Here is a 71,065-nt window from a genome sequence, read left to right as displayed (position 1 = left end):
TAACGACACTTGTAAGAGAAAAAAAGAAAGAGAAAGAGAAAGAAAAAGAAAAAAAAACCAATAATAGTATAATACAATACAAAGGGAATCACACTTCTATTGATCATAGAGTTGCAAATTACTTTACATAATGACATGGGATTTTATCACCTTCCACCATTCTTAATTCAAGGAAGGCTCCAACCACCAGATAAGTACATATTAATTAATCAAGTTTCTATTCTAAGACAAACAAAAGCTAATAAAGACATTAAAATTAAAACTCCCTCCATTTCTCTTTTCATTTCATTTTCAGGTTAGTACTAAATTAAACTAATAATTATGGATTTCTTTCAATTAGAGTGATGATCATGTATCATCATCATGCAGTGATGGTACAACAAGTATTATTTTTCAATCCAAGAAGCTTCATCTTCTTCTCCTTAATAGCTGGATCCTCAAACAATAGAACTTTGTCCTTGTCTCTAACACCAACCATGTGTAGAAATTCATTGTCATCTCTTTCTTTTCCTCTGAAGAGAAGCCTCTGTTCTCTTGGCTCCAAACTTGTCATAAGTGAAAGAATCACTTTTAATTCCCCTGCAAGTTATTATTGCAATTTTGTCAAACAACCACTTGAGGAAGATCTCAGTTCTCAATTTTGATAGCTTTTATTTAAAAAAAAAAAAGTATTTTTAATTAATTTTTTATGTGAAAAATAAATTAAAACACAATGGACCAACAACCCTTAATTTATATTTTGAAAATTTAAAATGCATTTGGTTTTTATATTTATTTTTAATAGTTTCAACTTATATATTTTTAAGGAAAAAACTGTTAAAAAAACAGAAAATAAACAATAACAAGTACACAAATTTTAAGAATTTGAAGAAGACATTGAAAATAAAAAATGGCAAATCAAATATACTCTTAATTTTTCTTTTGTTCTGTACAATAAGAAGAGAAAAATGGATCCTCTCCAGTAAAAAAAACACTTGAGAGAATAAAGTGTGATCTTTTATCTTTAATTTTTTAAGTGGAACCAAAATTAAATAAGAGAGAGAAAGTAACGAAGGATTAGATTAAACACTTAACAGTATCCAATTTTTTTTTGTCACTGAACAGAAGGTCCACTCTCATAAGAAGAGTGCTTAAGAACTTCAAAGTACAAAAAACATTTCTACATTTCTTAACCCCCAAACTTGAAAAAAAAAAAATTTGATGATTTTGAGAGAACATAATACATACCAAAAGTTGAAGTGGCTTCAACAGAAATGTCATAGCATTGTGAGACAGTTGAAACTCTAATTGTGATTATGCCTTCTCCATCATCACTACTTTTGTTGTTAAACTCCCTTTTCTGAACAAGCATGCCACCAGGCCTAAGTTCCCATTTGATCTCACCAACATTATTATTGTTGGTTTTGCATTCTTGGGTAGTAGTGTTCTCTTTCCCAACCTTGGAGCTGCTTCTATAAAACCTCTTTGTCCTAAACTTGATCATCATATTCTTGTATGTGTCATACACTAAGTGAGGATCAAATAATTAAAGTGAAGAAGAAGAAGAAGGTGTGGGGAGTTTATATAATAGAAGAAAATGTGAGAATGGGTTAAGAACACATGGAAGATAATATGGGGGTTTGTCTTTTATGTTGATTTTGTGAGAAGTGAGGCACATGGGGGGAGTGGGTGGTGCTTTATATTAACAACAAGCTTCCATGATTAACGGGCCTAATCACTATTTGGAATCAAAATCAATTATATGTATATAGGTCGGTTGGTCTTCTAAATTGAAAACCAACTATCATTATTTTTAATTAATTTCAATAATAAGTCTCTAAATTGGTTCTCGTTTTGTCATTTTTAAAATATAATAATAAAATTTTTAATATTTTTAATGTATTTAATACGTTGAAAATATATAAAAAAAATTATTTTTTGAAATTACTTTTATAAAACAATTTCTTTTATGATATACTTAATATATGTTCTTATGACACAAGTTATCAAAATCTTTAAATTAATTATCTTTTTTAAGTTATATATAATTATTAAGACAATTATTTAATTTTATTAAACATTTATAATTTAAAAGAAAAGAAAAAAGGCTACACTACTAGCCTTTATTAATGACAACAATTTTTATTCCTATGATTATGATCTCTATTAATATTTTCTAATAAATATTTAAAATATATAATAGCTATAAATTAATTATTGTTAAATATGTTAATTTAATTTGAAACAAAAAATGACAGAAATTAGTTTGTGCTTACTCGAGTTAAACCTTAAAATGGTGTTTGAGATTGACATCGTGCATCAAAATCGTTTTTAGATTCTAATCGCATCAATTACATTATGAGATTGACAAAAAAGCACCACATTAGTCTTTGATCCATTTTTCGTTAATAACGTAATGACATGACTTGATGACGTAGACTATTAGTGACGTGTGTCACTCCATAGTTTGACCATGTGTAATAGTTTGATGATGTGTTGACCAGTGACACATGATATGCTGACATGGACAATTGTGGCACGTGTCATAATGCTATTTGGCCATGTGTCAGTTTGTGCCACGTATCACAACAGTATTCGTCCATATGTTATCCATTATGTCATCATCGTAGATGCACCAAATTAGTCGATCTCGGACTTTACATTAAGTTATTCATTTTAGATGTTGAAATTGAATGTCGTGCATCAAACTAGTCTCTTCACTAGTTTTTTCTTTTTTTTTTTATAAATTCAAAATTTTCAATATCTTTAAATGCATTAATTTTAATTTTAATTTTTTATATGTTTAAATACAAGTGTTTTTATAAAAGATTTTTTCTCTTATAGGTACCCCTAACCGTAATCTTGGAACTGACGCGAAGACATTTCAAGCATCCTCATTACCATCTTCGACCTCTTTCGTCTAGCCTAGACAAAAGAGATAGGAGATAGTAGCCCATTTACACACAATTGAAAACATGTATTTCATAAGAATTGAAAAAAAATGTGTATTTTGATTCTTGATTTCTTGTAAAAAAAAAACTTATTTTTGGATTAAAAAATGTATCTAATTAATCATATCATTTTTTTATAATAACATATTTATATTATAAAATTTATCAATGTTAAATTATTATCGAAAAAATTATATAATTAAAACTAAAATCTTAAAAAATTTTATAAAAGTACTTATATTTAAATAATATATAAAAAAATAGAATTAAATTAGTGCATCTAAAGATATTTAGAATTTTAAATTTAAAAAAATAAGAAAAAAATGGTGAATAGACTAGTTTGATGCACGACATTCAATTTTCGGGATTAAAATGAGTCATTTAATGCAAAGTGTGTGACTAATTTAGTGCATCTACAATAATGACAAAGCAGATGACATATAAACGAATACTGTTGCGACACGTGTCATTGGTCAACCCATCAGCATACTATTACACTTGGACAAACTATGAAATGATACGTGTCAGTGTGTCACTAACAGTTTACGTCATCAAGTCATGTCATCATGCTATTAATGAAGAATGGACTCAAAACTAACGTGGTATACTTTTGTTAATTTCAAAAACGTAATTTGGTACGATTAGAATCTCAAAGACAATTTTAGTGCACAATTTTAATTTCAAAGATTATTTTAGAGTTAACTCTTGTTTACTCTAATTTTAGTGTTTGACTATTATACTCTAATTGCGAATATAAAAAAAATTCAGATGGTAGTTTTAATAGAAATTCCTTACTTAATAAATTGTAAAGTAATTATTATAAGTTGATAAAATTTCTTAATATAGGGTAAATTAATTAGAAGAAAAAAAAGTAAAATTATGGAGATTAAGAAACCTTAACTATTAACCAACAAAAATATAGCAAATATTCAGGCAACAAATACGTTGGACTACATAATTATTAGAAGTTAACTTCTAAAAAAGGGCATAATTTAAAAAATTAAAAAACAAGAAAGATCATATTATCCTTTTTCTTTACTCTATTTTTTGGTATACAATTAAGTGTAAGATAATAAGCCAACAGTGACAATTGTAAACAATATATGGGCAGTTAGACACTAAATATCGTATCTTTATTTACTTGTCTTTTAAATTTGTGTCAAAGCTATGAAAACAAACTCTTATGTGGAGAGGTGTAAACTAATGATAAACATAATTGGTGGAAGTTAAGTTAACATTCAAATCTCCCACTCTATTTCACCCTTCAATAGTTTTTTTTTTATATTTATTTTTTGTCTCACCTATAAAATTAATAATAAAAGATCGTATTTTATTCTTTAAAATGAAATTCAAACTTTAAAAAATCTAAATCCAAAGAAACTTTATATTCTCTTCGTTCTTGTCTTTTCCTTTTATCTTAATTAATAACTACAAGATATTACATGATTACTAATAGTTTTATAATCACATATATAATCAATATATAGTTAATATGAAAAAGAATAAAAAACTTAATTAATCAAGTGTATATGTCCTCTTTGTTTTGTTAAAAAGAAAGAATAAAAATAAGATTATTAACTACATATAACTAAAAGATTGTTGGCCACCTCAATTATATATTAACGTTCTTCTTCTTCTCTTTGCTTAAAGCTAAAAATAATAGTTATTTTATCAAGAGAACATGGGAGCTAGTATTAATATAATTAAAGAATAAAGTGTGCAAAAGAAAAATACATCTCTTATCCGTATATATATATATATATATATATATATATACACACACAAAAGGACATGCTATAACATGTTCTTTTAACATCTCCAATACTTTGGCTAATGAGAAGTTGATGTTATATCGTTACAGTTCAAATAAAAATATTTTAAGACTATTTAAATAAGATAGTTTTATTCATACTTAATATATATCTGATAGTTGAATTAACATATAGATCAGCCGACTTGATATTAATAATGAATCGGTTGCAGGATTCGGATCAGGGGCCTTGGCTTTCACTCAACAAAACATTTTATATCATGATTAAAAGATTTTAGTATTAAAATTAAAAAATTTATGTGTTACAGTAAAATTTTGATTTTATTTTTTATTTTATATTTTTTTAAACAACTCATTTTTTTCACATTTTCATAATTTTTTATTTTATTTTCTAAAAAAAATAACAAAAAAATAAAATAAAATAATTATGTAACTTTTTTTAGTAATAAATACAAAAATTTTAAAAATATATATATATATAATTTTATAAATAAAAATACAAAAATTCTACATGAAATAAGAAGTAAAAAAAAAAAAAGAAAAACGGTAGCATCAAGTCCAGAACTTTAATATTTAACATTTTAGTGTTAGAATTAAAAAATTTGAGTGTAAAAATTAATAATTTTTTATGTCACCCCTAACAAATTTTAGTATTATTTTTTATGTAAAAAAGATTATCGAAGAGTAGTGTAATTTATGCATATGTGTATGGATAATTTTTATTAAATTTAAATCAATTTAATTAGACTCAATTACAAAAATAATTAGATTACAATAAGACTGATGTTTATAATTTAATTTAGCAAGTAAAAGAAATCCTTATCGACAATTATGCGTGTGAAGATTAAAAATAAAAAAGATTATTCTTTTAATTTATGTTGGCCATCTACTAAAAAAGCTATTTTGTATATTATGAACAATAAACTGCTGAAAAAAGTGAAAAATAATCTTTTGTTGTAATTATTGACAAGAAGTTTTTTATCATTACCTACAAATCTAGGCTGATTTTTCTGAAAATGAAAATGATTATAGTGTAATACATTAAAATGGATTTAATTTAAGTATTTACATTGTTATGGTTAACAGTCAAAACGTAGGCTACGTTATCTACGTTTTGTCTTTATAAATTTTTTATTTTTTTTTTGCAAGCAAAACATAGGCAACGTTTAGCAAGTTTTAAAATTCAAAATTTTTTGTTTTTTTAAATCCAAAATGTACGTTGTGTTTGGAAATCCCAAAACGTAGGTTGTGTTTTTTGTGGGTCAAAATTTTTTTTTTAAAAGCTGCAAAACACAACCTGCGATTTGTATAAAAAATAATATTTTAATCGAGAATCTTGCTTATAAATACGAATCGAGTCTCATACTAGTATCCTCACTTCACTTCTACTCCTATCACTCTTTCTTCCATATATGTCATACTTAGTGAGTTTTTTGGCATTTAATAGTGTCAAAAAAGTCATATTAGTTGAGGTTGAGATTATGGAAGATATTGCAAATATGCGAGTGTATTTTAACGGTGAGATTATACCAAACACACACGAAGGAGTGACTTTTGTATATAAATGTCCGTTTTCATTTACTATTTCATGTACTATGAGTTTTGTAGAGTTACAAAATATTTTTTGTGAGAATATACAAAGTCACATTTCGAAAAGGGTGAACATTATTTTGTACAGAAATCCTATACAAGTATTTGGTGGAATGATATAGTTTCAACTAATGTCCATCACTGACGACGCATGCATGCAGCGGATGTTCTATATTTATCAACAAATCTGATTTCACGTGCCGATGATAGAGCTCTGCGTTGAGTTTGAACAACATATGGGGATGGATGCGGTTGGCGACGATCTCAATGTTGATGAACTCAAGGATATAGATTGGGAAGAAGATAATGATAGTGAAGAGGAGTTTGAAGCCAACTATAAAGTCGATGATGAAAATGATGATGGAGACTTGGCAGGCAATCCAGCGGTACAAAATGATGCTGATGCGATTGTAAGCCGGCACCCCTTTGGCGTTCCGTGTTTTATGCGGACTCTGGATTTCGAAGCCATGCATGTCACGGAATTTTCTGAGTATGCGAATATCGGTATGTTATCTTATGGTTATTAATTAAAGTTACCACTACCATTAATTCTATTTGCCTTGTACTAACAGTGGTTCGTTCGTCATAGGTGGAGGCAATGTTGCGGCGAAAGATGGCGAGTTTAGTGTCGGAATGGAATTTGGTTCCAGGGAGTCGGTGATATCTACAATCAAAAGCTACACTATCTTTAAAGGAGTTGATTACACTGTATATGAGTCTGAGTCGCAGACATTCTATGCGAAATGCAAGAGTTATGGTGCAAGGTGTGATTGGCTTATCCGAGTTAGTTTGATTCGAAAGAAGGGTTATTGGGAGATCAGGAGATACAATGGCAAACAGACGTGCACCATGGGGACGATTTCACAAGATCATGCCAAGTTGGACTCAGACACTATTGCATATGCCATTAGGCCGTTGGTTGAAGCAGACTCGTCGATAAAAGTGAAGTATGTATCGTAGAAGTTCAGTCCAGGTTCAACTATACTATAAGTTACCGCATGGCTTGGTTGGCAAAGGAGAAAGTTGTGGCAAAGATTTTCGGTGATTGGGAAGTATCTTATCAGACTCTGTCAGTGTGGTTGAAAGTGATGACTGCGAAAATGCCAAGGTTTCGTGTTCAAATAAAAACGCTCCCATGCAGAGGCAGAAACTTTGAGTTCAATGAAGTGGTAGACTTATCCGGAAACACAACCGTTCCAAGAACGCAGAAAATGTGAGCTCGGACATACCGCTCAATGGACTCCTGCGTGTCACACGGTTCGGTGTCTCTGTACCCCCGAACCCATGCAAGATTCACCTTACTCAAGATGTGATCCTGCGGACCTGGTTTCTGACCAAAACAAGCAATACAGTTCTCCACCAGAAATTGGTGACTGCTATCTGTTCTACCCGTGACGGGATCCCCCATTAACCGGGAGGCCAAGTATATATGTAATGTCTTCCAGCGTCACCGTCACTTCCCTAACTGGAAGGTGGAACGTGTGAGTTTCCGGCCTCCACCGTTCCACCAATGCACTCAACAGTGCAGAATGACCTCTCATTTCGTCTATTCATGAAACGTGTTGAAACCCAATAAATACTAGTGACACTGCAGTTACCTCGTTAAAGGTATCTGACAGATCAAATTTTCTGGACAACAAATTTCTAATAGCCTGCAAAAAGAAAAATGATAATTATTTAAATTCTAAATAATATCAGTTAATAATTTAAACTGGGGGGAAGGGGAGACGGGGTCAGGGAGGGGGAGGGGGAGGGGGAGACGGGGTTGGGGTGGGGGAGGGGGAGGGGGAAGGGGAACGGGGTGGAGGTGGGGGTGAGGGGAAGGGACGGGACGGGAGCGGGAGCGGGAGGGGGAGGGGAAAAGGGGAAAGGAGAAGGGTATTTTTGTCAAAAAAAAGACGATTTTAATACGAAAAAAACGATAAAGACGATTTTAAATCCAAAAATACAAGAGGAACGATTTCGATTCTGGCACTAAATTTTAGGGATCAAAATTGTACTTATCCCTAATAATAACAGTTCATGATAAAAAAACTATTATTGATATGATAGACATTATTATAAACATGTAATAATAATAATAATAATAATAATAATAATAATAATAATAATAATAATAATAATAATAATAATAATAACGTCATTAATAATAATAATAATAATAATAATAATAATAATAATAATAATAATAATAATATAACAATAATAACAACCCTAACAGTAATAATAATAATAACAGTAATAATATTATTAATAATTACAAAAATAATAATAAATTACTTGCTAAAATATAAATAAATAAAATTCAAATAAATATATTTATCTATCATAAAATTTAAAAAAAAATTACTTACCCATTAAAAATGACCAAAGTATTTAATAATGTGTTCTTTAAGTCTAGTAAAATTACGAACCATTTTTTGTTAATGAACTAAATGACTCTAAGCCTTCTACTTTTCTTCTTCCTCCCGCAAACTTCCTCAAACCCTTGCAAATTCCTCTCTCCACAATCCTCACACAAGACTCTGCAATAACTATCAACTCTTTCTTTCCTCTAACTACCTGTGTTTTGCGTTTTAAAGACCCACTCAACACTCTCTTTTAACACGTGGTATTCATGCAACCGGAGAGACTGTCAAACGCAACCTGCGTTTTAGTTCGGGTAGCTGCCAAACGTAACTTCCGTTTTTAGAAATTTCAGACGGTCAATAAAGCAGGTCCTGTCGGCATGCAGGGGACAGGGACACGTTTCGTTCCTTCCTTCTCTTTTTCTGCCAATCGGAAGCTGCGTGTTGCAGCTTGATGCATGTTTTTTATTTTTGGTTCAGTCAAAACATAATCTGCGTTCTACAAGTTACTGACTTTAGCAGATTTATATTTGTGGAATACATGCCATACCTCAATATAATTGCACATCATCATTTTTACTTCCATTCATAAATTAATTTTTGACAAATCTACAATAATACCGTCGATAAAATTATGAGCAAGACTAGGGAACCAAAAGGGTATTAGGCAAAAATCAGCCAAATACTTTTGGGTGAATCCAAAATCTCTACGAGTTAATATATATAGATGTTTCTTATGTTAAGTATCAGAATGTTTCTTTTCATACTAAATGGATGTTCTTTTATATATTTTTCGAATTTTTTTGTATTGCAAATGTGAATGCCTCTATTTCTTTAAGAATTATATATATTTTTTAAATTTGATAGATATTTAATTATTTTTGCTAAAATATAGTTGGATGTTTCTTTTGTTAAGTATTATGATGTTTTTTTCATATTAAATGAATGTTTTTTATAATTATGTAATTATGTAGTTTGCAGTCTCTTTAATCATCAAAACGACACCTAATATTCCAAAATGTAGAGAGCAATATCTGCAACAAATTTCTAATTACAAACATGTGTGTTGAATACAAAAATAGGAACTCCATCATCCACCATCCTTCTCACTAACATCATAGCACCATCCACCTTTTTAACCTTACACGTGCCCAACACAAGCGCGTCAAACGTACGCGCATCCGCACCAACCATCTTCTTCAAAACTCCGACAGCAGCAACCACGTTTAATATCCTCCTTTTTGTTGTTTTCTTAATGGACTTTTCTTCCGGGGTTCACCTTATCATCCACATTATGATAGACCACAAACAAAAACTATGACAGCCGCCAAGAAAAGGAATGAAAGCGACGCCATCTGCGACGACCTAGAGCCCTTTTTTCAAACCATGGTGTGAGAAAACTGAAGTTATCCAAACAGTATAGATTGTTCCAGAAATCATGGAGGAAGAAACGGCTAAACGACCAAGCTCAAAGTTCAAGAGCTTCAGATCTGCGAGGTGGCTTGCTGTGGAGTGAAACGAACAGCTTGATAAGTAGAAAGAGACGTAGAAGATAGAAGTGTAGAGGTTTTCATGAGGGGGTAGGAATAGCGCGCGGAGTGTGATAGAAGAGGAAGCGGGTCTTGTCGACAGTGGCGAATCCGACGAGTCAGATGTTAGTGATAGAGTGGGTCGCGGTGAGGAGACGAAGAGGGCCTGACGGTGAGAGAGAGGGTCTGTATGTGTGATAATTAGAGGTGGGTAGGTTAATATGAAAGAGAAGAGAAAATTTTTTATAGGTTTTAATTATGTTTACTTAATCAATTTTAAATTTTTTAAAATTTAAAATTAATTAATTATTAATATAAATTAATATGATTTTGTTTAATTTTTTACTAGTAACTTTTGGTTCTATATACTTTTTCTAAAATTATATAATATTATAAACGGTGTCAGAGGTTGTTAGTAATAACTAATAACAATCATTATCCAATAGGATTTTTTTCGATAAGCTCTAACTGAAGACTCAGCTCTCTAAAATTAATTATGATACCTTAAGTCCTTAATTAAACAATTTATATTTGTAATTATACTTCATAAATAATATAATAAAATTACAAAAATATAGCAGTAAAATGCGTTTATTTTCCTTTTTATGGTAATTAAAAGAAAAAAAAGGAGCAAGAATCAACATCACATTAAATTCATTTGAAAATGAAAACTTTTAAAGTTTTTGTTAGTCCATAATATCATAACCGATATTCACGTGTTATGTTTATAAGGGGATGCACCTGCTACCTGCTTTGGATTCTAAAATAGGACAATACATACCGACATTTCAAGTTAATAATGAGCTCTAAATTTTAAATCCTAAGGCAATTTCTTTGTGTGTTATTTATCTGTTATAATTTAATAAGTTTTTAAAAAAATCTATGTCTACACTAAAATAAACTATTATAATTAGTCATTATGTATTTATTTATAAATATATATAATTTTATTTAATTTTAATATATATTTTATATTTTAATATATATTTTATATTAATAATTAATTTTATTATATACATAACATAGTAAAAGTATTTAACCTTCTATTTGAGAGGGGGCAGTTAGTTTTATTCTTGTTTGCCACCCAAGCTTTTGAGAAAAAAACTTAATAACAATTACATTGACTATATTCTCTTCATTCGTTACATATATAAACTAAGGAAAACTTGAACGTTATGTGATTAAACGCTACTAGCTTATTTTCATATAGGGCGATAAATTTCAATTAATACAATACTTATTATCTTTCTTCAAACTACATCATTGTTAGAGGTAATTGTTTTAAATTTGAAAATTAATTCTATCTAATAAACATTATAAATGTGACAAATATTTAAAATCTTAAAAAATACAAATATTTAGAATGAACACTCAAACCGATCTTTAAAAAATATTCATATAATGATATAATGATCTTTTTATATTTAATTATTTTACAATAAAATTTATTAATAATTTATTTATTTAATATATATATATATATATATATATATATATATATTTGACTGAAAACGAGGAGGAATTAATTTGTTTGGTAAAAATAATTTTAAAAAATTTTTAACAAATAAAAATTAGTTAGAAATTAAAATATTTGATTTAAAATTTGATATAGACTAAAAGACAATCAATCAGATTGAGAGTCTTTATTTGTCTTTAAATTAGTACAGTGATTTTATTACTACTCTTAAAACAATAACAATAATAATTCATAAGAGGGGGCTCCACTTCCACATGATAGGAACATGAGAAGACATAACACCAAAGGAACAATGAATCCATGCACCCCAATTGCCCATGTAATATAACTTTTTTTGTGATTTTTCAGGTTTTATGGTTAGATGCAATTTGCAAAGATATATATATGGATTGTAAATTAAAGACGATCCCTTCACGCACCCCACAAATATATGAGATTTCATTCTCATTCGCATATGCCCCTAACCAAATGCATAGATATACACATATACATATATATACTACAAGGATTTTATGCGCAACAATTATTTTGCTTCAGCAAGTGCCATGTTTCGTGAACATGTGGAATATTTAAGATTTTATTCTTATTCTTGTTCAATAATGATGTTCTCTTGCTAATTGTGATTATCATTTTGTAGTTCGGTCTTTAATAAAAGCATTCATGTATGTAATGGAAGTTTGGGAGAGTTTATTTTCAGATCAATTTCACTACATTATCAATAAGGATTTTATTAATTTTTGTCAATTTTTATTTATAATTGTATTTAATGAAAATACTTTTTAAGAATGATAATAGATTTCTATGGGAGCGGGAATATGCCCCCCGTCTTGTCACCCATAATTTATATCTGTTTCCGTCTCCGTCCCATTTTCGCGACAGATAACGGAAATCCCGTATCTACTGAAAATTGGGGTTTTCACAGATATTCGCGAACTTTTAAAAAATCGAAAAAAAAAATTGTAAACATAAACAATCCTCAATTAACATTACAATAATCTCCATCACCAATAACATTAACTAAAAAATTCACAATTCATACCTAACCAAATCAATCCAAACCATAAAACACCCAAACCATAAAAACTTTAAGATGCATTCATCCAATTTCAAATCTACTTCTGTCAAACACAACCACATACCAAATTAATCAACCAGATACATCAAATACGCGAGTTTACATTCATCCAGGCAGCCATCACTAGTCCAAGAAAATTAAACCAAACCTAAAATAGTAAAACTGTTTACCAAATACCACATTGTCTTGTACAGTTATACAAATTGCATCAACCATAAAAACTACGAAATCTTTCTACAAACCCACTTTAAACCTTCATAAAAAACAGAAGCAGGTTTAAAAAAAATTAAAACTGTATTTGTTGAGAAAATAAATTAATCTAAAAAGAAGAAAAATAAAATAAAATAAATTCTGTTTTGAGAAAAAAAAATAGAAATACCTTTACCAAAGACAGAGGCAGCGACGCGATGGAGATCGGACTGCCTTGCCAAAGACGAAGACGGCGACGACAAAGAACACTTCTTCCAAAGATGACGACGTGAGGCCGAAGACGAAGATGCTTCAAACTCCTCGCAACGCTGGCGACGACGGTTCTCCTCGGGGTGCGTCGGTGTCAGGCGCGCAATGTCAACTCTACCTTCTGAAGTGACGTTGAGAGTGAGAGGTAGAAGCCATGAGAAGAAACGAGGGTGGCGGTCTGGCATATGGTGGTGAGATTAGAGGAGGGTGGCGGAGAGAAGAAGAGTGAGAAGGAAAGTCAGAGAGTCTGAGAGGAGTGACGGCAAAGAAACTGAATAAGGGTTAGGAGAGTTACGGTTTGTTAACAACACATATATATATATTAAGGGTATTTTTGACATTTACATATGCGGGTATTATACAGATCTCTAAGGGGGGGCAGGGAGCTCCCGTTTATTTCGCGGGTCCCTGTCCCCACTCTCCGCAGGTTAAAAAAGCTCCCCAAATCTGTCCCCCGACGGTAAATCTCCGCGGATATCCGTCCCGCCGGAGGAAATTGCCATGCCTAGTGTATTTGTAAATGTGTCTAATAAAAATGTCTTTTTTATGGTTATATTTAATAGAAGTGTCTTTATAGATGTATCTTCTGGATGTGTCTCCCGTTTAAAATATAATAATTAATTATTATAAGCAATAAGTTGACAGATAATATATTGATACCCTAAACTTTTTTTTTTCCAATATTGACATTGGGATTGAAAATTTGAGATCTAATATTGTATTAAAATAAAACTAAAATTTTAGTCCTTTCAACATTTTTAAAAAATAACTAAAGATACAGAAAACTAAAATATTTAAAAACAAAAACAAACATTTTAATAAAATTTAATCACTTTTTGAAGATATTTCTGCTTAAATTTTCAAATAATCACATTCTATTCTTTTTACTATCTTCACCTCTAACATTCACTCACCTCATCTTGCACCTATTCCCTTCATCTTCTCTATTGTAAGTTTTGTAACCTTCTCCTTCTTCCAACGTCATTTTTTTCTGGCGAGCACAATGGCAACGGCGGCAAACACGCCACCTCTTCTCTCATTGACGATGTTGTCGTCTTCTTCTTCTCCTCCTTTCTCTAACCATGACGTCCTCTTTCTCTGTTCATGATGTCCTCTCTTTGTCACCACACGAACAGTACGCTCATTTTCTCTTTCTGATCCTGCAAGATCGAGCGATCTAATTCCTCCACACTACTATGTTTTCACATAATGTGTTTATTGGTCAAATAGTCCTTATAATATATGGACACTGATACAGATATGGGATACAATATATATAATACGAAATACGTGGATATATAAATTTAAAATTTTTATAAAATACAGGGATATGACTTATATATAAAATATAAAGTATTTTTTTAGATAAATTATAATGATATTTTAGTATTTTATTGATATTAAAATATAAATTAATATTTTAATTATTTTTAATAAATTTTTTAATTATATAAAGTATTTAAAATATTTTTTTAATAATTAATAATATATACTATTTCTAAACTCATTTAAAAAATATATACTAAGAATAAGGTTGGATATGTGATGGTATTTATGTGTGTCCAAATGCGTTTGGAAAAGAATTTTTTATTTTTTATTAAGATACGGTTAGACACAAAAGACACTATGTGTGTCGGACAAATATTGATGAATGTCGTATTTATAATATGTCCGACATATAAACACGATAAATTAAAAAAATATTCGTATTTCATAGTCTAACTAATATTGAAATTGATGATGATGAAAAAAAAAAGAACTAGGATTTATTTTGTTTTTATTTTTTAATCAGCAAAGATATTTAAGTATTTTTATTTATTTCAATTTTTACATTTATTTTAAACTGAGTGTAAAAAATTAAAACAAAATTTAATCCTATACCATCTGCACTAAATAGATACAGAAATTTAATTTAATTTTTATCTTCTAATCTCAATTTTCTTTTCAAATGTAACTTTATAAATAAACTAGATATATATTTTATAAGTAATATTCTTAGTATAATTTCATGAAGTTGTTTTAATAAAGGAGAAAATAATATTTTACCATTTATTTTTCTTTGTCATCATTGTCATGACGAAAGTTGTTTTAAAGGGTCAGCTGCATCAATTAGGATCATTTGTGAATAACTATCTTATCTATTCATTTAGTTAAAAAAACTATCTTATTATTTTGATAGAACTTCAAGTAAAAATCCAATTCGATTTTTGTTTATTTTTATAAAAGATAATCCTTTTTTTTTTCAAAAAGAAAATGGACATTTTAACCCTCATTCTTTTTATTTTAGAATAATATAACTATTATATTACACTACTAGAAAATTAGTTATTACAGACGGATATTTCCGACAGATTTTATCCCACTGAAATACAGACGGAATTTCAGAGGGATTTTTTTGTCGGAAAACAAAAAAAATAGATTAGCATAAATTACAGACGGAAAAGAAAATCCGTCTATAATTCTGTTGGAAAAATTAATTTTTTTTTTCGCGGAATAATTACAGACGAATTTTCCGTCTGTAATTAAGCAGACAAAATGCGCGTTTTATTAAATTATTACAGACGGAAAATCCGTCTGTAATTTAAATGAAATCCGTCAAAAATATTAAAAACCCTAGTTGAAGATTAACCCATTCACTCGCCATTCACGCCATTCACTCCATTCACTCGCCATTCACTCCGCCCTGCACCTCGCCGCCCACAGCCACCGCACTCTTTGCCGCCACTACAGCCACGCAGCTCCCGCATCAGCCCTCGCAGCTCCCCGCAACCCCCACAGCCTCGCAGCCCCTCAACGGCGCAGCCACCGCAGCCCCTACACAGACACAGCCTCCACCGCCACTGTAGAAGATCCGTCGCCGACGGATTCTGAGCTTCTTTTCGTTCCAGATCAGCGCTTTCTTTGTCAGATTCCCTTCGCGCAGCTGGTAGATCGCAAACCCTAACTTTTCTATTCGTTTGTATTTATTTATGTTATGTTATTTGTACCATTTGGTGTAGGATTCCAGCTGCACAGATTTCATTATCATCAATCTGAAAAACTGAAAAACTGTGGAGTGTGCTATGGAAGATATTAGAAAAGACCGAATCAATGGGGGTTGAGGTAAAAGGTCCCGACCCCAAACGCGGTTACTTCCATGGTTTGTGATCTAATTTCTCTTATTTTTTGTCAGATGATGATGTGATATTTCTCCATTTACTCAATTTTTTAATCTGAGTCAATTACTTCCATGGTTTGTGTTCTAATTCCTCTTATTTTTTAATCAGAGATGATGTGATTTTTCTTCGTTTACTCTATTTTTTAATCCAAGTCAAGCAAGATCATACCGGCAAACGTGTTTTCAACTTTTTCCTTCCATGAAATGAACGAATTCATCGTTTTGCTGAACGTGGACTCACATCCTTGTTGATCTGGAATTCCCTCTCTCAACTTCATCCCTAATCTCTTCCATGCTTGGTTCAATGGCCCAACAAATCCCCAATCCTACTGCTCAAGACCCCAATGATGTATTTTTCATAGAATGTGCTGATTCTTCTCTTTTGGATGCCTTTCCTACGGTGATGGTGAGCGAAAGTTTGTGTTTCTGTTTTCTTGGTCTTTTTTAGCTTTAGTTTAGTAACTTCTGTATGGTGATTAGATATCCTTTCTCACTAAAATTGCTTGCCACTATTCTAACCATCTTCATCTTGATGTGAATAACCTAATCATATATGTGTGCATATGATTTAAACAATCTTCATAGTAGAAAATCTATGAAAGAAATGAAAATAGAGTGTGAATCCTAGATTCTGTTCTTGTGAAAATAGACAATATTCTTGGTTTTTGGTTTCCAGATTCTGTTCTTGTGATAATAGAGTGTGAATTAGAACTTGTATGAGGAATAGGAGGTAAGCAAATCTCAATACACTAATACTCAAGTCTTGTTAAAGAATGAGAAGGTCAATCACTAGGAAGTTTTGTGATTGGTGTGAGTGTGACGAATTTATTTTAATTCTTTATATTTCATGATAGTAGAATTTTATTCAAGAATAAGAAATAATTTTATTCATAGAGATAACTTCATTATACCTTTGATTTCTGTGGCCTATAAATTATAGGTCATCTCCAAAAGAAAGACTTTGAATGTGTCATCTCCAAAAGAATAAGAAATGTTATACGGTGTGGATTCTTCATTCATTGTTGTTATGACTTATTTCCCTCTTTAGGATACCTACATTTTATTTTCCAGTTTCTTCATTCCAATTTTTAGTCCAGCAGGGACACACATGTATGTACACAAACAAAATCAAGTAGATACTATCTTTGTATAAATTTTAAGTTATTGACTTTGTGTCCTTCTCCAAAGTCTAATTTTTAAGTGTATGCTAGATTAGAACTTATTCTGTGATTTGGGGTCTCTATAGGTTGAGCTTGCTTTGGATTCAAAGAATGAGCCACGGCTTTGTGTCTCTCAACGCTGATGTGCCTATATATATATATTTTTGGCAGGGTTGACATAGTCACAAGTTGTTTCTGATGTTGTTGATCCATCTTTTGAGCCACTAATATTAGTAGAAGATTCCACTATATAGCTTGTAAGATCAACCATCCGGTTCTCGAGGTTGTCTTCTGCACTTGTTGAAGCTGTTAACTCTCCCTCACTTGGAAGGTTCCTCGGCTGTAAGTGTCCATTTTCTTCAATTGGATGAATCCTTTTTAAATAATTTGGTGATGTTGTGTCTTTGTCCCTCTGGTCCTTGCCACCACTGGAATAGAGAGAGTAGTTGATTGAAAATAAGTCATTAATTGAATGAAGTCATTAATTGAAATGAATTTGAAAATGATAAGAGAAACAAGTAGAAGTAGTTGATTGAAAAGACAACTAGAAGATTAATTTGTCTGAGAGAAGAGGACAGCGTGGTGTTGTAGGTGGCGGTCTCTCCTTTCATTTCTCAGTTGGGGAACTTTTGTTGTCGCTTATTCCTTTCTTGTACCTGTAACGTGGTGGTCCATTAGGAAATATACATGCCATTTTTATTTGAATTCAGAAAATTGTGTGTCGCATGAGGTGTTATTGTTGAGTCGTCAAATTATTATTTGATTGATTTAAGAATTATAAAAAAAATATTCCATTCTTGGCCGTTTCAATTGTTAGTCTAATAATATATTGAAGCATCTTGCCAACAATGAATGATAAAATATCATTATTCAATGTAATCATTCAATTATATTATTAAAAAGCATCTATTATCATGCAACGACATGCTGGATACAATATATAGAGGAAAACTTTATTGTTTTAGCTTTTTTTATTAAATTCTGTTTTTACAATATATTTGGAGTTTCATTTATTCAATGATCAATTTTTATATGGCTTGATTTCTTGTTTCAATTACATTAACGTAGAACTGAATAAAAGTTTCCAGGTATAGGCATGCTTTGAATATTCAATTCATTGGATCTAGAATTGCAGTTGTTTGGAAGCAATTATTAAATAACTGGACACTTGGATTACATTGTTTATTTTCGGAATTCCTTCTATAATTTATAAATGACGAGAATGGTATAATGCCAGTACACTTGATTGTTCTTTTTCACCATTGAAGTGTTTCTGCCAGTATCCAGGTATGGGTATGGGTATATGGTATTTTGATCTTAGCATATAACTGGTGCACTAGATTGTTACTTCATGGTTTGTTGTTCAGGTCCTTGGCAGGTGATGCTTAAGCAAGCAGATAGTTCTTACGCTTGCATAGCAGAAAGCGCAACCCGCTTCACCCTTGGTGAAGTAAATACATAATCTTTAACTCTTTTCACTTTTTAAACTGTAAAAACACTGGTATTAACTTTTAAACTGATGTAGGCCAAAGAAGAGTTGTTGAGAGTCTTGGGACTTCAAGAAGGGGAGGAAAGCTCTCTAGAATTTCTTCGAAGAGGCTACAAGGTGTTCTATTTTATTAGTTTATCAGTCTATGTTTTTGTTTATGCTTGTTGCTTGTTTGTTGGCATGTCTCTTATTCACAGATAAGGGTGCTTTTCTTCAGCTTATTTTGCCAAAATACTGTATAAGAAAGCCAATTTTTCTGCAAGAAACTATTTGAGAACTTGTGTTGGTGTTTCTTTGGGCGCTTTGAGTGTGTTTGCTAATATGTAGATATATATTTTGGTCATGGATTTTCGGTATTGTGCAGTTGGCTGTTCGCAAGTGCCCTGAATGTAGACAGCCACTACCCGAAAGCTATTCGCCTCCGGCAGATGAACCTTGGACGACTGGGATCTTTGGATGCACTGAAGATAGGGAAAGTTGTAAGTAATGCATTAATGGTCAATGTTAATAGTCTTTTTATATTTTTTTATGCTGTAATTGCCTTCAGTTTGATATAATCTAAACTAAGTCTATATAGGCTAGAGTGGATCCATGACCATGAATTCATTGAGTACTGACTAGTTGGCAGAAACTGAGTTGCAGAAATTGAGTTGCATAGATATTTGACAGCATCATTGTAACATAAAAATTAGTTAATTTTTGTTGGAAGCCCATGAATTAAAATATATAGAAGGCCATTTTTGTATTTTCAACTTTTGAATTGAGAACTATTTTACTAGTTTCATTTCATGGAAAATTAGTTAATTCATATTGTCCCTTTAAGCTGCTGGAAGCACCCCACAACTGGTGGCAAGAAGCATGAGCACCTGAAATTACTTCTGTGCAGATTGAATGGAGTGTCAGGGGTGGCTCCTTATGCATTTAATTGACATAATTTTCATTAGGATGTTGAGTAATGAGTTTTTTGTGCCATAACAAAGTGAATAACTTTCATTATTGACATTTTTTCATGTATTTTTCTCTGTTGTGTATTTTTACTGACATGCAGTATTTTGAAATATTTTCAGGCAAGAAGTGTAGCCCTTTTCTAATTGCATTAAGAGATATAAAACAACACGATATTACTCAAAGTATGCATGGGCTACTGGTTGATTGGTTTGTAGAGATTTGCATAATGTAATGTTTCTCATATAATACAATGTTATGAATTATAGCTGATAAATTTAGTACGGTTGAACAATACATTGAGGATTATAGTTGATGTATCAATACATTTTGTTTATATTTTGAATTATATTGACTTGTTTGTTTATAGTACTTTTTTTTTAGTTTGATAATACGATGAAATTGTTTATTTTTTGAAATATTATAAATATTCAAATACAAATTAGATAAAAAATTTGTATTAAATTTATATTTATTTTGTATGAAAACAAGTTTATTTTGTAATTAAAAAAATAAAAAAAATTCTATTTTACCTTACTGACGGATTTACAGACGGATTTTCTGTCTGTAATTAGAGAGTGAGATGATTTTCCAAAGTTCAAATTACAGACGAAAAATTTGTCGGAAAATCCGTCTGTAATTACAGACGAAAAATCCGTCTGTAATTACAGACGAAAAATCCGTCTGAAAATTCGTCTGTAGTTACAGACGGAAAATCTGCCTGAAAATTCGTCTGTAATTACAGAGAGAAAATTCGTCTAAAAATCTGTCTGTAATTACAGACGAAAAATCCGTCTAAAAATCCGTCTGTAATTACAGAGGGAAAATCTGTCGGTAATTGGTAAAAATCCGTCGGTAATTTTCCGACGGAAAAAAAATCCGTCGGTAAATAATTTCCGACGGGGCTTTTACAGAGGGACAAAATCTGTCGGTAATTTCGTCGGTAACCAAAAATCCGTCTGTAATAAAGACTAAATCTGTCTGTAAATCTGTCTGTATTAATCCATTTTCTAGTTGTGTTAAAAAATTTATTAAATAATAACGAAAATTAATTTTGTAAAAAATTTTATTTGTAATTCATAAAAATTTTAAATTCTCATAAATTATTAATAAGTTTATTTTTAAAAATTTTTTTTACCAGTGGTGGTTAAATAAAAAAAGATTATTGTTAAAAATGATATCGTAGAAAAAAATAATTGCAGTATAAAATCTTTTTTAAAAAAATAACATCGAACAATAAATTAAATTAAATAACATTAATATTGATGATATTTATATTGATAATGATAATAGTAGAGAAGATAACAATAATGATGATAAAGTATGATTACACAATATAAATAATAAAGGTAGAAGTAATAAAAATGAAAATGAAGAAAATAGCAATAATAGTAGTCATAGTTAGTTATATTGTTAAAAAAAATTTTAGTAAAATTTTAAATTCCTACAAATTATAAATAAAATTTTCATACAACTAATTTTTGTTACTATATAATAAATTTTTTAACAAAAATATTATATTATCCTAAAATAAAAAAAATAAAAACCAAAATATCTCTTCTTTTTGAAAAAAAAAATTTTATCCTTCATAAAAATAGACAAAAATCAAATTTAATCTTTATTCTAAAAATTCATGAATTTGGTGAGGCCTTATGTCTTGTCAAGGACAATATCATGCCACTAGTATCCCCTTAATGAGTATCTCCAATATTAAACTACTATTCAATTTTGTAAATTTATTACCAATAACATTACATAATAAGCAAATATTATAATTTTGATTAGTATTTAATTAGTAAGAATTTATATTTATATTTATAAAAATTTATAAAAAAATATAATTTATATTTATATTTATTAAAATTTATATATATAAATCAATATAATTTATATTCATATTTATTAGAATTTATATATATAAATTAATAAAAATTATTATTGAGTATAATTTAATATTTGTGCTTGTCAAATTTACTAACCTCCAAAATTTTGTGATTTATTAAAGCTATTTATAATTTTTTTTTTTTTAGATTTAAATTTGTAGTGCTCATTAGTGATAGTCTGATAGATTAACATATTCAACCGCTATGAACATCTCAAAATAGGAAATTCTAATTTCTGTGTTTTAGAAAAAATTTAAATAACTTATTTCACACGTAATCTCTTTCATAGTTTTACAAAATATTTTATGAATCTTATTTAATATATATCCTAAAAGTATATTTTAAAATATTATAAAAAATATTTGACTAAAAATTATTGAAAAAGAAAAGGTTTTTTACATTTTTAATATAGTAAATATATAAAAAAGTTATAAAAAATTTATTATTATACTCTTAATATATATCATTAAAAAAATTTTAATTAAATTCATATTTTTAAAGTACATACAACTAATATAATTATCTTTTCTTTTTTTTTTTTGAAGCAAAAAAAGCTCAACACAATAGAGTGGAACAACAAGTTAGGTATTACAGTAAAAGAAACAAAAGCATAAATCTCCTGTCATTTCCAGCATTGCCATCAACCACCACCAAAAGGATCACTGTCAATCCATTCTTTATAACTCAAAAGCATTCTCTGTTGGATGACCTCAACACCTGCTTCCTTATTATTGAAAATTCTAGTATTACGTTCCAACCAGATGTTTCAAATCACTGCAAAGAACCCAGCCAGCCACATTTTCTGCTCTTGTTTTCTCTTGTGCCAGCCATTTCAACTCTCAAACAGCCCTCTGATGATTCCCGAAATCGCCCAATCTCTACCAACAATCGCAACCACGTGCACCACACCTGCCATGTCATTTCGCACACAAGAAATAGATGTTGTACAGATTCTACCTCCTTCTTACAGAGTACACAAATAGTATCACTGTGAGTAAAAACGCCTAACCTACTCAACCTCTCTTTGATATTTACCCTACCAACAAGCACAAACCATCCAAAGACCCACAATCCCCTATCATAACACCTTGTTGATTTGAAACAGAGAAGAGTCTCAGAAAAGTCCCTTTCAGCGGCACACCTTGCAACCAGTTATCTTCCCAAAACTGGGTGCTCCTTCCATTCCCTACTTCCATCGCCAGGCCAGTAACCAATTTATCCCTGATCCGCTGCTCCTTTATGTTTAATTGGCATATATCCTTCCAAGGTCCTCCTTTAACCGGAAATTTCTGATTTACCAACATGACACTCGGGTTCAAATTGTTACAGGAGCAAATAATCTTCTTTCATAAGGGGCAATCCTCTTTTGAAAACCGCTACCACCACTTAAATAAGAGCGCTGTGTTTCGAAGTACTGCATCCCCAACCCCCAAACCGCCAGCCTTTTTTGGTGCCTGAACCAGCTCCCACTTAACTAGTGGGATACCATCATTACCATCTCCCTTACACCACATAAATCTCCTTTGCAAAGCAATCAGCTTGTCCGCAACCGCCTTTGGCATCTTGTACATACTTAAGTAATACACCGACAGGCTATTCAGCACCGATTTAATGAGGACAAGCTTGCCTGCTTTGTTTAAAACCTTCGCTTTTCATAGGCTGAGCTTCTCTTCCACCTTATCTATAATTGGTTTCCAAGTCTTCACCAGCCTCGGATTTGCGCCTAAAGAAATTCCAAGGTACCTAACTGGTAAGACAACTTGCTTGCACCCCAGTAGGCCACACGCCTGATCTACCCATTTCTACTCACAGTTCACGGATATCGGATTCGACTTATCAAAATTGATGCTCAACCCCGACATCAACTCAAAACACCGCAACAGTCTCTTATAATTATCTTTTCTAAATAAAATATTTTAAAATTTTCTTCTAAGTCAATTTTTTTTTAAATAAACGTATATTAAATTTCATACAATGGTATATTTTGAGTGAAAAATATTTTGTTTCGATTGCATATGATAATCTCTCTTTTTATACATATTGTTATAATTTTTTAGTAATGGATATTTATATGTAGTTATTTTCATATGAATGATGACTGGGAATTATTAAATAATTTAAAAGTTTTGATTAAATTATTATTTAATAATTTTAAATTATTAAACTCATATAAAATAATTATTATATCTGAGTTTTTATCATATATAATTTTTTTTTTCAAATTACGATTTATAACTGCAATTTTGGAAAGAAAATAGCACTCTGTAACTATAGTTTACAACAATAGTGGTTGTGGTTGAATAATAACTACAATTTCCTCAACTGCCAAACGAGTTGTCCAAGTCGAACAGAAAATCTATTGCGTCACTGAAACGCTGTCGTTTAACGAAGTTAACTTTTTCTGTAAAATTTTTTTCCCAAACCACAAAAAAAAACTCTCATTTCTTTTTTCACTATAAAAATAAATTGAAGCAGCAGTAGCTGACTTCCTCTCCTTCTCTTGTTGCCAGCTCCATTCACTTTCTTCTTTCAAAGGCTTCCTTCAATTTAAAGGTTTCTCTCTCCTTCTCTTCTTCTTTTTTATTTTTTATTTTTTATTTTTTGTTCTAGATCTGACCTAGCTTTCTAATATTGTTTGTTTATTAAAAAAAAAAAAAATTCTAACATGCTTCTTAAGATAGATCTGCTTAGATGTTACAACTGCTATGCCATGTCTAACAAGTTGTGTTTCTTAAGGCATTTCTTTCTTTCTTCTCCGTTGATTTGTTTATTTATTTTTTTAATTTTTGAATAATGATTTGCTTCTTTTGTTTTCGTTTTTTGTTTTGTTTTGTGTTTGTGTTTTTGTTTTCTTAAGTAAATATCTATTTTGAAAACCTTTTATTGGTGCTGTTTGGAGACTTTGATTTTCGGAGGGTTTCCTGGCACCAAATTTTTTTTTTAATTATTTTTATTTCATAATCCGGAAAAGAGTTTGAAGATTTATGAATATTTGAATTCAGATCTGCTATGATTTGATTTGTGGGAGAAGACTATATAGGGTTTGGAAATTTGGGGAAAATAGGAAATAGGTTGCTGAATTTCTTATAAAATAATATAGTTTCTTACTTTAGTCATTTGAATTGATGCAGCTAAGTGGATATGCTAGTAAATTCCGTTACAATTTTTTTTTGAATTATTTGAAACTTGAATCAGTAGTGTTAGCTTTTCGTTTATATGTTTATTTTTCTTCTGGCTATTATCTTCAATTTTTGTTATTTTTTCTGTGCTTTTAGGCGTTCTACTGTGGAATAACACCAATTTTGAAGATGAACTGTTATAGCCTTCAGCAGAACGCCTTTGCAGCATGTGAAGAGAGGAGAGGCTCTATTAACCTTGCTGATCAGAAGGAGCCTGTCGTTTGCCCCAAGCCTCGACGAGTTGGCGTTTTATGTAACATGCCTATGAGGCCCTTAAGATGGCATTTCAAGTAATTAACTCCATTGATTCTTATGCATTTTACTGAGTTTTGATGACAATGTTTGTGCCTTTAATTGTATTTATGTTTGTGGCTCACTTTTTTAGTAGTCAACAAGCCGAGGGGTCTGATTCGAAAGCGGGAGCAGAGCTACTAGACATTATATTCAAGAGGGTATGTTATATTATATATTCCTAAGCCTTCGTTACATGTTGTAGGGTTTGTCTTAGAATTATTTTACATCTTTGTAATGTGTTGAGCTTGTGGTTTTTGTAGATGGTTGTTTGTTCTTTAGGAAGAAAGTTCTCGGATATGTCAATGGTTTAGGGTTCAAAGAGATGAAATCTTGATGTAGTAGATTTTCTCTGACTTTGATCTTTGATTTATTTAATTGCTATAGGAGAATCATGGGGAGGAATTTTTTAATCAAGTAGCATCATCTCCTCCATATTTTTGTGGATCTCCCCCGGTTCGGGCGGCTAACCCCTTGATCCAGGATGCACGATTTGGAGACGAAAGGAACAACCCAATATCAGTAATCTCATCGCCGTCAGGCTTACCATCTCCATCTTCGGCATCTCGAAAAGGAGGATGTGTTAGGATGAGTTTTGGACTTAAACCAGCCGAGGTTAGAGTAGAAGGATTTGATTGCCTCAACAGGGATCGCCAGAATTCCAGGATACCTGCTTTTGCTTAAAAACTCCATTCAGGAAGTGTACATAGAAGGAGCCAAGTGTGACCTATCTTAAAAAGAAAATGACTTAATTAGAAAGAAAATATCTTTTGAGTAGTTTAAGGGAGAAATGCTGAGGAAGCCTAACCTTGTGTTCTTGAGAAGGTTTGAAGTGTAGAGCATGCTCTTTTTTGTCCCTTGTAATATAAGGCAGTTAGATCTGAGTGTCTTCTAATATTTTTAGGTGATCACCTCAAGAGTCTCATGTATATATAGGGTTGCTGATTTAATGATTTTGCATATGATCCTTGTAAATATATTTTTAGCTAATAACCATGCAATGTCTATCATATTTAATATTTTTTGAATTAAATTAAATTGCTATTACTATTTTGATTTTCCATTATCTTGTTCTCATTTCCAACTTATCTATTTTGCCTTGCAACTCATAACATAAATAACATCATATCTTTCTCTATATATGAAAACACATTTACCAAATTCTAATATATCACAAATTCACCATTCAAAAATCAGATAAGCTTCCTATCATAAACTCCTAAGGTTCATATTCTTTGGTGAGGATGAAGTTGTCCCCTTCAAGTCCAAATCAGTTTTACTCCCTTCTATTCTAGTATGGAGCTTAAAGTGAGAAGAGAAATGAAGAGGGTGGTGAATGGTGTTAGGTTGATGGGTGATGGAGAAAGAGAGAACGTGGGGAAGAGAGTGTTGAGAGAATATGTTTGTGTTGTGAATACATGAGAAGGGGAGAGAGTTTGAGAAGTTTGAGAGTGAGGGAGGGAGAGAGTTAATTATGGATTAAGGAAGTGATAAGTTATATGAAAGAAAAAGCCTAGGGAGCCAACTATAATACAAGTCAACTAAGCTAATTCCCTTTTATTTAGAGCCTACAATCTCATATACACACACTAATTACAAGTGATTCTAAAAGAGATTTGTTTCTATGAATTCTAACCTCTGTAGTTTTGCATATCCATGTTATTTCTAAATACTTATGGGACTGAAATGGATATGAAGAAGTTGAAAGACACATGCTTATATCACTATTCAATTGTAAAGACTTGTAGTTCTCTTCTCCTTATTGTTTAATTTGTATTTCTTCTGGGATTAGGAGTTAATTAAGATTAAACTAAACATAGCCTGAGTTCGAAGCTCTCACGGGAATCGAACAAATCTTCTTTCTTCCTATTGTGTATTTTGTAACCACCAATATCATATCTAAAAAATCAAGAGACTCAATATTTCTTAACAGTTGTGTCGAGTTAATTGAATCATTATATTTTAAAATGAAAACAAATTACTTGTCTATGATGGTAGATTGTCTTTTTTTTTGTCCTTAATTTGTTTTATTTTAATTAAGAAAATTCTATAAAATTCAAAATCCATACGAAAAATTGTTTACAGATTTTCATTTTTGGGCAGGATAATTGTTTGTAAATTGTGCGGTCCACTGTGTGTAAAACAAATTTATGTGAAGCCAAAACAATTCATTGCCATAACACAACCATGATATGTTTTGGTTGTTTGTATTCCATTTTGTGACTGCAAGCCAAGATAGAATAGATAACTATCAAATAATTCTGCACCAACCAATCACCTCAACTTTTTAGGCCATTGGATTACAAGCCCCAACACCATTATATAAACCAAGTTTGAGAAGAAGCTTGGCAGATCAAGCAAACAAGAAAGAAACACATATATATATTATATAACTCCTTAGCAGAAGAAGCTAGGGAGAAGAAAACATGGCTTCCTCCATGATCTCCGCCCCTGCTTTCACCACCGTTAACCGTGCCTCCCCAGCACAGGCGAACATGGTGGCTCCATTCAGTGGCCTGAAATCCTTGGGTGGCTTCCCAGTCACCAGAAAGACCAACGACATCACCTCTGTCGCTAACAACGGCGGAAGAGTCCAATGCATGCAGGTATGGCCACCACTTGGGAAGAAGAAGTTCGAGACTCTTTCATACTTGCCAGACCTGAACGAAGAGCAATTGAGAAAGGAAGTAGACTACCTTCTAAGGAAGGGATGGGTTCCGTGCTTGGAATTCGAAGTCGGGTACGGATTTCCATACCGTGAGAACCACAGGTCACCGGGATACTATGACGGAAGGTACTGGACAATGTGGAAGCTTCCCATGTTTGGATGCACCGACTCAGGTCAGGTCATCAAGGAACTTCAGGAGGCTAAGGCTGCATACCCCAAGGCATTCGTCCGTATCATCGGATTCGACAACGTTCGCCAAGTGCAGTGCATCAGCTTCATCGCTTACAAGCCAGAGGGCTACTAAATCTTATAAAACGAACGAATCATTCGTAGATCTCTCTTTTGTTGGTGGCTTTGTGCTTAACCGTTTGTAACAACCCTGCTTTTGCTTTCTTTTCTATTTTTTTCTCTTTTTGATATTTCATCCTCTGCACTTTGATTTCCGTTGTGGAATAATAAACTGTTTTTTTAAGATCCTTTGTCCTTGTTACATTTCTTTCAATTTATGGTTATATTACGGAATAAACATAAAATAAAGCATATGCTATACGTTGCAACGCCTTTTTGGTTTTATATTGTTGGCGTTAATGTTGTGAGTTGTGACTGGACCCTTTGGATAGCTACATTTGTGGACAATGCTAACTTGAGATAAAGAAATAGATAACAATCCTAAGATTCATAGTAGTGTGTCTTATGAAGAAAACATGTAATGTTTTGAAAATGGAAAATTATATAAAGGACACGCATTATGTATTTCGCATGCTTCCATGATTATATTGAGGATTCTGTTATGAAGGTGAGAAAGGTGAGGAACTCAGAGATGAGAGAGAACACGTTATATTTAAATGTTGTGGTACTTACTAGTAGTACCTGTAAAAACATTTGAGAGTATAGTGCAAGATGGAAATTTAGGTGCAGTCGACTTCACATGAACTTGATAGAAATTTAGTCAAATCAGTCAAATCATCTTACCGCTTTTAATTATCAACTTCACGTAAAGTTAACTGCACCTGAGTTTGCACTATAGTGCAAATGTGCAATAAAGAATTTGTAAAGGCTAAAGAGAAATGATTTGGTAATTAGGATAAGGGTGATAGTGATAAAATACATATTTTTATATTTATTTATTTTTTAATTTTAAGGTTGTATTAATATCAATTTTTTTCTATGTATCATGTAATTTACTTATTTTTTTTATTTAAATTGAGAAAAATGTGCATTAAAATTGAGTTAGCTTTTATATTATACGGAGCTAATACAGACTGCAAAATTTTAAATTTTATTATCCAAGCCTATAACTTAGGAATAAAAGAATTCGTGATACAATAATTATGATAGATGTAGATTAAAATCAATTATTAAAATTAATTAATAATATAAAATATAAAATATACATTAAAAATAATATAAAATATATGCAATATGATTTTAGTAACTAATTTTAGTAATATATATATATAAAATTTTTGGTGATACAATTAATACAATTAGAATTAGTTCTTTACTTCTTTTAGATTAATTAGCTTTAGTTTTGATAAGATTTTGCTTTTCCAATTTCTATTTTGTTTTTATAACTTTTGCACTATTATATTTTGATTTTGCTTGAAATGAATGTACTATTAATTTTCCTACGATCTTCACCACAAGAATGCTCGATCAATATAGCGATGAAAGCAAAGTGCATCATAATGTGAGTCCTTCGAAATTTCCCATTTTAATATCAAGATTACATGCTGTCTCATACGGCACTACTCCATCAATCGTATTATGTCAATGTTTCATAAACATATATGATGTGGTAGTATTGGTAAAGGAGGTGATGAAACTTATTGTTATCTGTTTCTTTATCTTAAGTTTGCGTTGTCCACAAGTGTAGCTATCTAAAGGTCCTGGTCCAATAAGGATATTAATGCAATATAAGTTATTTTTATTCACAACTTTTATTATTGTTTGTTTATTTATTTATTTTGATGTGAGATATTCAAAACATCGGACCCATGATTAATAATAATAGAATAAATTTTTATATCTAAGTCATAACTCTAACTAAGTTCAACTAAATATTTTAAATTTATGTGCATATTTATTATTGTCGCTTCTTTTTCTTCTCTTTCTCTTCTTCTTCCACCTCCTCCTCCTTTTTTGTTATCTTTCTCATTTGTTATCGTCATCACCAATAATACCAATATTTTGCTAACATCTTTATTGGTTTTGATTTTTTCTGGTGTCATTATTAAATAATTTTGGTTCATTTCTTAGTTTATTTGAGATTCATTTGGAACTAAAAATGAATTCAATGTGTTTTTGTTAATGATTGAATTTTTTTACTATTTGTTCAAATCTGAACTAATTTTAGTTCATTTGTGAATTAACTGAGGTTCACTTGATGCTGCTATTAAGTATTGACCACATTTTTTATTCCTTAAGAAATTTAGGTTAATTTCTTAGTTTAATTTAAGTTTATTTGGTTTCGTCTCACTTGAATTTGCTGGACTTGTTTATGTATGATTGTTTAGTTAGTTTTTGTTCAAATCTGAACTAATTTCGGTTCATCTGTGAATTAACTGAGGTTCACTTGATGTTATTGTTAAGTATTGACCAAATTTTTTATTTCTTAAGAAATTTCGTTTCATTTCTTAGTTTAATTTAGGTTCATTTAATTTCGTTTCGAATGAATTTACTGAATTTGTTCATGTGTGGTTGTTTACTTAGTTTTTGTTCAAATTTGAGCTAATTTCGGTTCATTTGTGAATTAATTAAAGTTTACTTGATGTTGTTGTTAAGTATTGACCAAATTTTTTATTCCTTAAAAAATTTTGGTTCATTTCTTAGTTTAATTTAAGTTCATTTAGTTTTGTTTCACTTGAATTTCTCCTCCTCATCTTTCACACTTTGTCTTCTTTTTTTCATCTTTTTTTTTCTTCATCTTCTCTTTCTTGTTTCATTTTCTGAAAATTCTTTTTAATTTACTCTCTTAAAAGGAATAAAACCAAAAAAAAGAACGTGAAAAAGAAGGAGGAGGAACACTAAAAAAAAAAGAGGAATGCAAAGAAGTAAGAGGAGAAATGCGAAGAAGTAGAAAAAGAAAGAGAAGGAGAAAAAAATATAAAATGTTAAATTTTGACCAACTTAATTAAATTTAATTGCCAAAAAAATTTAGATGTGTAGCCGCTGTCATAATAATACTAATAATTAGTTAGTACATTAGAAAAATTGTACTATCTATTATCTAATAATGCCATCTCATTGCTGTAGAATAATACCCTACTTTAATTTGTTAATGAAAAATAAAAATAAAATATTCTTCAAATAATCATACATAATGCTTTGATATTTTTGAATCTTTTAATGAAAAAACATTTCAAATTAAAATTTTTAGTGTAAACCTGTCAGAAATGTAAAATCATTATGTAAACTATATGTGGCCCGAAAAACTTATTGCATGCAACACTCATTTGTGTTTTAAGAATAATGTTTAATTTTTGCCCTAAAAGATTCTTGAGAAATTGTCCCATCAAGGATATGCAAATTGATGATTGTTAAAGCATTTATGGTTGCTCCAATAGATTATATACAGTATCTTGAGATTTAGATACCAAGAATTAAGCAACTCATATTAATTGTTTTATTTTTTTTGGAAGATCAGTGGCTTCCTGGCAACATTATATTGTTCCATTGCGATTCATATTTTGAAACAATTTGCTTTCAGAATCATCATTTTACTGGAGGGAGGGGACCAAAGAATATGAACTGTACTTATTATATACATCAATTTTTCCTTTGTGTGATCCATCACTTATCTAGCAATAACACTATCTGACTTCAATTCAGTGTAGATTTCATTTTCGACCCCGTATGGGGAAATCCAACAAAGGATCCTTGGTGTTAGAGAATATATAATTAGTACGTTTTTAATAAATTTAAATTGTTTTATTTAATTTGGTTAGATAATTAAATTTATATTTTATATTTTATTATTCAAGCAATTATAATTGTATTAACTTTATAGAGTTGTAACTAAATTATCTAAATATAATAATCACTTTTATTATTAAAAAAAAGTTTGAAATTTGAGGTACATTACTAAATTTTTCAAATCATTTGACAACAAAATTAAATCTGTTAAATTATTTGACAACCGCTAATTAATTATCAATTTCGCCTAAAGTTAATGAAAAAGTATAAGTAGATAAAAAGAATACTAAACAATGTAAATAATGGATATATCAGATGTAAAATTTAAGTATGCAGATGATTATGTTCATTATTTTTAATTAAATGGTTATTTCTTTTAATTTAATTTACTTATGCATAATTAATAATAGGTGAATATTCCATTCATTAGGTGTACGAATGATTAATAATTTAAAAGTGGAGTATTTTTTAATTTTATTAGGCCAATTCTAAAACCTATTATTCACGTTATTCACAAAAAATCTTTGTATATCTCATAAAATCTAAAGTTAATAGCAGCTGAATTTTCACAAAAGATAATAGTTTATTATTAAACAGTTCTCATCCTTTCATATGGTAATCCGAAAACAGAAACCAAAAATACATAGGATGAAATCGCACAAAAGCGAAAAATAAAGAACAAGTAAAAAAACAAAAGGCTGTTACAATGGTTGAGTACACACAAAAGAGAAGTCTACGAATGATTTGTTGGTTTTATAAGATTTAGTAGCCCTCTGGCTTGTAAGCGATGAAACTGATGCACTGCACTTGGCGAACGTTGTCGAATCCGATAATACGGACGAATGCCTTGGGGTATGCAGCCTTAGCCTCCTGAAGTTCCTTGATGACCTGACCTGAGTCGGTGCATCCAAACATGGGAAGCTTCCACATTGTCCAGTACCTTCCGTCGTAGTATCCCGGTGACCTGTGGTTCTCACGGTACGGGAATCCGTACCCGACTTCGAATTCCAAGCAAGGAACCCATCCCTTCCTTAGAAGGTAGTCTACTTCCTTTCTCAATTGCTCTTCGTTCAGGTCTGGCAAGTATGAAAGAGTCTCGAACTTCTTCTTCCCAAGTGGTGGCCATACCTGCATGCATTGGACTCTTCCACCGTTGTTAGCGACGGAGGTGATGTCGTTGGTCTTTCTGGTGACTGGGAAGCCACCCAAGGATTTCAGGCCACTGAATGGAGCCACCATGTTAGCCTGTGCCGGGGAGGCACGGTTAACGGCGGTGAAAGCAGGGGCGGAGATCATGGAGGAAGCCATGTTTTCCTCTTTTGTTTTTCTAACTTGCTTGAACTGCAAAGCTGCTTCTCTAACTCTGTTTATATAATGGTACAGTGGGATGGATTGAAATCCAATGGCCTCAAGTAGAAGGGATTGGTTGGTGGAGAATTTGAGCCATTGGATTGGGTGAGTGATAGCATTATGGGATATTAGCCACACGAGAGTGGAAAAAATTTGAATGCTAGCCTTATCGTTAGCAACCACTGTGGGAGTGCCACGTGGAGGAAGAGACCATAATCTTATCCTTTTTTTTCCTGGAAGAACGTAAATGTGTGATGGCAGTGGAATTGATATTTTTTCTCTTTTCTTTTGTTTGAGTCATTTCCACACAAGCTTGAAGCTGTAGCCCCATTCCATGTTTGGCCTGAAGCATAATTGATTAATTGTGAATATGTGACCACCATTTCTCATGTATGGGTTTGCTTATCGCCTTTTGTCCCTTTGCTATATGTAACGGGTAATTTGAAAGGGGAAGACTTTCGTAATTTTATGTAAAGTTTGATAATTAAAAATTATTTAATGATTTAATGTGTCCGATTAAATTATTATTTAATAATTTTTAGCTGTTAATTTTATATAAAAATATTTGTATGAGTTTTTACTATTTTAAAAATAGATCTTCTCAAATTTTGTGAAATGTGATTTCATACTCTACAATATGTTTGTTATATTTTTTTTAATAATATATAAAGAATTTATAATAAAAAATACATTTAACAATTTTAATTGAGAAAAATTAAGAAAATCTATTTTCATAAATTTTCGTGTAACAAGAAAATGAATTATTTGATTTAACAGACTTGGTAAAATTATAAAGGTTAGAAATACTCTTAATTTAAAGTTTAACAGACATAATAATGTGTGAAAGATTAAAACAACAAAAATTTCCTGAAGAAGTTTGAAAACATGAAAAAAAATATTTGCTCAATTGAAATTAATTGAATTTAAGTAATATATTGTAGGAGAAAGTATTAAATTGGTCCCGTACATTAAGGCGTAATCCTTTTTTGGTCCTTAAAATTTAAAGTGTCATATTTAAATTCAAAAAAAAATATTTAGTTTTAACGTAATTTTACAATGAGATCAATGTTAAATAATTAATGAAATATTCTACATGACAGTAATATAAGAATAAGGTGATGATCTAGAGAATAAGTGAGGTATAAAATCAACATGCATCAATACATTTATTTATCATTTTTTTACAATTTAAATGAAATATTTTCTATAAAACTAAGTAGAATCATAAATAAATATATTGATACATCCACGATTGATTTTTTAACTTCTAGAACTTGTACTTATTCACCAGATTATCGACCTTGTTCTTGTATTGCTGTATGTAGGATATTTCGTTAATTATTTAACTTTAACCTCACGGTGTGACTATATTGAAGCTAAATGAGACTTTTTTAGATTGAAATAGAATATTTTAAACCTTAAAGACCAAAACAGGATTATACAAGAGACCAATTTAATACTTTACCCAATATTTTATTTGGGATAAATGATATAAAATGAGAATTGAATTGAATTGATTTGGAAATCAGTTTTAACGTTTAGATGGTAAATTAATGAAAATTGAATTGATTCAAGTTTAATATTTTATATTTTTATCCTTTATTCTCTAATTATTAATGTTTTAAATATCAAATGAGATATCAAATCAGGATATTGATTAAAAAATTAAAAAATTCAGTCAAAATAAAAAATTATAAAATCATAAAATAAACACAAATGCTTAAATTATATTCTTATCATATTATATCATATAAATGTTTATAAATATTTTGTAAATACTTTTTAATATATTTCAATGATTTTTTTTAGAGTAAAGTATCATTTTTGTCCCTAACGTTTCAATCGTCCTATTTAAATCCCTCACGTTTCAAAACTGACTCAATGTTGTCCTGCCGTTAGGAATCCATTGACAAAATTGACGGCGGGACAAAATTAAGACGATTTTGAAACGTTAGAGATTTAAATAGGACGGAAAATATTGGGGACAAAAATGATACATAGAAATAAATTTTAATTTTATTCTTTAATAATATCAATTTTTTACTATACATAGTATTTAATTATTTTTAATCACATCTAAATAAATTACACTTAATCATATTACTTTCATTTTAAATAAATTATTTTTTTTATAATTTTAGTCTTAAAGATTTTTAGTTATCATGAAATGTTTGTAGAATGACCAGTATATAAACTTGCAGAAAAGAAAAAATAATATATATACGATAAAATATAAATTATACCTTTTGTCTCTAATGTATCAAAAATTTTTAAAATTATAAAAAAATAAATTATTTAAAATAAAAGTAATGTGATTAAGTGTAATTAAAAAATAATTGAATACTATGTACAGTAAAAAATTAATATTATTGAAAGATAAAATTAAAATTAAAATTTATTTTTATGTATCGTTTTTGTCCTAACGTTTTCGTCCTATTTAAGTCCCTAACGTTTTAAAATTGTCTCAATTTTGTCCCGCCATTAATTCTGTTAACGGATCCCTAACAGCAGGACAATATCGAGTGAATTTTAAAACGTTAGGGACTTAAATATAATGATTAAAACGTTAGGAATAATTTTGAGATTTACCTCCAAATGTTGAGGACAAAAACGATACTTTACTTTTTTTAATTTGTTTTTGCCTATGAGCTAGGAAACTGGGCCAAGGCCCACCACAAACCACACCTATCAGAACCTACTGGTCTGGGTCTCTTCCTCACTGGCTGCTACACACTTTCACTCTGGTTCTGATTTTTTTATGAAAACTTATATTAAGAACACTATAAAACTATGTTCATTTTTTAAATTGGATAGGCTCTTTTTAACAAAAAAAAAATCCAAGAGTATAGTATGGCCCGTTCTGTCTAATTTGCTGGTTTTTATCCAATTTTCTACTTCAATTCCGGTTTGTAAATTGGGTGGTTTTATTGAAGGTCGAACCGAATTAGTATCGGTTGTTGGACCGGTTTCTTGATGGTTCAGCAAAAGAAAAGTTGGATTATGGAGATTTATCCTTAAAAGAAAATTTACCTATGAAATTGATAATTAAAAAATATTAAATAATAATTTAGTTAAATATATCAAATTATCTAATATTTTTTAACTATAAATTTTATATAGAAAAACAACTATATGAGTCTTTATCAAAATAAATACAATGCCAATAATCCCTACTCTTATGATTTATGATACGTATGTTGAGACATAAATTGATATAGTTTATTTTCAACAACCATGTTTACAGAAATAGTTAATTACATGGTTATATTCGATTTGTAAACCTGGACCCCATCAAGTTTGGAGAGCCTTACTAGCTTGAAGAAATAATATGGGTATGTTCAATGTAACCAACGATGCTTCAAATAATTTACACTAAAAAAAGAAAAATAAGAAATTATATTTTTTTTCTAAAATTTATCAAAAATTTTAAAATATTTTTAAATTTTATTTTATTTTAATTTAATTTCAAAAATTTTTGATATATTTCTAACAGCTAAATTTTTAAAAAATTTATAACCAATTTAGTAATAATTTTATAAAAATAATTTTTAATATAAACAAATTATATATAGTTATCATATATTATTGTTAGATAAATTTAATAAAATTTAAAAATATTTTTAAAATTTTTGACAAATTTAAAAAATATATATATTTTATCAAAAAAAAAAAAAAAAGACTAGCATGCAGTTAATTCATCGAGAAAGTAAAAATTGTTAACTTGTGTAGCTCCAAATCCCATACCATTGGATCTTTGCCACCACCTATTAAGTTTTTTCAGTTTTCTTGAAGGGGAATCCATAAAATTAACTTTTGAGAGGTTATGATAATGACAATATACTTAATTTAGTCTTTAAAAGTTAAGAGATAAACATCTCTATATCAACCTTTAGATATAAATAATATTTGATAAAATACGTCAAAATCTAAGTTGTAAAAATTAAGGTATTATTCTATTTCACAATTCTTATCATTATAAAAATTTAGTAGCACATTCATCATTTATTCTATATAGATATTTAATACAACAAATTATGAATTTTAAAAAAAGCCCTTAATATAATAAATATTACATAAAGGATGAAATGTTATTTTGTGCCACATTTTGGCATATTTTGTTGGCAATAACAACCATACTAATCAGTTTCTTTTCGAATCCCCGACACTTGCTTAAGCGGACGAGTGAGCTGACCACTCGACCAACCCAAGTTGGTTCGTCAGTTTCTTTCATCACCCAGCCTATTTGTATAGAGAAGAAAACTATACTTTTTGTTCTAGGTATTACTATATGTTATCACTATATCACAATAATATAGAATAAATTTAAGAAAGATGATTTTATGATATGGTATTATAAATTATATCACACCAAAAGTTTTAAATTTCTTAGAACTAATTATTCCTTTTTTTTTCCTTTCAAGTATAATCCAGCCATCAGCGTCCAAGTTTAATTATTAACAATATAAAATTTGATTAACCTAACTTGACCCCATTAAAATCCCACAATTATAAAAGAAATAAGAATCTCCCAAATGAGGCTTTTTCTTCCAATTCTAGTACTTGACCTCCAAATACTTAGTACATTTTATATGAACAATTTCTTTATAATAATGACATATTTCTCTTTAAGTTGAAGATATGGACCAAGTCATATGCAAACAATTTGTTTATGTAATTAGCTAGGCCATCACAAATGGTAATTTAAAATTCAGTGTCTGTAGGAGGAGTTGAAATTTTGCTAAGTGAGATAGATTCATGAACCTGTAACAAACTTTTAAATTTTTAATTATGAATTTATGATAGGTCCTCATTATATCATGTGAGAATTTCTACAATTAATTAAAACTGATTTAGTATTGTTAACTGTTAAGCATTTAAATATCTGTATAAACATTTAAAATGGCAATGTATATTCTCTTAACATGTGTGATTACCAACTAATCAATATCTTAATTTTATCATCACGATGCGGAACATCATTTTTATATGGGACCTTATTAAGACCTGACAAACATTAAGAAATTAGAAATGACATTGGGGTTTGGATTTTTCTCAAAAGAAAAAAAAAATGCTTTTTTTTTTTTAAGTTGTTATGGATCAACTTTATTGTCTTGTTACATACTTAAATCTGCGTTTTATTTGAGGTGATATGTTTTGGCGTCCATAGAATTTAATTCGAGAAATAATATTTGTGTTATTTTTTAATTATATCATTTTTTATTTTTTGAATATTTTTGTGGTATAAAGATAATTTTTTTAATTTTTATTAATTAATTTTAACACAAAATTTATATAAAAAATAATGCATGGGCTGTGAGAGTTGATATTTGTCATTAGAACTATAAGTGAGTTAAGTCAACTCATGAGCTAGCTAGTTCGAGTTTGACTCATTAATAACTCGATAAATTGAGTTGGTGAGTTGAGCTTAAACTTGAAATTGAGCTCATAAATTAAATAAGTCAAATTTAAATTTTAATAAGTTCAACTCATTAACTCGTGAACTAATTCGATTATATATACACATATTTTATATGTATTTAATCTATATTTTTAATATTATATATACACATATAAAATAATAATATATAATTTCACATATATATTTTGATTTGTGCGTTAGTCAATAGAACAAAAATTGTGCGTTTCTAACGTGAATCCTTATCAAGTTTTAATCCTAATAATTCTTATTTTCTAGTCAATAAAAAATATAATTAACTGATGTGGTTTACTCATTTAGGTTTTTAATATATAAAATTAATTTTTTTAATATTTTTTAGTATATAAGTTATAATTTATTAACATAGAATTATAGACTATATTCCTATTATTTGAGCCAGCTCGTGAGCTCGAACCAGTTCATGAACTCGAACCTCTTCGTGAATTTTTTGTGAGTTGAACTTGAGTTTAAGAAATAGACTTAATTGTTAACTGAGTCGAGCCATGAACTAAGCGCAATTTTTGTGAGTTGAACTTGAATTTGGTCTAACTCAGCTCGACTCACTTCTAGTCCTAAATGTAGTTTGATTTATTTATGGAGATTTTTTTGTCGTAATTATATATTTTGGGTATTTTCTTATTTAGGTCCAGTTTGAATAAACAATTTAATTAAGTTTCTTTTGAAAAAATAACTTAAACAATAATTACTTATATTAAAAGTAATTTATAAATAAGTTATTTTGTTTTTGGTTTTTTAGTTCTAAAAGTGTTTATTTTTAAAAAAATATGATAAAAAAATTTATTACAAAAGTCATTTTTTTAATTTTTGTATAAGTACTTAAATAGCTTTTTAAAAAGCTAAAATTTAATTTTAAAAATTACACTAAACATTAATACTATTACTTTTTATAAATAAAAAAATTAAAAAAATAATTTTTAAAACTTTTCAAATGAATCCTTAAGTATTGTGACTTTATATTTTTCTCTTTTTAAAAATCAAGCCGTTTATATATCTATATAAAAGATGACAAGTTTAATTAAGCTTTTAATTAAGTGTAGACAATGAAACTTAGTGTTAACGAAAAATTAAATCCAAACATATTTTCTTTCTCAAATTACAAATTTCAAACAATCTACATGATATATTAATTGTTTTATTAGATGTATGTTTCGCTAGGTAAATGGCACAAGAAGACTTTTAGTGCTATGAATGTGAGGATAAAAAGGTTTGAAGATGAAATCAGAAAGATAGATGATATGGTCAGCAATGGAGAATATGATGGAATAGTGAAAGCACGACGAAAGGCTTTAGTTAGTTCCTGTGAGAAGTCGTATGTGAGAAAGGAGATTCATTGGAAACATATGTCACGATCTCGATATGCGACGGATATGGATAAGAATACTAGGTATTTTCACAGTGTAGCTTCGGCAATACAGAGGAACAATTGGATTGAAGCCTTGATGATCAATGGAAGATTAGTGAGGAATCAGACAAGAATTAAGATAGCCATAAGATCCTTTTACAAGAAATTATACCATCAGAAAGATTCTCCTCTTATCGGGTTTCGTGACATACTGATGAATAGAATAACTGAGGATGAGTTTGCAGAGTTGGAAAGAATACCTTCCTGTGTAGAGATCAAAGAGGCAGTTTGGGATTGTGAGTCGACTAGGGCTCCGAGGAGTGACGGGTACCATATGAACTTCATCAAGAAGTGTTGGGACGAGATTGGAGAGGATTTTACTACTACTGTTTTGAGCTTCTTCCAGTCAGCCAAGCTACCCAGAGACTCTAATGTTGCCTGGGCGGCTTTAGCACCTAAGTTTATTGGAGCTACCGAGATAAAGGACCTACGCCTGATAAGTATGGTAGAGTGTGTGTATAAAGTTGTTTCAAAGGTGTTGTCTCGGAGGATGCGGAGGGTCTAGTAGAGGAGACACATAGTGCTTTTGTAAAGAGAAGAAAAATTTATGATGGGGACCTGATAGCGTGCGAGACTGTCCAGTGGCTAAAGGTGCGAAACATGTGTGCGGCTATAACTAAATTGGATTTTCAGAAAGCGTATGACAGGGTCAAATAGTGTTTTATGGATATTGTTATGCTGAAGATGGGGTTTGGACCTAGGTGGAGGGAATGGGTAAACGAATGTGTTGGTACAGCATCTATGTCGATTCTCATAAATGGTTTCCCGTCTAAGCCTTTTCAGATGGAACGGGGCCTGAGGCAGGGTGATCCTATCTCTCCTTTTCTTTTTGTGTTGGTTGTTGATGTCTTGCATCGAATGGTTGGAGAGACAGTACAGAATGAGTGGATTAGGCCCCTTTTGGTTGGTCGGGATAGTATTGAATTGTCTCATCTGTAGTTTGCAAACGATACTATTCTATTCTGTCATCAAGAGGAAGATACTATCAAGAACTATAAGAGGCTGTTAAGGTGTTTTGAGCTAATGTCTGGGATAAGCATCAATTTTGAAAAGTCAAGTTTGATTTCGATCAATTGTGAGCAAGGCTGGACGTGGAGGATGTGCAGTTTGTTGGGGTGCAAAGAGGATTCTCTACTAGTAAAGTATCTTGGAATTTCTCTAGGTGCAAATCCAAGACTTGTCAAGACTTGAAAATCAGTGATTGACAAAGTGGAAGCAAAACTCAATGTGTGGAAAGCAAAAACACTCGATAAGGATGGTAAGCTGGTTCTGATTAAGTCTGTCCTTAATAGCCTGTCTGTGTATTATCTTAGCCTTTATAAAATGTCAAAGTCTGTGGCGAAAAAGTTGATTTCCCTACAAAGTAGATTTTTTTGGAGTGCGGAAGATGGGAAGGCTGGGATGCCGCTGGTAAATGGGACATAGTGCAAGTTTCGAAAAAACAAAGTGGTCTGGGAGTGGGTGATGCAGTGGTACGCCGTATGCAATACAACCCTCTTGTTTAAATGGTGGTGGCGATTTTCAAAAGAAGACTGTCTGCTATGAAAGAAGATTGTGTGTTCGTGTAATAATTTGGATCCGTCAGAGATGCTTAGTAACCAACTTATTCTTAAACAGGGTGGCCTTTGGAATGATATTTGTCGGCTACAAATTCCTTATCAACGTGTAAGGGAGAAGCTGATTCGGGGATTGAGTTGGGAGTTAGGTGATGGAAGGAGAGTTCGGTTTTGGGGGGACAGCTGGCTACAAAGCGGTGCCTTGAAAGATATTCTTTTAGACTTTTTTCGGTTTCAAACCAACGAGGTTCTGTTATAAGGGATTGTGGTTTCTGGGATGGGTTAGAATGGATTTGGAGTTTTCACTGGAGGAGGGAGTTGTTCTAATAGGAGCTGGAGTTACTTAATTAGCTCCACGAAGCGTTACGGTTGGTCGAGCTAACTACTGTGAGAGAGGATCGAGTTATATGGAAGTTTGATAAAAAAAAAAAAGGTATTTATTCTACTAACAACTTTGTGTAGGTTATGCAGGTAGAAATGCTCTCGGAGGATATCACCAGTTATAGTTTTATTAGCACTATCTGGACACGTTATGCTCCACCAAGAGTAGAATTATTTGTTTGGTTTGAATTGATAGGTAGGGTAAACACTAAAGAGAGATTGTCTCCACTAAATGCTATTGGACAGGAAGATATTCTTTGTGTATTGTGTAAAAAAGAATAAGAATACATGTTTCACTTATTTATTAGTTGTGAGTATTCGTGGAAGGTGTAGTGTGCTTGATTGTTTGCATCAGGTAGACTATGGTCGCCTCCAGGAAGTATTAAGCAATACTTTAATAGTTGGACTGAAGCTCTAAAAGGGAAGAAAGAACACAAACGATGGTTGCTTTGTTTTTTTGTTGTTATCTAAAATATTTGGCTCGAAAGAAATGACAGAATTTTTAAAAACACACACTTAGGTATAGAGAATATTATTAACAAAATCGTAAACAGCTACCAAGAATAGTAAGATATTGACTCCAATAATTATTGATGGCTATAACATAAATGACTAAAATTTAGAATTATATTTATTTATTCTATATTTACGTATTCTATCTTATTGTGTTGAGTTTTTACTTAAAAAAAACATTGTAATCTACTCAAATAATATATCAACGTCGTAAAATTGGTCCTTTTATCGCTGAGAAAGTGAGAACAGAGGAAAAAGCATCAATATATATCCATCTAATTAGAAATTTTTAATTCGCCAGCAAAATTAACACACTTTATCGTCCTATCACACTTGTGCAAAAACAGTAGATGCTATTTTAATGCACTCAATAAAACTTAGCAACTAAAGCCTTCCAAATATTTTAAAATTAAGACTATTTAAAAGTAACACTACTAATTAATTTGAGTGAATTTAGTAGTTTATTTACTAATTTATTTAAGTAATTGTTAAAAATTTAAATTTGATTTCATATGTGTAATAATTTATTGGTCAAATAATAAATATTTAAATGAAGCTTTAATTTATAATAAAATTAAAAAAATATTACAAAAGAAAAAAAACGACTACTATAATGACCAAAACCAAAATATTAACACCATTTATGTGTCTTAATTCAAATTTCGTCTTATACACTAATTTTTTGTGATTTTTAATTTTACATGGATACATTGACATATAAAAAAATTTAATAGGATAGATTTATTTTATAATTAAAACTTGTAAATAAATATTCTAAATTTAATTTTTTAAGATATAAAAAAGAATTATATTTTTTTGCTATAATTTTTATTTTGGTCATAAGAATATTCTATTAAAAATAATAAACTTAAAAATAAATTACATAATTAAATAAAGTTTTAAAATTGCTCAAATACAATAATTATATATTGGTTACATTTCAATTATATATTTATATTTATTTTATATAAATCGCTACAATAAATTATTGTCCTTTTCAGAGAAAAATACTAATTAATTCTTAAAAATAAAATAATTTTTAAAATTATTACTTTTATTTTTAAAAATTAAAAAGAAGTCATTTTGAGCATTTTTATTTTTTCAATACAATTTTCTTTTGAAAAACAGTCTTGATTAATATTTCTTAGTAGTGGTATTAATATATTATTACACTTTATTAATAGTAATTAATTAATTAATTAATCAAATCTAAATCCAAAAACCATTGGCTTACATGTGTGTCTGTCTCCTTCTAGTTTCTTCAGCTGCGCCCACAGTCCCATCACCAAACCCAGAAACCAGTCTCTGTTTTTTCCTTTTTTTTCTTTTTTTCCGAAACCACCTTTCCCTCCCAAAAACCAGGAGTTTCCATTTTCTGATTTCTTTTTTGATTCAAAAACCAGTGCCCGTGGACCCTCTGCTCCACGATATGTGGCGATTCGACCGCACCCCTGACATCTTTGCGTGCTCCCACGCGCCTCCTTTGTTCTCATCTGCATGCACCTGACACGATCATTTTTTACTGACACTTTTACCCTCTCTTTCACGAGCAAATATTCCATAATTTATGACCTACTGATACCGAAATTCTACCTGGCTACCATGTATCACTCAATTATTCTAACAATTTTTTTTTTTTGGAGTGAGTCGGTACTTTCAAGAATTGAGTTTTTTAGATAATTTATTTTAGTTTATAAAATAAATACTAAAAAGAGGTCGAGTAGATTAAATAATTTTTTTATCAAAATAATAATGTATTCTGTATAAAAAAGAGATAAAATTTATTTATTATTTATTTTTTATTGAGTTTACGTAATAGATGTGATATGTATGACTGAGGTTGAGGTATTTTGATAGACTTTGAGCTATTTTAAAACTTATTAAAAAATTGTTTGAAAGTTGAACTAGCATGTCTAAAAAAAAGAACATAAAATATGGTTGAAGGGAATTTTTTACAGTCATTTAGAACATCTAGTTAGAACTTAATAATAAAATTTTTAATAATAAAAAAACAGGTATTAAAATCATAAAAAGAAAGACGTTTTTAAACTATAAAGAGTAGATTGATATTGATCTTTTTAGTTATTGATGATAATAGTGAAAATGATAATAGATTGATAATCTTTGTATTTTAGTTTATTTTTTATTGTGTTTGGTTCGGTTGTTGTTTCATTATAATATGTTAAGTTTTTAATTTAAATAAAAATTAAATAAATAAAAGGATAAATTAGTCATTAGTGCCGATAAAATGTAAATTTTTTTTAATAAATTTTTTTAAATGAATTAACATAAAATATGAACTAAATTTTCTAAATTAAAAAAATTAATTTATCTATTCATCATTTTAGAAATTAACTTGTAATTTGCATAATATTTTAAAAATTAAAATAATTAATAACTTTTTTTTAAATAAAAATAAACTTAACTTATAAAAAAGATTGAAAGTAATTTAGACTCATAAGACCTAATGTGATATAAGATAAGAACTCACATACAGAATTCTTATTTAAAATTAATAATTAAAAATTATTAAATAATAATTTAATCAAATTTATAAAATCATCTAAAATTTAAACTTCAGACCTGAATTTTTAGCGTGATATAATGTCTCATAATTCAGACAATTTGAGAGTGGAGACGCGCTATAACGAAGAGTGGGATTTGTTCCCCCAACAAAAATGGAAGAAAACGAAGTGGTTAAGCTTCGCTTATTAGGACTAGAAAAGTAGAAAGTGATTCAAAATCAATATCTTTTTAAAAAAATTAGAAAATAAAAATATGTTGATTAGTAATAAAATGATATTGGATCCATTAAAAAACAAATATTAAAAAACAGCTGCGTCCCCCCTAGAAAGCTGTAAAACCCAGCAGCGGTTGATGTATATAGCCTCCTCCCGCAGACCAATAATTCCAATCAATCTTTTCTCACATAAAAAATGAGGATGAGTTGTAACGGATGCAGAGTGTTGAGGAAAGGGTGCAGCGAGGATTGTAGCATAAGACCGTGTTTGGAGTGGATCAAGAGTGCAGAGTCTCAAGCCAATGCTACTCTCTTCCTTGCTAAGTTCTATGGCCGCGCTGGTCTCATCAACCTCATCAACGCTGGCCCCAATCATCTTCGTCCTGGTTAGTTTCACACTATAGCTTTCATGTTTTTTGAATTGAATATTCAGTTTTATAACGATTCTTGTTTTCGTTTTGCAGCGGTTTTTCGTTCGTTATTATACGAGGCATGCGGGAGAATAGTGAACCCGATATATGGATCGGTGGGTTTGTTGTGGTCGGGGAGCTGGCAGCTCTGCCAAGCCGCCGTCGAAGCGGTTTTGAAGGGGATGCCGATCACGCCGATAAATTCGGAGCTGGCGGAGAGCGGCCGGGGTCCAACTTTCAAGGCTCATGACATACGCCACGTGTCCAAGCCTCATAAAAACACCGTAACCGTCGCGTCTCACGAAACTAAGCGAGTCAAGACTCGCTCCCGAATCAAGAAGCCCAAGGTGGCCGAGGTTGCGAAGCGCGCGTCGAGTCACGAGTCATCGCTGAGCCACGAACGGGTGGAGGCGGTTGCTACGGCGGCGGAAGGAGAGAGCAAGGAGATCGAAAGTGACGTGTCGGTGGAGACGACTACGATTACGACTACGGTTCGGTTCCATGACGAACCGGATTCTGATGCAAAGGGGAGGGGTGGTTCGGCCGAAGTCTGCGGGAACGAGGTTGGGTTGGAGCTGACGCTGGGGTTTGAAACGGTGTCACGTGAGCATGACGTTGTGGTGCCAATGAAGAAGAGGAGAATTGATTTGAAGGATTTTTGTGGCGGGGTAAGTAGTGATAATGGTTCGTGCAAGATGGAGTTGGGACTTCAGTTCCAGGCTTTCAACGGTTCAGTTTTGACTTGATTGATCAGCTTCAGTTCCAATGTGAATTGTAGAATTAGGGATAAAAGAAAAAAAAAGTTTTCACAGCCCTTGTTACTATGGTTTAATTTTTCTTAGTTCTTTTAAAGGATATGGGTTAGTGTTTTTTGTGTATGAAATGCAGTATAAAGGTAGTCCAAATGTATAAAGAGAAGGAAGTTGATCTTTAAATTTTATATGAGTTTTTTACTTATCTAAAACAACCGGTTTCTTCCATTGCCCAAGTTTCAAAGGACAGACTGAGTTTTTTTTAATATATTGTTTTAGTTTTGGTGAATCACTCAAATATTTGGTGCTTTGGTGTTCAACACAAACAATTTGTCAGGGTATATTGAGATAGAAAATGTTTTTTTATTTATAAAACTATAATCTCCAATGACATGTCAATTCGTAGAAGTGTATTGTAAAAAATACCATCCATAGAAAGTATGTCAATTCTTAATTTCTGTTAAATACCGTTCTGTCCAATATATGTGTTTGCTATGAAATATCAAAATAAAAATTGGCCAAGGTTTCTTCCATGATGTAGTTGAACTTCAACGTTAGCTGGTGACGTGACGTGACGTGACGTGTTAAACGGGTGAGCTAGCCTTAAAGTGACTCTCTGTGAACAATGACAGGCAACTAGCTCACAATGGTCTCAGAAGGTTGTAGTTCCACATAAATATGCATAATTTTGATTTTGATTCTTGAAATTTTATTTGGTTTTCGTTTCTCATTTTTTACTACAAAGTTTTTAGTCTTCTATTCTCTTAGATTTAACATGTAGTTGTGAATTGTGATATTATAAGGGTAAAAAGATTAAAAAATTATTTGCAAGGATTAAATATAACATTTTGAAAATTTGAAAATCTAATTCCAATTTAATTAGGATTAACTTTTAATTGTTAAGAAATGAATTACAATCTATCTTTCCACTGCTCAACAACAGTACAACCCCTACAGTCGCCTGTCTCCTCCCAAAAACCAGTAGCTTGGCCAGTGATTTACCAAGAAGTTGTGCTATCAGAAAGGAAATGATGAGTGTTAGGAGGTTGAAAACTTGAAATATCAATCTCGAGGGAGCTAGTTTAGATTGTGCATTTTGTCATCATTTTGTTTTGTAATTATAGCTTTTATTGCTTTGGAACACAAAATAATGATTTTGAATGATCATACATTCATATAATTTGATTGCAAGTTTGCAACTACCATATCTGAAATGCTATTTTCTAATTAATTGTGATAATCCAATGCCCAGAAATTATCTATTAGAAAACTAAAAACATAAGAAAAAATCTACGGTATAGTTAGAGAAAAAGGCTAATTTTTTTTATATTGTTTAAATATATGTGTAATACATTATTATTGGAAGATTGGATGTTTTTCTTTTTATATGGTGTTTTATTCAAATCGGAGGGTCCGATTTGTTTGGAGAAAAAAATAAACTACAAATCGGAGGGTCCGTTTTGTATTTTTTATTTTTTATTTATTTTTTAAAATAAAAATCGGACGATCCGATTTCAACATTAAAATTTTTTTTTTTCGAATTCACAAATCGGACCGTCCAATTTGTGATTGTTTGTTTGAAAAAAAAAAATAAAACAAACAAATCGGTGCATCCGATTTGTACATCCCATTCCAATGTGAAACACACTTCTGTTCACAGCTTCTTGTTATACACTTCTCTCTCTCCCACATAAAAAATAACAAGCGAGAGAAGAACATGACTTAGATGAGCAACACCTAACAATCTACTGTCTGAACATTTCAGCAGAAGCCAGTGGTCATACACCTGTGGGTGTTTTTCAGGATTCACACCAATACACCATAGACCTCCACAAATATAAATAGGCAATTATTAAATTAATCTCTCGAAAACTTATCAATTATCATGCTTGATTATCCAAAAAAAATACATCATGATAACATTATAATAAAAAACAAAAATATTAGTACACAGGCAGATGGATCTATAATAATGAACAAAATAAGAACTTCCTCCGCCAATACCAATTTTAAAATTTCAAAACTTTAGTCCCCATAATGATACATATATCTTAATGAGGGCCTTTATCATCTTCTACAACCTTAATCTTCATCTGAACTACTATCTTCAGATGCCCTTTCAACCTCATCTGAGACACTTTTATCCTGCAGGAAATGTTCAAAAATGAGTGCATAAATGCATAACAAAAGAATACACAATTAACTTAGTTACAAAAGATTCTTACTGGCATTTTATCCCAATTCTTTAGTTTTGCACTTGTGAGCATATAATTGTCTTGTAACGGAGCCCAAGCAGGCTGTTCATCTTCTACCTTGCCTGTACGTGCATTCGCCTGAAAATAACAAGAACCAGGAAGTTCGATAATAACCAACAGAAGGAAGAAAGCCACCTAGTACAAACATGTTTAACAACCCTAAATATGGTTGTATAGATCTAACAAGCCTTTGTCATTCCTCTTCAGAAAACATGAAAGCATTTAATAGCATATATACAAAGGTTTATCTTGCATACATCCATCAACGAAGAAAATATAGAAATTCATCTATATATTAATCAAGTTTGAGGCATGTCTAGAAGGAAGAAAAGGATAGACCAAGGAAATTATAGGAGCCCTCTACTTCCATTGTCCACTCAGTATTCTGCTTAACGTTCCACTGCCTTTTCCCAGTACAAATATCCCCCAAAATTCATATTTTCCAAGATTTTCCTGTCTTACACAGCCATTCTCTGCCAACCCAGTAATTAGTTATGTAGAGTGGGACACAACCTGTTAACCTATCAACTTCTATCACAGGCTCACGTTTTTCCTTCTCATTGGAGGCTATGCTAAGTGTTGGAACAAGCATCAAGAGGGAATATAAAAGAGCTAATGTATGAATAATGCTGTCATTGAGCTAAGTGTTGGAACAAGCATCAAGAGGGAATATAAAAGAGCTAATGTATGAATAATGCTGTCATTGAGCTGTACGAAACTCTGTAGAATCTATTACGTTTCTTCCTTTTTTTTTTTAATTTCCGTAACAGAAAACAAAGATTTTATAACAATGGCAACGAAGAAAAGATAAATGTTCTGGGCATACAGGAAACCTCGGCCTCTAGCCCTCTAAATATTTTTCTACTCCTCAAGTAACTAAAAAAACACCTAGCTCCACACCATTGTATCTATCTAACAGCGATCATCTTCAGAAACCCATGAATGATGCAGTTTTTTGGGCAAGTACCGCATGCCTCTTGCAAACTTCAGCAACAGAGATAGCTCCAGAGATATTATGACTATCGTGCAAATAATCAGACTTCCTCCAGGCATATGCCCAATTACCATACATACATGTAGATTTGTACATATACTGATGAAACAAACAGTATCTTTATGATTCCCCAGCTTCATGATTGCAACTTAATCAAATTCATCCTTTAAGGCATCATTCCGTTGATTGTATTTCATAACCTTAATAGCAACACCTAGAACAAAATACAATAATAAAACTTCACTTATCATGATGGTAGCAAACCACATGAACACCATGTCACTTAACCAAATTCCATTGTCCTCCCCTCTCAATTATTTTCATCCTCTTCGCTATAATACTATTTTTCATGGTTTTGGGAGGAGCAGCAATAGGGACAGGACTTCAACAGCCTAGATACTAGCACCAAAACATGGAAATTCTTATGCATATTATTGTTTCAAGCAAAATTCCAGTAGGTGGTAAATCAGCTCAGCATTATGTATACAAGAAAAAGAAGAATAGGGAATACAAGTAGGCCACTATCTTCCAAGTCCATTCAATATTCTGCCTAATATTCCATTTCCTTTCCCCATTACAGATCTTCCAAGATCTCTCTCCTTCCCACTCATTTGTTACCAATTCAGTATTTACTTAAGCTGAATGAACCCTATCCCCTTTCCCGATTTGCTTGTCATAGGAATGTGTTTTCCTTCCTTTTCAAAATTGAACTATATTACATCCCATAAAGAGGACAAATAATAATAATAATAATAATAATAATAATAATAATAATAATAATAATAATAACTTATTTTTTCCGGTTTGTCATAGTTGATGGTTTAATCCACCAAATGCAGTTTTCGATGGTTATTACCCGTTTTTCCATGTTATTAAGGCTGGAAAAAAATAGAACATAGGCTGCTTAATAATACCATGAAGTTATTTATCATAAAAATGAGCTTACGATTGAAAGTATAACCTAAAGGAGAAAAGGGCATAAGATGTCACCTTTGCTGAGGTGCCAGTTGCTGTAAACGATGGCTTCCCTAGCTCTGAAAAGAAGGCTGCTTTGGTCCGCTTTTTTATCTCTGGCAGCATACACACATTAGATAGTTATAATTGGACATGTCATAAAAAAAATCATTGTCTACATGATGACTAAATTCACTGAAAACAATAAGCATGTGATTAATCATATTTCTTTACATTTTGACTTATTCAAAACTGAGGAATTTACTGGGAATAGAGTGACAGTTTCAAGACAGTACAAGCACTCCAATGTATATATCTATTAAGGTGGCTACTTCCATGAAGATGCCTTCATGGAAGTAACCACCATCGATTAGTTATGTAAATCTGTCCCAGAAATGAACGGTTAGCATAAAAACTACTATCAAGCAAAATAGTTGTTAATGAACATTGTAACATACATAGCTGGATATATATTTGTATCATTGGAATCGAAAAATGATGCATACCAGGTGGTCACTAAGAACAAGAGAATCACAAAATTATAAAGCTTTATGATTTTATGCTTTCTCTTTCAGTTTTATGCTCAATTCTAACCATAACTACATGTCTGGTTGCTTATTATAGTAAGAAATCACATAAAGATGGACTCCCATCTGTGAGTTTTGCCACTCTGCAAATTAACGCTTACAGTTTATTGGTCGTAAACATTTTATCATTAGAAAACAGGGAAAGATTGTCAAATGTTTTAATTATTCCTCCTACGATAATGATACTCGAGCAGAGTAAGAATTTGCGATAAATGCTCATGTTAAAGCATGAAGTCATGATCGAGACTGGAATAACCTAATCAGATACAAATATATAAAAACAAAAAACTGTAATTATCAAAAATTAAAAAAAAATGAAAACACAATTGCAAATGAGTTAATAAGATGGGAGTCACAATTTCCCTAGATAATATAAAAATAAAACAATTATCTCCGCCCCCAACAAAAAGAAAAGAAAAGATTTTTATTTATTTCCATGATTCAATTATCAGAACTACACATGAATTGTCATTTTTTAAGTCTTCTTTGTACACTCTTATGGCAATAAAAAGATTACCTTTTGCATCTTTAGTCCTCGAGGGGTCTAACCCTTTTTGAGCAGACTGTGCCTTGTTGACCTAAACAGGCATGCATCGAATCTCTGGTTAAATAATGATAAAGATACAGTGCATGAAAGAGATAGAAACATAATAAACAAAACCAAAGTTTGTGAAGTGAAAACTTACAGCATTGAACAACTTGACCACTGAAAGCAACACCAGGTCATCCGTTATCAAAAGTTATGAATCAGTATGAGGAAAATGAAAGTCATCAAAATAAAAAAGAAGCCATAACCCTGAATTTAAAAGAACAACCAATATGGTTACCTCCTTTGGTAGCAACACTTATTAAAAACTTTTCATGTGGAACCAAATAGTTAGCAGGTGTGACATGCCCCTTTTCTGCTAACTGTAACCAGCAATAAGAAGATTAATTACCAAATAGGGAAAATTTGAAGCAACACACTTAATATGTATATAAATTTTAAACCGAGGTTACATGACAATAAGATCATGGTCGACTTGAACTTTAAAATTACCTTCTGCTTTTCCTTTTTTGCCTCCCCCTTGGTCTCTCTCTCTGCTTCTTCCTCTGCAAGCTTGTCGGCAATAAGCTTCTTGTGCCCAGATAATATTGGACCCTACAGAGTTATCAAAGTCTTAGAAAACCACATTTGTAATGGTTTATGTAAATATAAACATGTTCTTTGATCACCTTGGTTCTAACTTACCAACAAGTCCTCGGAAACACTCTTATTTATAATATTCCTGAAAGCCATCTTAAATGCCCTAACCCCCTCGGTGAATTTCATAATTCCTGGCTGAACTACACCATCGTCTTCTCCTCCTTCATCCTCAGAAAATTCATTATCCTCATCAGTTGCATTCTTATTCCACCCTTTTCGTCCTCCTTCTGTTTTGCCCTCGTCTTCAGATGGCTCTTCACTATCTATCTCGTCCCCATTGTGTTTGTTGGTGATAGTAGGTACACTGGCCTCATTTTCTTCTTCATCTTCATCATCATCATCAGAATTATACTCGCGTGCACGCTTGCGGAAGAGTTTCTTCATTTTCTTGTCTACTTTAACTTTCTTCTGCCCATGTGGTGGTGGCATCAATTTTGGCTTTTTCTTATGTCCTTGTTTTTTACCAAGCTTCCTCTTTCTTAAAAGTCCTCCAGACTCTCGCAATTGCATTACTTCAGCCATTCTCTTTTATGAATCAACCTAAATCATATAAGAAAAATTAGCCAATCATATAAGAAGATTGGAGCAAAATCAGCAGCAGCATCAACATGAGAAAATAAAAAACGAAAAAGAAAATCTGCAACAAACAGCATCAACAATAGCAACAGGTAACAAACATCAACACCAAAGCTCAATTCAGAACTAATTTTAATAATTTTGAAAGTAATCATTAAAAAAATCAGAACCACTAACTACAAGTAGCTTCACATTCATTCTTATGCATATCAAACAATTGAAAATTTTTAAAACAAAAACAATTACCGTTGAAGAGAAAAAAGGAAACCTACACGAGACGGGAGTAGCTAGGAAAGGCAATGCCCGACGAGAGAGAAGAGCGGCGACGGAGGTATGAAGAACGGCGTGGCGGCGACAGAGGCACAACGATCGGTGGCCTCAGCAGTGTCTCCGGTGCAGAGAAACTGTAAAGGTAGACATAGGAGGGATGAGGGTTGCGGTTTAGGGTTTTAATTTGTACAAATGTACAATTTTAGAATCATTATTTGTTATTTAAAATACTTTATAAATTAAAATATATTAAAATATGAGTTTAATTTTTGTACACTAACATTATAAAATTTGTGCTATTACAATCGAATTTTTGGATGGCTATTCCCATAATCAATAAAATAGTTTTTTTTGCTTATATGTCTTATATGATTGAATGTATGTGCAGTATTTTAAATTTTTAAAATATTTTAAATTTATATTTATATTTTAATATCGATAAAATATTAAAAATTTATTATAATTTATTTAAAATATAATTTATATTATATATATATATATATATATATATATATTGTATTTTTATGCATAGCAAAAATTTTTAATTAATGTATTTATTATGTGTCTATCTTATTTTTGATTGATTGAGTATTCATGCATCATTCATAGATGTCTATCAACTTATCTAGTATATTTGTTATATCAATTTATTTATCTAAAGTCCATATCAGTCAAAGGTTGGATAACTTTTAGATAATTTCTTTATACTAATTTTAAATTCTTATTGTGTCCTCTTTATTAGTTTGCAGATAGTATAAAATTACTAACCAATAGCCTCTCATTGTGCTCGTTAATCTTTGTTACAAGTTACAACAAATGTACCTACTTGAAAATTGACAAGCTTTAATTGAGTGTAAGTCCAAAGTTTAAACTAAGCCTAAAGTACTAAATTGATCTTTTATATTTGGATGTAATTCTGTTTTAATTTTTAAAGTTTAAAGTGTTCTATTTAAATTAAAAAAAATCATTTAACTTTAATGTAGTCCTATCGCAAAGTCAAAATTAAATAATTAACGAAATCTCCTACATAATAACAGTACAAGAACAAAGTCGATAATTTGGAGAACAAGTACAAGCTCCAAAGACACAGCATCAATACATTTATTTATCATTCTCCTTAGTTCTATAAAAAATATTTCATTTAAATTATAAAAATAATAAATAAATATATTAATGCATCCACGATTGATTTTGTATTTTTAGATATGGTACTTATTTTTCATATTATCAATTTTGTTCTTGTACTATTGTTATGTAAGACATTCCGTTAATTATTTAACTTTGACCTCATTGTAAGACTAAATTAAAGCTAAATAAAACTTTTTTAGACCAAAATACAATTACGCCCAAACATAGAGAACCAATTTAGTACTCTTCCCTTAAACTAAATAAGGAGTGGTGTATCTATAATTTTATTGGAACCCCAAATTTTATTGTACTCACAAAATAAAATTCTACTTAACAAAAACTACACAAACGTGAATTTTATTTATAAATGCAACTGGGCTAGGCCCATCAATCTTTTTTTTTCAGTAATCGGACATCCAAAATCACGTCCAAAAAAAAAGACATCCAAAATAAAAAGAGTTTTGACCTACACCAAAAAGGAAAGAGCTTTTTACTAAAAAAAAAAGAGAGAGAGAGAATTTTGAAAAACCAATCTCTAGATTAGTTAGTTAGTAATTAATTTATTAATCTGCAGTATTAGGATTTAAATCTTATCTTGTGCATGCATTAATCTATTAGCCAATAGCAACAACGAATAATTTTTCTTGGTAACTGAAAAAAGAGAACATAGAGAACAACTAAGTTGAAAAGAACATTTCGTTTCTAATGGTCTCTTGAATAATTTTAATTTGAATAAATTTATGAGTAAAGGACAAATATGTCTTTGACTTTTTTCTTCGCAGACATTTTCGTCCTCAAGGAAGAAAAAATACATTCAAGTCCCTCACCCCCGAAAAATGTGGACATTTATGTCCTTCCGTTGAATTCATGCGTTTGGACGGGACGGAAAAGTCTGACCTGGCAGAGGTGGCGCTGACCTGGCCGTTACGGAGGCCACGTGGTAGGGAGCATTTCGAAACAGGATATATAAGTCCCTGGAGACAAAAACGACGTCGTTTTTGTAACCTCCCCCAATCTTTCAAATTTCTCTGCCATTTTCTTCTTCCTTCATCTTTTTTCCCTTTCATTCTTCTTCCTCGACCCCTGCCTCCATCATCGCCACACAGCCGCGCCTCCGTCAGCCACCATCAACGTCGGCGACCTTCTCCTTCCTCTCTTTTCACGTCTTCTTCCCTTTCTCACTCCCTTACTCCTATTAGTCTCTCTCTCTTCTCACCCTCTTTCCACCCACCGTTCGTCTGCGACAACCTTCTCGGCGACCCACTGCCGCCGCGCCGCCGCCTCTCTACCGGCGTACCACCGTCGCTACTAGGGCCCAACCATCATTTTCTCTCTCTCTCTCTCTCTCATTACCACCCCTGTGCTTCCCAGGTCTTCTTTCTCTCTGTTTAATTCACTCTGTTATTGCAATTAGGTTAGATTAGTTAGTTACATTAGGTTGTTAGAGTATCTGGCGTGGATAGTGGATTAGGTCTTGCTAGCTTAATGCTGCTGTCTGTGCAATCACTATTTGTAGTTCATTATATTTAGTTTGTTTAATTGTTCTTGAGTTGTTAGGATTAGGGTTGGTTAATAGAAATTGCTGAGACTGATGTTTTACACTGCTGCTGTGTAAATTCTTATTGCTTGTTTTGGTTAACAATGAACTCTTATGTGCTCATTTTGCTGTCTGATGCCACATCTCTGTTTTAAAATGAGCTAATTCCTTTGATTCAATGATGCACTTTTGTTAGGTGTCATGTAGCTTACTTTTGATATAATTGTTGAACTCGATGAGAATTGCTGCTTGAATCTGGTGCTTTTGTTCTCTGTGTTGTATTTCAAGCCATTGTGCTACTTGGGTTTCACTATGCTTGATTATGGTTCATGTTACTTGTTTTTGTTCTTGCTTAGTGATGTTGAGTTCTTAATGCATATTGAACTTCAATTTTGATTCAGTGAGACTTGATTATTTGATCTACACTCTCTAGCTATAATTGACTGTTGAATTCATTATTTGTTTGACTTTGGAAAATGTACTATGTACTACTAAGATGCTGTCGAATTTTAGAAAAGTTTTGTTTTCAAAACTCAATCTTCACTTTGATTAATTGACATGGTATGCACGCTTTTCGCTTTGAATGTTGTCAAGGCCAATTAATCACTACCTTGGCTTGTCATTTCTCTGTTTAGTTGAGATTTTCCATTCTTATATTTCACTAAGCTGCTTCATATTCCTTATTTCCACTCATCTTTGAAGAGTGTTTGTGTGATGCTTTGATGTTTGATGTGTACTTCTCCATTCAACCTCTTTTTGCAATGTGAATTACATGAATGGCCACATGTATATTCAAATTTTTACTTGAGGTTTATCAACTTCAATTTTTCTGTCAATGTGCATCGCTCATTCTTCATTCAATTTCACCACTGTATAGTTTTGAATGGTTGCATTGTATGAGTGTGAATTGTGTAGAGGTCCTGCTTGTGAGCTTCTTGTGACCTGCTAAAGGAAAAAAATCAACTGGAAAAAGGAAACAACCAACTAAAGAGAGTACTGGTCTCTTCTCTAATCCCGACATGGGAGTCCCGACAGAGGACACATCTAACTTCCCGACATCTGAGGGGTAGCCTACCACCACAGCACCACAGCCTCCTACCTCACTACCAGCTGCACCCCCTTCCGATTTTCAGGGCCTCACGACTCAAGAGCTAGGGCTCAATCTTATGGCCCGACTAGACCAGTTGGAGCGTCGTATGGATCGATGTTACAGGAACATCAAGGGCCAAGACAGAGGATAGGATGACATGCTGGATGAGATGGATACTCCTGAAGATTGCTCACAAGGCCAACAGCTACTCAAAAGAGAGGAAGGAGGAGGTCGCCGGCGTTGATGGTGGCTGACGGAGGTGCGGCTGTACGGCGGTGATGGAGGCAGGGGCCGAGGAAGAAGAATGGAAGGAAAAAAGGACGAAGGAAGAAGAAAATGGTAGAGAAATTTGAAAGATTGGGGGAGGTTATAAAAACGGCGTCGTTTTTGTCTCCAAGGACTTATATGTCTTGTTTCGAAATGCTCCCTATCACGTGGCCTCCGTAACGGCCAGGTCAGCGCCATCTCTGTTAGGTCAGACTTTTCCGTCCCATCCAAACACCTGAATTCAACGGAAGGACATAAATGTCCACGTTTTTCAGGGGTGAGGAATTTAAATGTATTTTCCCTTCTTTGAGGACAAAAATGTCTGCAAAAAAAAAGTTAAGGACATATTTGTCCTTTACTCTAAATTTATTTTTAGTTACTTGGTGTTACTAATATAAAATTTTTGAAATAAAGTTATTATGATATTTTTTAATATTCTTTAAGTTATTTTCAATAAAATAAATTGATTAGTAATTCAACATTGATTTTAGAAAATAAAATTTTTAAAATAACCAATGCTACGGATTTTATGAAGTCATTGGCAATTTTTTATGAATATTTGTCTTCCTATTTTGATATTATGGGTTATTGGTCATAAGAAACTACATTTAAATATATATAGTCATATGTATTTTAATTTTTAATATTTATATTGACAACAAATAAAGCTGTAACTAAACTAGAAGAAATATTACATTAACTCGTTTCAAGGCATATGTTACTTTGGACACCATATTTTAATTAGAATAATATTTTTTAAAGATAGAAGAATTCGAATTCATGATCTCTAGGATAGTATAAAAATATTATGTCCTTTGATTTATAATCCGTTGACTTTTAATTAGAATAGTATTACTTTATACCTGAGAACAAAATAAATTAAAAAATTATTACAAATCTTTTTTAAATTATATTAGTAAAACACTATCACAGTTAAGATATTATCTTTTAAATTAAACAACTTAAAAGAATATTAAAAAGTATCTTAATAATTTTATTTTAAGTAATTATTTAAATCAGTCTATTACATTTTTAAGATCAAATATTTTAGTTTCCTAACTTTTGAAATACACAAAAAATTTTTACGTTTAACTTTAGCAGATAAATTAGTTCCTAGTCTAGTTTCTCCGTTAATAAAATAAAAAATGATGACATGAAGGTTAAAACTAGCGGACATGGCAATCAATTGTCTACGTGTGTAAACAAGACAAAATAGTTCTTATAAAACAGTGTCATTTTGGAGACCTCTAAACACAATGTTTGATGAATAGTCCTACTGTATCCTATAACATCGATCGCCAACTAATTAGAACACCATATATTTTATATACATAACTAGTTGTAGATTGCCGTCTGTCTAGATCACCAGCATAATTAGAATCAACAAAACCGCTAATTTGATATGATGATTTACCACCAAAGCATAAATCTGTGCCAATAGTACCCTTCAAGTACCTTAATATTTACTTGACTGCTTCCCATTGTGTCTTCCCTAGATTTGCCATAAACATGCTAACAACACTGACTGCTTGTGAAATGTCTGGGCGTGTGCATACCATAGCGTACATTAGGCTGTCTACAGCACTTGCGTAAGGTACACTGTCCATGTATGCCTTATCTTCTACTATTGTTGGAGATTATTTACTTGAGAACCTAAAATGTAGAGTTAATGGAGTCACCACCGGCTTAGCATTTTTCATCCCAAACCTTTCGATAACTCGTTCAATGTAGCCTTTTTTAGTCAAGAATAATTTTTGACTTGATCTCTCTCTTCTAATCTCCATGCCTAAAATTTTTCTCGCAGTACCCAAATTTTTTGTTTCAAACTCTTCACCAAGTTAAAACTTTAATCTATCTATCTCCACCTTACTTTTAGAAGCAATGAGCATGTCATCCACATACAATAAAAGATAGATATAATCACCTTTAGGAAGCTTACGAATGTATACACAACAATCATAATTACTTCTAAATAAATTTTATTTTAAAATAAAGGAATCAAATCGCTTGTACCACTGCTGAGGAGATTGTTTCAATCCATAAAGCGATTTTTTCAAGCGATAAACCTGACCTTCTTTACCCTCAACCTTGAAACCCTCAGGTTGATACATACAAATTTCTTCCTCTAAATCACCGTGTAAGAATGCTATCTTCACATCTAGTTGTTCTAACTCAAGATTGTCATGAGCTACAAGACTTAAAAGCATCCGAATAAAAGTGTGTTTCACCACAGGAGAAAATATCTCATTATAATCAACTCCTTCTTTATATGCGAATTTCTTGGCCACTAACCTAGCCTTGAATCTTGTACCATCCAATTTACTAGGATATTCTTTTTCTTTTATATACCTACTTACAACCAATAGCAGTCTTTTTCACGGACAATGGGACCACCTCCCGTGTCTTGTTTTCATGAAGAGAGTGCATCTCTTCTTCCATAGCAACCAACCAACTCTCACTATCCTTGTCCTTGATAGCTTGTTGGAAGGTGTCTGACTCATCATCCTCCATCAAGAGTGCATACTCTACCAAATTTAACTGTCCATAATACCTCAGAGGCTTGTCTGACCCAAACTTTTGTACGAGTTTATAATTTCTCTTTGGCCTAGTGGATGCCAAAGAATCCTATTGTTGCTGTTGTAATACATGTGTATTTTTTTGCTGAATCTCTTCATGATCAATTAAGTTCATTGTCCTCCTCATCTTCGTGAGTAGCATTAAGATACTCTACATGAACATGACTAGAGTCTATTAGTTGATTTTTAGACTCTATCTCTACCATTTGAGTGTTTATAGTTTTTCCAACATCATCATCATCTGGCATCTAACTTTAGACAAAGCTACCATGAATTTTTTATTAAATGTCACATCCTTGCTGATTACAAACTTAGAATTACTTACACTCCAGAGATGATAGCCTTAAATCCCTCTTGGATACCCCAAAAAGATTACCTTCTTAGCTCTTTCATCAAGTTTATTATCTTTGACATGATAATAAGCCGTGCATCCAAAAACTGAATTTTCCGTAATCTGCATGTTTTCTTGACTACACCTTATAAGGTGTGTCTCCATCTAAAGAAGAACGTGGAGATTGATTCACTTCTCTGCCTAACCCATAATTAGAGCGCATACACCTTGACTTCTCAATTAGTGTACGATCCATTCTTTTCGCGACTCCATTTTGTTGTGGTGTGTCTCTAACTGTCCAGTATATCACAATGCTTTTCTAATCATAGAACTCCATAAAAGCTCTATCTATATACTATGTGTGATTATCAGATCACAAAGTTTTTAGTTTTTCACCGGTTTTGTTTTCAATCATTGGTCTCCACTGCTTAAAAGTGTCGAATATCTCATTCTTATGCTTGAGGAAGTAAACCTAAGCATACCTTAAATAATCATCAACAAAGGTAACAAAGTAGCTGAAACCACCCTTAGAAGTAACTTTAGCCAGACCCCAAACATCAGTATACACGTAGTCTAACAACCCTCTACTTTTGTGTTTGCTTGTAGAAAATCTCATCTTGTGTGTCTTTTCATATATACAGTGTTCACAAAACTCAATTTGTGGTTTCTTCATATATTTTTCAGCAAACCTTTTTCACTAAACAATAATAGACCTTTTTTCGACATATGCCCAAGCCATATGTGCCAAATTCTCGTGCAGTCTGTTTGGTCTTTATTTCCACTAATTCTAACTGCTAGATCACCTGTAACAATTGTTTCCAAAAGAGGATAAAGATTACCATGATAAATCTCCTTTATCATTATCAAAGAACCACGAACAACTTTTAAAATTCCATTTTCAATAACAATTTTGCAACCATTTTTCTCTAACAAACCCATAGAGATCATATTTTTCTGCAAGTCAAAAATATGTTTCACATCCTTCAAGGTTCTTATAACTCCATCATGCATATTGATTCTTATATAATACCTACCCCTACAGTTTTGCAAGCATGATTGTTACCGATCAAAACTGTGCCGCCATTAGTGCTTTGATAGGTAGTAAACCACTTCCTATTTGGACACATATAGTGAGAAGCTCTAGAATCAAGCATCCAATTACCGGATATCTCGTAAGAATAATCTATTACACAGTAACAATCTTCTCACCATTTGAGATATAACTTGCTTCTTGTTTTTCTTTTAAGTTGTCATTGTTCTGTTTCTTAAAATTTATCTTTTTATTTAGGCAATTTGCTTTAAAATGTCCAGACTCACCACATTTAAAGCATGTTATCTCTGCGTGAGGTCTAGATTTTAGCCTAGACTTAATTTTCACGCTTACCTTTTCCTGTTTCATTACTCCTCCCTCTAGCTGCAAACAATCCTTGTGCTTGATCATTATACTCTCTTCCATTTGAAGACGACATTACACTTGTAGCAACCTTATGTAGATCATCCGTTAAAATTGATGTCTTTGTCTCATCTATGGTCAGAATGTCACCCACCAGCATTAAGGTTTGCACCAGATTTTCATAGGACTTCGGTAATGAAAGTAATAATGTGAGTGTTTGATCCTCATTATCAATCTTCACATCTATATCCTTAGAGTTTGATATGATCCTATCAAACTTATTGATATATTATCGGATTGAGGTGCCTTCCTCCATCTTGTATGTATACAATTTGGATTTTAAGTAGATCATGTTAGTTAGAGTCTTTATCATAAAGTTACTCTCTAACTTTAACTAGACGCCTCCTGTAGTTGCTTATTCATTCACCAAGAAAGCAACATCCCTCTCAAGGCATAAGATTATTGCAGCCCTCGCTTCAAGATCTAATTCTTCCCAATCCTCATTCTTCATATCCTCTTACTTTTTCTCTTTTCCTGCCAGTACTTTGTGCAATTTCTGTGATATAAGTAAATTTTTCATCTGCATCCTTCAATAGAAAAAATTATTTTTTTTATTAAACACTTCTCAATTTTATATTTGCCTATTTTGACATTTTCACTAGCAGAAGTCATTGTATTCAAAGTTGAAATTTACCACTCAAATAATGAATAATATAATATTGGCTCCGATACTAATTGTTGAGTCTGCAGTGAAAATTGAACTTCTAATAGATACAGAGTAATATGAAATTAATCACTATCCACAATAATGCACTTGCTATATATTTTGTAAAGACAAAATCAATATGCAAGATTGATTATATAGACTCTCTAATATGATGTGAATATTAAATTTTTTATACAAAATATACAATGTAATTTATAATGCTTAAAACAACTAAAAAAGAGCATCTCATATTATTTTTAATTAAAAAATTATTTATGTGACATGAGAAATAAAATTTTATTTTTTTTAAATTTCTCATGATTATCCTAACTTTACTGAACATCTTACTCAATATCTATTATTTCTACAATTTTAAAAATTTTTAGGGTAAAAAAACATGCTTTACTTAAAACTTAGCTAGTATCTTTAATATACCATTGATTATTTAATTAAAATTTGAGATATATTTCTCTTCAAAAATTGAATGTAGAAAAGCTAATGGTTGGTTTCTGATGAAGATATACGCATATTACTGCATGGAAGATCTTTCAATAAGAGAAATTGGTTGGACTTGAGGAGCCACATTCTTTGTTGCATATAATGTAATATATATTTACTTATTCTTCTCTAATAGATATGCATTTCACATACAAATCAAGAATTACAACCAATTTTAATTGAAAAAAATAATAATAAATTGCATATCAATATAGGAATATTGTGGACCGGAGCTTCGTCATGCATGTCTTTCTCCGATTTTACGTAGAAATATTTCTTGCTGCTGAAATTATCATCTCAAGAGATTTTTCCATACACAATTTGAATTTTTCCTTGTCCATAAACCCCTTTTCCAATCCAAATGCAATTCTTAGCTTTCCGATGTAGCTCATGATAGTTATGGTGAGACTCTGCAAGTCCATGTCCAATATTATAATCAAACATAAATGTACATTAAAAATAAGCTAATTTAATAAACTTATCATGGTATATTCAAAAATCGGTTATATGTATAAAATATATGTTATTACAAATTAAAATGTGTTATGGTACATGTATTTATTTACAAATGCATAATAACTAATTTGGTAATTAATTTTTTATGGCTCATCTTTAAACATTTGTTATTACATAAGGATTAAAGAGTGTTGTACTCTTTGTTAATTAAATAAATCTTAATTTTTCATTTATCATGTTTTATATCACAATTTAGATTTAGAATTTAAGATTTAAGATTTATGATTAAAGATCTAAAATTTATAATTTAGAATTTAAAATTTTGAATTTAGAATTTATGATTTAGGATCTAAAATTCAGAATTTATAATTTATAATTTATAATTTAAGTTTTATATTCAAAAAGTATTACACTATCTATTTTTTTAAAGCGCATTAGTATTTATTTATTTTTAATAAAATTTAATTTTAATATATTATTAATATAAAAATAAATTTATATGTGTATTTAATTACGTAATATTATATTTAAAAAAATAATTATTTTAAATATTAATTAAGTAAATAATTATCTAAAAAATATACATATAATTAAATGATGGTGTAAAATTAGTATATTGAAACTAAACTCTTTTAATTATCAATATAGACTTTGTAGGTAAACCAATAAATTCCACAACCTCCCGTCCCCCATGCCCCATGCCCCAAAAAAAAAAAAAAACTTAAATAAAATAGTTACAGAGACATTGATGGATACCACCAACTATGATGTACAATTCGGTGGCAACTAAATTGAGGGGGGTCATAATTAATTGGGAAGAACTTATGATAGGGGGAAAAGCCAATAACAATAAAGTGAACGTGATGGTCCTTGTCACATCACATTTATATATAAACATTGCGTCCTTTTTTAATTTATTTTCCAGCGGAGAAAAAGAAAGGTGAAAGATATTTTCTATTAATAAATACTACATTTATGACATACCTCTGGTGGACCAACTACCATAAAATATAAACCTTTGATTGGATGATTAGCCAAAGCCATTTGTTCCACTGGCCCAATGATGCTTGAAACAGTGGTGCTTGAGTTCCTCAGTGTGCTATGCACGTATCTAGCCGCAGCCTGAAATAATAACCCCAATCCAATAATGGAAATAAATTTTTTTCCCTTCAATATCTTTTCATGTTGGAAACATTTTGTTACTGCCAAACAAATTTATCCAACCAAAAAAGTATTGCGGCATGTTGTGACAAAGAGCAGGTGAAGACAAATTAAAAATAACAAATTATTATATAATTATTTAGTGAAATTTATTAAATTAAATATTAATTTTAAATAATTGCAAGTGAATAAAAGTTTATGTCAGCAACAATTTTTGTTGTGATAATCAATTTTTTTGCCAATAGATTAAATTATATGTATTATATTAATCTATCAGTAATAATTATCTAATTGTATTTTTTTTGTGCTACAAACGGTGGTCTTATTCAACTTGTATATAGAAATACTTCTCATGAGATGTGTATGAATTTATTAATTCTACTGTTTAAACAGTTCAGTTTAATAAAGTCTCTCGAACAATACGTACCGTAATTCTCTGTTTAATTTTGTACAAGTCACGTGACTCCATAATTTTTTTTGGCTTGATTATCAATTTACAGTTGGATAGTGTTAGAGAGCCAATGATTTAAGTGTACAATGTGTATAATTGGCTAAATCTTTAGTCTATAAATAAAATGAATATCATTCATACTATCCAAAATAACCAACCGGATACCAGGATAAATAAACATCTCATGTCATAAAACCACTAATCCCAAAAACTTAAGCTGATTTTGGGGTTCACTAAGGAAAACTCCTAACACTAATGATTATATTTGTAATACTTTATAAACCTCCATTGTACGCATTATACGTTTAAGCCATTAGCTTTCTATACTTTCCCTTTACAGTTTTACACTACACTGATACTAAATATATACTAAAATATATATTAAAATCAGTTATTATAATATTTTTTTTGAAGTTAGAAACAAATTTTACATATATTTTTTCTGTTTATTGATTTTTTTAAAAATTAAGAACAAATTCTAATCGTTTTATCAAAATAATTCAGATATCATAAAATATTAAAAAAAAAAAACTAAAACAGTTAAACAGTAATAATGAATAGTCATATAAAATAATGAAAATATTGACATATCACATATATATCCATATATATTAGATCAAAATTAAACTTGTATTTATATAAGATGTTTTCTATGTGATAAAAATACCTTACGTAGCACTCTAATTTTCTAAAGACAGAGTGTTTTTATCACACAAAAATATTTTGTGTGAGTATAAATTTAATTTCGATTTAGTATGATATATATGTCAACGATTTCATCTTTCATAAGTACAATTGGTTATTTATTCTTTTTAAAGAAGAAGATGAATTGTTGTTACTGACCTCAGAGCCCCTGAGTCTCTTGACCATATTTAAGAACATGGCAGTAAGAGGAGTAGCCCAAGAACTTTTCTTTCTAGTAATCTCTTTCTGAGCGTCCCATATGAACTCAAGTGGGTTTGCATATTTGGAATCACTTAATTCTGGAATTGGAACATGCAAGAATGCAAATCTGTTCCCCCACGAAGCACCATTGTTGTTACTCTTTTCAACCATTTCCTTAACAGATTTGTATCCTCTTATGTTTCTTGTATTGAACAAAACAAGTGCTGTGGACTGAGAATTTCTTGATTTCAGATCAATGTCTTGCATGTACAGTCGAATGCCCAAGAAAATTAAGCCAGCTAGCACGTCGTTTATGCTCTATAATTTGATTAAACAAAAAACAATTATATTGTAATTTTGGTAAGTGTACATTAAAATTAACCACCAAAATCAATCACGGATATAAAATTTATGTTAAAATATAGAATACATTAGAAATAAGTTAAATAATATATATATTTATATACAAATACATAATGGTTAATTTTAGTGACTAATTTTAATGTATAAATAATATTTTTGATTATATTGTCAGTCCAATGAGAATATATGTAAATGTGCCCATATTTCAATTCTCTTTAAAAAAAAAAGTGATTTTATAATTAGAATCTGCTCCTATAAATTATATTGTAAAGTGATTTTATAAAAATTTATATAAAAAATAATTATGTTATATATGGATATTAGAAACTCCTATACATCACTCAATTATATAAAAATATAAAATTGACTGATTTTGATAGAAAAAATTATTTTTAATTAAATTTTTACTTCATCTTAACAAAATAGTAGCATATATATTGATAATAATTTTTTAAAATAATATAAAATAATAATTTATAAAAAAGCACACAAAAAATGTGTTTAATTTGTATTTTCACTTTTAGTTTTTTTTTAGAATTTTATGAAAGAAAAATTATTTGGAAAGGAAAAACATAATTTTATTGGTTCTATTTTTTCACTAATTTAAAAAACAGAAACTATTAAAAATAAAAGAAAAATAAAAATACAAACAAATTAAAATGCACACTAAGATATTATAGCCTTGTAGTAGCATTATTGAAAATGATGAAAACTCAGGTACAGTCGATTTTATATAAAGTTAATAGTTGAGAGCCGTTAAATAAAAATTTAGTCAAATTAGTAAAATAATCTAACGGTTTTCAACTATCATCTTTACGTAAAGTTAATTTTACCTGAGTTTCTATCATTAAAAATATTATGAACTATAAATTAAAAGTATATTGAGGATATATATATATTAATTTGACATACATACCACTCCAAGTAGAGATTTGACTTCTTTGATGTGGTCAAATGAAAAAGTGACACTTGAGATGGTAACTTGCCTAAGCTTGTTGTCTTCACCACAAGACCTAATTGGTGTGTGATCATCTTCAACCAAACTACTTTTTAATATGCTCCATCCAAAATCAGACATAGAGTGGAATGCAGAGGAGAAAATATTATTTTTGAAAATTGTTGAAGATTTGGGTAATAATTTTTTATTACTTGAAGGGAGTGTGAATGGAAGATTAGGGTTATCAAGTCTTTGCAAGCATGAAAGAAGAGCACCCATTAGAGAGTAACCATCACCAAGTGCATGGTGAAGTTTGAACACCAATGTGCCAGCTGCATTTCTTGTTGGGTATTTGATTATGTGAATTTCCCAAAGTGGCCTATTCTGTGGTAAATATTCCATTGCTATTTTGGACATATATTCATCAACATCTTCATCATATAATAATAATGATGATGATGATTTTTCATTGGGAAATTTGGGTACCTTTATGTGATCCTCTAGCTTCACTTCAACCTTCATCCATTTTTTCTCTCCATTTTTGTCCCTTGTCTGTTCATCATTTTCACAATTTCATTCATGATTAGTTTAAATGTTAAAAATATTAAATATATTTAGCTAAGTTTAATAATAAAAAAAGTCTAGATTTTGAAATGTAATACACGTTTTGGCCCCATTTTCTAAATAAAAATAAAATTTCACCTTAAAAATATTTTGTGTATTGTTTTAGAAGAATTCATACAAGAAAAATATCTTTAAATTAAAGAATTTAATTTTGATGCATTAATAATGTAAAAGATTTTATACAGTAATTAAATTATATTTATTTTTTAGATGACTATTTAGGTAATTAAATGTGTCGCTATTTAATTAGATGCATATGTCTAGTGTACCAAAAATAATTTTTTAAACAAAATCATAAATTAATTATATATATGTAAATAGTTGATCATAGAAATGGGGTCTAAAGATGTGTGGTTGAGACCTATTTGAAGAGTTAGAACTATTAAGAACCGGCCTATTAATGAGAAGAGATCCATCATCCATAATAGGAGATTTGTAAGGACCATTGCATTCAATAGTACAATAACATAATAGTCATGCATATTTATGGCAGGACTATGCATGCATCTTCACACCCAATTAAAAATCATTTAAATGAATGTAGGTATAAAATTACTGAAAAATTTTCGAGTGTCTCGTCGTACCGGTATTTCAGTAATTTTTTACTGTTAATCTTAATTATAAAATATATATATATAATATAATTAATAAGATTAACGGTTAAAAATTATTGATACACCGATATAACGGTACACTTGAAAATCTTCTAAAATTACTAACACTATCAATCATTGTGTTTCACACATTTTAATATTTATTTTATACAAATAATTAATTTAATAACTTATTTTTTACGTTGAAATTTATTGTTTTTTACTATAATTTAACTATCAATTTAATTTTTTTATTCAGCTCCTTAATCTAATAATCTAAAAATATATTTTATTTTATATTTTAAAATATTAATAACTAATTCATAATAAAAAATAATAAATTCTGATATATAGTCTTCTGAAATTCTTCTATAATCTGTATAAACTAAATGCTTACCAGAAAAAAATGTATTAAAAGTTTAAAATATGGTTGTCTAATGAAAATAAAAAACTACCTTTTTTTTCAATAATCTAAATTTCTAACTTTTTTGTTGGCTACTTCTATCTCATTAATAGTATCTACATTCTAACTTTGATGACTTATATTTAAACACAACATATGTGGCCGTTACTTAAAAATTCCCGATATAGCACACATGCATTTTCAATTCTCAATACAATTATAGTTAAATAATATATACTAAAATTAGCAACTAAAATAAGTTGTTAATATAAAATATATATTAAAATATAAAATATATATTAAAAATAAGTTAAACAACACACATATTTATATATAAATATATAATAATTAATTTTAATAATTAATTGTAGTGTATATATAATATTTTGGTTCTTCGTATTATTAATATACCGTGCACTCTGATATTAAATTTTCAATATTAATAAGAAAAAATAAAATAAAAAAACATATATTATAAATAAAAAATATAAAATACCAATATATTATTTGTCAATTTATTATCAATAATAATTAATTATTATATTTTAAACATATATATAAAAAGACATATCCAAAAAATATATCTATAAAGATACTTTTATTAAATACAGCTATAAAAAAATATTTTTATTAGATACATCTATAAAGACACTTTTATTAAATACAGTTATAAATAAGAGTTAGCAGAAGTTGACAGAAATACTGTTGATAACGTAGCGGGATTGTATTATAACTCAGAGGAGGGAGATGGTAGCAAAATTAAGAAATTAAAACAAATATATATTATTATATACCATGATGGAAGAGAAGCGTGTGTTGATGGGGAGAAAAACATGTTGAAGCAGTGAAAGAGTGTGGCTATCATCGATTGGAACATCAGATTCCAAGACACCGAGAATGTAAACACACAATGAAGTGCTGTTCAAGTATTGCCCAGTTGGACTCACAGGCTCTGCTGGAATTTCTTCCTCATCAAAATCATTTTTCATACTTGTTCCTCTGTATTTTTGTAACTGCCTATTAGCTAGTGTAGCTATAGATTATAGTATTGTATTATTCAGATTGTGGTGTTCAGTTCATGAAAATGGCTACATATAAATAAAGAATATTAGAAGCTAGAAAAGAGAATGGTTGACATTTATTAATTCTCCGGTTTGTTTGGTGGACTCTAATTAATGCTCGCATTCACACAGCTATGACCTTCTCTACCTATCCATCACCAGGGTCCCATATCAATACTATTAATAAAAAAAAAATCATGAATAAATTGTGTTTACAGATATTAAATTAATATATTTTATATCAAAAATAATAAAAATATTAATAAGTAATATTTTTTATTTTTTATTATTTTTATTAATTTTTTATAATTATAATTTTTATTATTATATATATATTTTTAAATTTTTAAATTAAAAACATGATAATAAATTAAAATTCTATAATTTATTTTAGTTTATCACCAAACAAAATAAAAAAATATTAATATTATGTCTCTGTTATTTATGTCTTATATTCAATATCTTATCTTATTTTATCTTATTTTTAAAATCAAACACAACCCTACTATATATATACTAACAAAAATTATTCTCATTTTCTTCGTTTGCTCAAATTTTATTGTTTAACTTAATTAGACTTAATTAACAAATAATTTTACATGTATAACATTTCTCCAATTAAAATTAAGATCACATATTTTATTATTTTATAATACTTTTTAATTTAATTGCACCTTTTAATTTTACTTTTTTAATTAAAAAATATCGTCATGATAAAAAAAATTAAATTAACTACATTTTCAAGTATTGCCAAAATTTTATAGTGAGTATAATGATCATAAGGCGGAAAATTTATTTGCAGTCAATTTTATATGAAGTTATTTTTAAATTGTTGACATGTGTTATTTTTTGTTTGAAAAAAATTACTTAATTTATTGCATACAAATGGTTTAATTAAAAATAAACAATTTAAGTTGGACTAAACAGTTACTTTTATTCTCTTATTCTTTGTTACGCTCATGATATTTATTCTTTTTTAAATTTTTAATCGAGTATATTCTTCTTATTCGTATTTCTTAATCAAATTTTTTATTTCAAATGTATTCCTTAATTTTTGTTTTTATTCCTCCTTTCATGTGAATCCTAATTTTTTTCCTTTTTAGTCGATTTCTAATTTTCCTTCTTTCGCGTTCTTATACAAACAAAAAGACATGAATTTTATTTTTTTAGAATACCAAACTTTACTTTTTCAAATAATTTGTATACATATATTTCACGAGAATTAAATAAATAAAAGTTAAAAATAAATTTGATTAAAAAAATAAAAATAAAGAATGTACTAAATTTATCATTTAGGATAATAGACAGAAAGAATAAAAAAAATCTTTAAAAGATGGTTATTTGATTTATCTAAA

At 30.4% G+C, this 71,065-nt stretch overlaps 9 protein-coding genes across 17 annotated transcripts; 5 read left to right on the top strand and 4 right to left on the bottom strand.

Moving 5' to 3' along the window:
- Positions 1-67: 67 nt before the first annotated feature.
- On the bottom strand, positions 68-1,631 carry LOC130956412 (BAG family molecular chaperone regulator 2-like). Its single transcript, XM_057883450.1, has 2 exons — positions 1,228-1,631; positions 68-579 (listed from the first exon to the last, which is right to left on the bottom strand). The coding sequence occupies exons 1-2, from the start codon at positions 1,484-1,486 to the stop codon at positions 362-364; spliced, it is 477 nt and encodes a 158-aa protein (XP_057739433.1). The 5' UTR covers positions 1,487-1,631; the 3' UTR covers positions 68-361.
- A 14,073-nt stretch (positions 1,632-15,704) lies between these two features.
- Positions 15,705-20,279, top strand: LOC130956135 (uncharacterized). 7 transcript variants are annotated; one of them, XR_009077012.1, is made up of 9 exons: positions 15,756-16,105; positions 16,179-16,318; positions 16,446-16,742; positions 17,668-17,838; positions 18,578-18,783; positions 18,864-18,946; positions 19,022-19,102; positions 19,350-19,464; positions 20,053-20,279. XR_009077012.1 is itself a non-coding variant. In XM_057883171.1 (8 exons), exons 5-8 carry the CDS (start codon positions 18,848-18,850, stop codon positions 20,163-20,165), a joined length of 408 nt encoding a protein of 135 aa, XP_057739154.1. In that variant the 5' UTR covers positions 15,797-16,105; positions 16,179-16,318; positions 16,446-16,742; positions 17,668-17,838; positions 18,734-18,847; the 3' UTR covers positions 20,166-20,279. The 7 variants fall into 7 exon arrangements, 3 of the variants coding, with proteins under 3 accessions (XP_057739154.1, XP_057739153.1, XP_057739152.1); XR_009077014.1 differs by having other exon boundaries at positions 15,783-16,105; positions 18,734-18,783; XR_009077010.1 differs by having other exon boundaries at positions 15,705-16,105; positions 17,668-18,783.
- Positions 20,280-24,160: 3,881 nt separating this feature from the next.
- Positions 24,161-26,346, top strand: LOC130954171 (uncharacterized). Of its 2 annotated transcripts, none has more exons than XM_057880908.1 (4): positions 24,161-24,366; positions 25,089-25,282; positions 25,381-25,444; positions 25,671-26,346. In XM_057880908.1, exons 2-4 carry the CDS (start codon positions 25,122-25,124, stop codon positions 25,965-25,967), a joined length of 522 nt encoding a protein of 173 aa, XP_057736891.1. In that variant the 5' UTR covers positions 24,161-24,366; positions 25,089-25,121; the 3' UTR covers positions 25,968-26,346. The 2 variants fall into 2 exon arrangements, with proteins under 2 accessions (XP_057736891.1, XP_057736890.1); XM_057880907.1 differs by having other exon boundaries at positions 25,378-25,444.
- Positions 26,347-27,614: 1,268 nt separating this feature from the next.
- LOC130955524 (ribulose bisphosphate carboxylase small subunit, chloroplastic 1-like) lies at positions 27,615-28,423 on the top strand. Its single transcript, XM_057882401.1, has one exon. The coding sequence runs from the start codon at positions 27,710-27,712 to the stop codon at positions 28,253-28,255; it is 546 nt and encodes a 181-aa protein (XP_057738384.1). The 5' UTR covers positions 27,615-27,709; the 3' UTR covers positions 28,256-28,423.
- A 4,006-nt stretch (positions 28,424-32,429) lies between these two features.
- On the bottom strand, positions 32,430-33,226 carry LOC130955736 (ribulose bisphosphate carboxylase small subunit, chloroplastic 1-like). The gene has a single exon (XM_057882677.1). It carries the CDS (start codon positions 33,172-33,174, stop codon positions 32,629-32,631), a length of 546 nt encoding a protein of 181 aa, XP_057738660.1. The 5' UTR covers positions 33,175-33,226; the 3' UTR covers positions 32,430-32,628.
- A 6,587-nt stretch (positions 33,227-39,813) lies between these two features.
- Positions 39,814-40,581, top strand: LOC130957735 (uncharacterized). Its single transcript, XM_057884579.1, has one exon. The coding sequence runs from the start codon at positions 39,814-39,816 to the stop codon at positions 40,579-40,581; it is 768 nt and encodes a 255-aa protein (XP_057740562.1).
- A 4,800-nt stretch (positions 40,582-45,381) lies between these two features.
- On the top strand, positions 45,382-46,761 carry LOC130956130 (LOB domain-containing protein 40-like). Its single transcript, XM_057883163.1, has 2 exons — positions 45,382-45,652; positions 45,731-46,761. The coding sequence occupies exons 1-2, from the start codon at positions 45,463-45,465 to the stop codon at positions 46,420-46,422; spliced, it is 882 nt and encodes a 293-aa protein (XP_057739146.1). The 5' UTR covers positions 45,382-45,462; the 3' UTR covers positions 46,423-46,761.
- Positions 46,762-48,266: 1,505 nt separating this feature from the next.
- LOC130954081 (uncharacterized) lies at positions 48,267-53,438 on the bottom strand. Of its 2 annotated transcripts, none has more exons than XM_057880815.1 (9): positions 53,253-53,438; positions 52,450-52,944; positions 52,258-52,359; positions 52,046-52,127; positions 51,905-51,924; positions 51,736-51,796; positions 50,668-50,747; positions 48,654-48,761; positions 48,267-48,573 (listed from the first exon to the last, which is right to left on the bottom strand). In XM_057880815.1, the coding sequence occupies exons 2-9, from the start codon at positions 52,924-52,926 to the stop codon at positions 48,511-48,513; spliced, it is 993 nt and encodes a 330-aa protein (XP_057736798.1). In that variant the 5' UTR covers positions 52,927-52,944; positions 53,253-53,438; the 3' UTR covers positions 48,267-48,510. The 2 variants fall into 2 exon arrangements, with proteins under 2 accessions (XP_057736798.1, XP_057736799.1); XM_057880816.1 differs by having other exon boundaries at positions 53,227-53,437.
- A 9,551-nt stretch (positions 53,439-62,989) lies between these two features.
- LOC130954442 (wax ester synthase/diacylglycerol acyltransferase 4-like) lies at positions 62,990-69,653 on the bottom strand. The gene is made up of 5 exons (XM_057881178.1): positions 69,444-69,653; positions 67,009-67,581; positions 65,688-66,047; positions 64,217-64,354; positions 62,990-63,186 (listed from the first exon to the last, which is right to left on the bottom strand). The coding sequence occupies exons 1-5, from the start codon at positions 69,636-69,638 to the stop codon at positions 63,037-63,039; spliced, it is 1,416 nt and encodes a 471-aa protein (XP_057737161.1). The 5' UTR covers positions 69,639-69,653; the 3' UTR covers positions 62,990-63,036.
- Positions 69,654-71,065: the final 1,412 nt, after the last annotated feature.

Source organism: Arachis stenosperma, chromosome 10 (genome assembly GCF_014773155.1).
Source record: "Arachis stenosperma cultivar V10309 chromosome 10, arast.V10309.gnm1.PFL2, whole genome shotgun sequence".
NCBI classification, from domain to species: Eukaryota; Viridiplantae; Streptophyta; class Magnoliopsida; order Fabales; family Fabaceae; genus Arachis; species Arachis stenosperma.
This window is presented reverse-complemented; position numbering and strand designations above follow the sequence as displayed.

Bases quoted from the DNA above. Each gene is read 5' to 3' on its own strand.
- LOC130955736 (XM_057882677.1), bottom strand. From the start codon at position 33,174: ATGGCTTCCTCCATGATCTCCGCCCCTGCTTTCACCGCCGTTAACCGT.
- LOC130957735 (XM_057884579.1), top strand. From the start codon at position 39,814: ATGTATGTTTCGCTAGGTAAATGGCACAAGAAGACTTTTAGTGCTATG.
- LOC130956412 (XM_057883450.1), bottom strand. From the start codon at position 1,486: ATGATGATCAAGTTTAGGACAAAGAGGTTTTATAGAAGCAGCTCCAAG. The intron at 580-1,227 runs GTATGTATTATG...AATAACTTGCAG, and splicing joins TGAAGCCACTTCAACTTTTG to GGGAATTAAAAGTGATTCTT.
- LOC130954442 (XM_057881178.1), bottom strand. From the start codon at position 69,638: ATGAAAAATGATTTTGATGAGGAAGAAATTCCAGCAGAGCCTGTGAGT. The intron at 67,582-69,443 runs GTATATAATAAT...AATGATGAACAG, and splicing joins CACGCTTCTCTTCCATCATG to ACAAGGGACAAAAATGGAGA. The intron at 64,355-65,687 runs GTCAGTAACAAC...TTATTATTTCAG, and splicing joins AGAGACTCAGGGGCTCTGAG to GCTGCGGCTAGATACGTGCA.
- LOC130954171 (XM_057880907.1), top strand. From the start codon at position 25,122: ATGAACTGTTATAGCCTTCAGCAGAACGCCTTTGCAGCATGTGAAGAG. The intron at 25,283-25,377 runs GTAATTAACTCC...TCACTTTTTTAG, and splicing joins CCCTTAAGATGGCATTTCAA to TAGTCAACAAGCCGAGGGGT. The intron at 25,445-25,670 runs GTATGTTATATT...TAATTGCTATAG, and splicing joins TAGACATTATATTCAAGAGG to GAGAATCATGGGGAGGAATT.
- LOC130956135 (XM_057883171.1), top strand. From the start codon at position 18,848: ATGGTTTGTTGTTCAGGTCCTTGGCAGGTGATGCTTAAGCAAGCAGAT. The intron at 19,103-19,349 runs GTGTTCTATTTT...GGTATTGTGCAG, and splicing joins TTCTTCGAAGAGGCTACAAG to TTGGCTGTTCGCAAGTGCCC. The intron at 19,465-20,052 runs GTAAGTAATGCA...AAATATTTTCAG, and splicing joins CACTGAAGATAGGGAAAGTT to GCAAGAAGTGTAGCCCTTTT.
- LOC130956130 (XM_057883163.1), top strand. From the start codon at position 45,463: ATGAGGATGAGTTGTAACGGATGCAGAGTGTTGAGGAAAGGGTGCAGC. The intron at 45,653-45,730 runs GTTAGTTTCACA...TTCGTTTTGCAG, and splicing joins CCCCAATCATCTTCGTCCTG to CGGTTTTTCGTTCGTTATTA.
- LOC130954081 (XM_057880815.1), bottom strand. From the start codon at position 52,926: ATGGCTGAAGTAATGCAATTGCGAGAGTCTGGAGGACTTTTAAGAAAG. The intron at 52,360-52,449 runs GTAAGTTAGAAC...ATAACTCTGTAG, and splicing joins GTGTTTCCGAGGACTTGTTG to GGTCCAATATTATCTGGGCA. The intron at 48,762-50,667 runs GTGACATCTTAT...TGTTATTTTCAG, and splicing joins CAACTGGCACCTCAGCAAAG to GCGAATGCACGTACAGGCAA.
- LOC130955524 (XM_057882401.1), top strand. From the start codon at position 27,710: ATGGCTTCCTCCATGATCTCCGCCCCTGCTTTCACCACCGTTAACCGT.